The sequence below is a fragment of the Aphis gossypii genome, chromosome 2 (genome assembly GCF_020184175.1).
Source record: "Aphis gossypii isolate Hap1 chromosome 2, ASM2018417v2, whole genome shotgun sequence".
In the NCBI taxonomy this organism is placed as follows: domain Eukaryota; kingdom Metazoa; phylum Arthropoda; class Insecta; order Hemiptera; family Aphididae; genus Aphis; species Aphis gossypii.
This window is the reverse complement of record NC_065531.1, coordinates 65,799,157-65,871,245: the sequence shown is the minus strand read 5'-3', so window position 1 is coordinate 65,871,245 and position 72,089 is coordinate 65,799,157. Positions and strand designations below refer to the sequence as shown.

The following is a 72,089-nucleotide window of genomic DNA, read 5'->3' as shown; positions in this document are numbered from 1 at the left end:
TTAAAATTATTATAAAATGTCATTAAAATGTATTTACTGTTTTAATAATATATTTAAAATATTTTATGTATTTATTTGTTTCTATGTATTTTTATAAATAAATAGCAGATACTGTTAAATACACCTCAGATTTATTTGGCAGTAACTTAAATTCTGAAAGCTGTTGTATTTCCTTTTCAATGTCACTTTTATTTCCCTCAATACATGGTAAATGTTAGTAAAGAAAAGTGATGAAATTTAGTTGAAATATTTATCGCAAAATGTGTTATCAAAATTTTTTTTTGATAATTATTTTTAATAATATCCTTAGTTGTTAAATTGACTTTCTGCAAACATAAATATTTGGCTGGTATAGCATTGTGCTTTAACTTTCTTCTTTTACATGGAGAATTATTATTAAATTTTTGATTTAAACACTTTTCAACCAGCTATGTTCTTGAAAGTGTATGGAACAAATACATGTTATTCTTCACATTAAAAATATATATATATATATATATTATATTCATATATAAATACTACAAATTGAAATATTTAGTAAAACAAATAATAAATAAATATATATATTTACCATTTTTATCCACAATACTAAAAATTTTTAGTATGTATGTATAATCGCCAGTATACTATGTATTCATTATTTTTATTATTTTTGAGTATCAACCAATAACAATTAATTGGTTTTTTTTTTATTAATCAAATATAAAATGAAACTATCATATACTATTCCCATCTTTCATTGTCTGATCAGTGATCACCAATAGTCAATACCACTAGCAGCAAACCATTTATTTCAAGTACTAGGAGACCTAGATAATCGATAAAAACTTATATTTTTGAGTGTTGTCCGATAGGAATTGTTTGAACACCCAGGAACCATACAATTAGGTGTATATAAATTTTTTACTTAATTCAAGAATACAAAAATAACAATATAATGCAACTAAATCAGTAGGGAATAATAATTCTAAAAAAAGACCATTTAGAGCATGAAAAATAAACAAACAATTATTTTAGTCATGATCACATAGTCTATCATGAAAATGCAGCAATAAAAAATTATGAATTATACATTTATTTGACAGTTATATTTAGAACATCAATAAATAATTATCCATAACTCTGTTCCATCCTTTTTTTTCTTAATGTTTTGCATGTATGACAAGCATTTACATTTTAACTATTTATAATATTTTTTTATTAATATAACACATATATTTGTAAGAATTAATGCTTAATGGATTTCTTGGTAAATGCAGGTACAGAAACCCCATAATTATTTTCTTGTGCTGATGTATATGTTGGTACAATAAATATAAAAATAATCAATAAAACGCATTATTTGTTTCATTAGAACTCATTTTATTAGAAAAATAGAAAAATAAACACAATATAACAAATGTATCATTTTAATGCATATTTAAATTGAAGCAGCACTATTTTTTTCCATGATTATCTCGTTTATTCCAAGTCTGGGGCACACCTCATGCGCAGAATGATTTTGCTGACGTGCCTTTTTATTAAGTGGCACATTTTGTAGTCATGTTGTATTGGTTAGGTTCGTGATTCGTAATCCTCAATTTAACAAATAGTGTAGTGTTAAATGTTTATATTATACTTATTACATATACAACTATTCAAATGTCGGCAGTGAATAGTACAAAGTTTTAAACCATTTGGACTTATGTTTTCTATCTGTCACCGTCGTTTTCTTATTTAATAGTAATTTGTTGCACTTATTTGTTTTACGCTTAATCGTATTAGCCATATTATAATTACAGCGGTATAAGAGGAGATTACTGAAAATTACTCGTCAGTCGATACAAACCGCCGTCATATATCATCTATTTACTTGATTATCCGCATAGAGATTTAAACTTTGACCGTCATGGTGAGTTGAATACATTTTATTACGATTTTACATTATTGAACGAATAGCATGTTTGTATTTCTATTGTGTGTTTCATACTAATAGTACTTTGCGGCCATGCTTATTGTGTCATTCAATCAATATAGACTCCGTTGTCATTTTTTGTCAACCATTTACATATTAATTGTTTATGTGTGATTTGTATAATATATTATATATATATATATATTATATATTATATTATTATTATTTATTTGTATATTATATTATTTTTAGGACAAACAAAAATCCCAGCACAGTAATTTAAATGATAAACAAGTTCAATTTAGATCAAAGGCCGTTGTTATGATTTCAAATGTTCAAACACCCAATTTTATTCGTCATAAGATTAACACTGATCTAAAATTGAAACCACAAATTTTTTTAAGTAACGTGGCGGAATCATTGGGTGTGCGTTACACTGCAGGCAATTCTCGTGGTTTTTCTAGGTAAGATATGTGGGGAATATTAATCTTCACAAATACCAAAACATTCAATTCTTATGATTTTTATGTTGATTAGTTTTCAAATGGCTAATATGTTTCTCGAATGCATTGGCAAAGAGGACATCGTTTCAAATGCAGAAAATATCAAGAATCTGTGCAAAATACCATACAATAAGAAATCTGTGAGTAAACATTAACTATTTGTCAAGCACACAATATATAAATGTATAATACAAAAATACAACAATAATTTTTATAGTATGAATAGATAAATCTACATTAGATGTTTAAATATAATTTAATTATTCTAATAATTAAAACATTCTAATTTCATTGTATTGTCTTTAAATTCAAACTATCCAAATTATTTTTAGGTTAGCATTATGGTACACAGAATTGATAAGACATTACTATTAGATGAATTTGATGTTGAGGAACACTTGACACAGGATACATCTGAGAAATGGGCATGGCTTAAAAAATTCTTTTATAAAAATATTGTAAAATCATCTAATAATAAGGTAAGCTCATACACATTTAAAGCTGATTGATTGCCACAGTAGGTACATGTTTTATGATCATTTTTCTTATATTTAAGTTAAAACAACTCAATGATTATAATAATTATAAATAATAATATTATAAATATAATTTTTATATGTACCGTGTGTTATATAATAATTACAATTGATTTTCAGTTTTGACGATTGTTTTGCATAAAAGAATTTAAAAAATTTTTCTTAAAAATTAGAATGTTACTAGATTTTATTTTCAATTAGGAACTAAACGAATCAGTCATAAGCTAAATACGAACTATTTGATTATTCCTAATATCTATTTTAACCCTACTTTACTTTCAAGTTTTAACTGTAGATTGATATATTAAAAGTAATAAAAATATCTTGTTAAATTGATTCTCATGTAAAATAAATATAAATATGAATTAATGATTTTAGTACAGACTTCAGAAATAATCTCAATTCTCCAATATTTATTTTTTGCAATTTATCTAATAAATACAAAACATTTAAGCTATAATAATGTAAATATACATCATACAATTTTCATTATTATTAGGTACTAAGTATCAATATTTTGATCTATTTTAAATTAGTTCAGAAAGCATAGAAATAAAAGTTTAGTTCAGTTTACTAGTCTAGTCAAAAGCTTTTAATTTTAACTTGTAAATAATATGTTGCTGAATCTAAATATTTTATATTCTTAAATAATAGGTGGAATGTATCACTTTTAAAAAGAATAGTTCTAGAAAAATTGAACATAAAAATTTGGTAACAAAATTTTTGCACCATAGCATTGGAGGATTAGATTCCTATATTGGCCAAATAAATAATGTTTATAATGAAACTTCTTCAGTAAGTTTAACTCAAAAACATCACCATTTTATTTTAATGAATACTTTACATAATAAACTGTGTTTACAATTATATATAGTTAGCTTCTCCTTTACTAAAACAACTTATGCCAGAGGAAGTATTTCCACAACGTCCTCAAATAAACCAATTATTTAACAGAAATGTTTTATGGGATTTTAATGACTTGAAAATGTTCATAGGTACAGATTTACCTATTTTCAGAAATGACAATAATTCATCTTTAAGCACAAGATTGAGGTTTAATATTTTTCTACTATTACATTTTATTGATGAAATAAATACCTACTAATATTTTTTTTTTCATTTAAGAAACATGTCAAAACCTCTAAGTATGTTAACCGCAATTGATTATTGGCTGGAAAACTTAATGAATGATATCCCTGTAATCGAATTTTGCTATCATATAAATGGTATTGTCCAAAAGTATGAGGAAGTGAAGACAGAGAATATACCATGTTTAAATGGCTCGAATTTTTCACCGAGTGCAATTTATGATTATATGCAATATATGATATCATTTTTAAAAGAAAATACTACTATTGTTGGACATACGTACTGGTTATTTAAAGGTGTAATTAATTTTTTTATCAGAATTCTTTATAAAATTATGGTATATTATGAATTGTATCTATTAAATTACAGGTAAAGATGAGGATACGGTAAACCTTTATGATTTGACTACATTATATACTGAATCATTAACTGATAGCCCAAATCCGTTTACAATTCCAGTGACTTTATTGTTATATCGTGTTGCTCATAAATTACTAAAACATAACCCAGAAAGTCAAAAACCGATTAACACTGTTAAAATTATACTTTTACTTAACAACATTTTAAAATTATTAGATAAAACTGAATACCCTGAAGTAATTACTAAAGACTCGTATTCTTTGTTAATATTTTTATTATGAGAATTATTTTCCAACTTTCAGATTATAGTATTTGTCAATTACATGCTGTTAGATATCTACAATAAAATGTATATTGATTCATTAAGAACTAATGATTTAAATTACTGTGATGATTGTTCAGATACCTGCCATGCTTTTAATGTCATTCCACCATATTTTTATGAAAATTATGAAATTGTATGGCACGAAAAAAAAAGTATATTCCAAAGTAATTATTCATTATTATTTTTATAATTTTTTTTTGTTTTAAGACAATTTATGATTTTCAAAATCATTTATTTTATTTTTTTAGTATCTGAATACTTAACATCAAAATATAATTTAAAACCTGTAGACAAATGTTTATATAAAGCATTGTATTATATTGGAGGTATTTTAAGTTGTTTACAAAATTTAAAAAAAGATAAAGATATTATGGTATGTAACATGTAATTGATTTAACAAACATAATTTTAATTTCAAATGTTATCTTGAAAAGGTTAAACTTGAAGAAAAAACATCATCTGATACTAGACATATTATTACAAATCTTATTTCTGAAGTAATTGCAAGTAATAAAAAAAATTATAAAGGCATGAAAAAGAAAAATCAGTATCAAGATTTTAAAAACCTTGAGGATATTGAGTCTTAGTAAGTAGCATCTAAAAATACTGATTTAAACTGGATTGTTTTTAAATTATTAAATATTTATTAATCTTGACGTTTATTTTTATAGTATAATTACTGAATTGATATCAATGAGTTGGATTGATTCCCTTAATGTTCAGAACAGTGATTTGGATAGTTTTAATCTCACACAATTACTCTATGAAAATGCATCTAAAATATATTTTATTTTAGGCGAAAAATGTTATGCATCCAAAAAGTTAGATAAGTGCAAAATATTTTAAGTTTTTAAATGCTAAGCACAGTTTTTTTTCTAGTTATGGAATATCGGTAAATTATATTCGCCGATCACTTGAATGTAAATTACGTGTTTCCAATAATAAGGTGTTTGATTCATTCGAGGATATGTTAGAACATTGTGGCAATTGCTTCTCATCGATTGTTAGTAGTTGGGATAATATAGAACAGTACATTAGCGAAATTGAATCTGATGAAATGTTTGATTTTGAATTAAGAGAAATGTTGCTACACAATAGTTCTGAATACTGTATTAACAAAAGTAATATAAAAGTATTTGCTGTTAATAATTACTTGGATTAAATAATCTTTAGAAATATTGTATCAAAATGTTAACAGATTTAAACATTATACCAGCAAAGATCATTAAATCAAAAGAAAGTATATTGAGTTTAGCAGAGCACTGTTACTCACGTGCTTTATTATTAACAACAGATAAAAAAAATATTTTTAATAAACGAATGGGATTCGTTTACAATGAATATACAACATTTTATATGAATGAAATAATAAGTAAGTTGAAGTTTATTTTAAAATCTATAGATAAAATAATGTTTTATTTTTTTTATTTTACTGTCCTATTTTATGTCTTTATGTACCTAGTGGCCATACAAACTAATACTCCTTTAACTACCATCAAGTTAAAATGGCTAATAAAAAAATCAAAGCATTATTTTACACTGGGAAGTGATATATTTAAAGACCAAGGCGATTTGATTAATTTCACTAGGATTGGTTTAAATTTTGCAAATTTGAACGTAAGCATATATGCACAAAATAAATGTTCAAAATATCAGAATTCCATCAATGAATTTATGAAAGATGACAATTTATTGTTAAAGGTTGGTTTCCATATTTTTTTGATTAAATTTCAGTTGATAATATATATATTATATTGCATTAAATTTAAGGCCATAAAAGTCTACGAGAAAATTTTATTAGAATTTAATAATGACCGTAGTTATAATCCAAGTCTTTGGGACGATGTTAACTATGAATTATTTTCAATTCTGTACTATTTATCAATTCAAAAGTATTCAGAATTACAGCCAGTACGTAAACAATTTTTGAGTTTAAATAAAATATATTTTTTAACGAAATTGTTTTTACAACTTTTAGGACAGTACAAGAAGCCAACAAAAATGTATAATTGATTCATTCAATAAAGCTTTGTCTTATTGTGATTTGAAAAACGATACACCCAATAGATTTCAGTATGAGTATCGATCAGCATATATTCACTCAAATCTGGCATCTTTGTTTTCTAATCGTTTAGAGTATGTAAAAAATACCTACTTTTTTAAAAAACATATTAATAGTAGTCTTATCTAGTTACATGTCATTATCTAAAATTATAATCGTGTGCTGAGTAAATATTTTTTGTGGATGTTATGAATTTATTTTAAATAAAATATGTGTGTTTATTTAATAGAGAATATATTTCCAACAAGTCTCCAGAAATTGGTTCTGTTTTGCTTCAGATTGAATTATACTATAATATTTCATATGAAACTTATTTGAAGATAAATTGCACATTTGATTGTCTTAATGTTCTCATAGAAATGATAAAACTAGACATGGGTTTTATTGATGGCAAAATAGGTATGTAATGTGCTCAATTATTATGATGATTAATAACTATTCTCATTAATATTGTCTTATGACTCAGATACACAGCATGAAGAAAAACATGTCAAGTCTATTATAAAAAAATTGAGAAAATATGATACTGTGTTTCAAATGTTTTTGGAAAATAAGGACTATGATTTGAACTTTGAAATGATAAAATTAAATTTTTTAAAAATTCTACATCAAAATGTTTGTTATCTTTTGAAATGTATGATCAAATTGGGCTTGACTAAAACGTCCAAGTAAGTGAGCACTCCATATCATACGTTAATATCATGCGCAAATATTGTTTGTATACAGTATAGACTATACAATTGTCTTAACACGATTAAGGATATTTTGGTTAAAATCAAATTATTTTATAGTAATTCAAATTTAATAAATTCTTATAGATGGCTGTCTGACAATGTAGATCAACTGAAAAGCATTTATAAAGAATTATTAAGAAACATTACTGGTGATAATAATTATTTACAACTTAAGATAGCTATAAATCAATTATCTAGTTTTAGTGATAATTAAGAAATGAATTTATACACTAAGAGTAATTATGTATTGTAAAGAAGAATATACAAATAATACTAAATAAATGTCTTACAGCTAATTTGAAAATATGATAATAATTAGGGTTGAAGATTTCTAGTTTGACTTCTAAAGATCAAAAAAATTTTTTTCATAACAAGAAGATCAAATTTAAAACATATTTAGCATATATATTTTTAGATTTTTAAGTACTCCGGGAGGAATCAGTTCCCTCCCGGTCGTCGGTTCCAACAGCAAAAAAAAAAAAGAAGATTTTTAAGTACTAGAAGTCATCAACCCTAATAATCATAATAATATTTAATAAAATTCAATATACAAATGCCATTGAGATATCTCATGAATACTAGAGTGTATATTGGACAAATTGTTCTGTGTCTTAAAAACAAGTTGTGCTTCATAGGTCACCATCTTGTATTAATAACATGTATTTATAATTATTGACAATCAGTACCTTGCTGATAAATGATTATAAACAGTTTTTATACATTTTTAACTGCATAAAACGCTTAACTTACACAAAATGAATGAAGAAATAATAACTTTAATTTATCTATTAGCCAAGCATTTTAGGTTTACTGATTATTGCTAATATTTTTTATTTGTTTTTATTTATGATTATATTTAACTTTTTTTTTCATAAATGTTTTGTACTTAAAGTTTGTATTTTTTCTTTTTTACCCGGATTGATTGTTTATGAAACTTACCATTAAATAATAATATGAAATAGAGAAGGATACTGTCAATATTTCATACATTATTAGTATAGATGTGAATGTGTAATTAATCCATTTCTTTATTATTCATTTTTTTTATTTAAGTAAATTTTAAGTATCAATTTGTAATAACTTTCGTGGCAAATCAATAAAAACACATCAAAACACTTTGTATACAAAACTTGTTTTAATATTTTTGTTACTATTTATGTATAATATGTATATTCTTTTACTATAATAATTAAATTATTATTATTTACTTAATTTATTATTTTAGAGTTAGAGATGATAAATCATGTTATCACAATTAGCACTATGTTTGACCATAAGTGTTAGATAAAAATTAATGGTGAACCTAAAAAGTCCTTAAATTAATTGAAAAAAAAAAATTATAAAACCTTATTTCATTTCATAATTATGTAATAAAATACTCAACAGCAATAATGTATCGTTCAATTTTCATCTCACACATACAACATTATTGATCGTAGAAGAATGATGGCCCACTCCAAATTTCAATGTTAGAAGTGGATGGCATGCTTGGCAAACTAAGTGAATTTAATAATATTCATTTGGATATTAACAAAAAAAAACTTATTAGATTGTGGTGAGTGTTGTTTACTCAGTATTTACCTTGAAAGTCTTAAACCAATAATAAAATCATTCTCAATCTAGTGAATTGTAGTATTTAACGACCTTGCAAATCGTTAAATATTTATAATTATTTTATTATTTATCTACTTACTTGATGTATTATAAGTGCATTTTCTTTTTTTTTTTATGTTTAAGATGTTGATTAATATTTACATTTGTACTTCTGATGTGAAGGTATAGATCCTCAAATACAAAGATTTTTTGTTTTCAATTTACTTGAGCTTTTGAACAAACACTCAAAATCATATAAAACAATCCTTGGTCCTTGGTAGAGGCAGAAATTCTGAAAAACAAATTTAAATTTGAATATTATTGCTTATTGTGTATAGTAAATTTGGTAAACATATCTTTCCTGAGCACGCTTTAATAGTTTAATCTGACCCACATATTTGGGTACCATACATTAGAGACAGAGAAGATAATACTCGTTGTGTTACCCAAAGAATCACTATCAATTTTAATTAGAAATATGCTAGTTTCCATCAACATCCAATGTGAGAATACCAGCCGTATAAAAACATTTAAACCAGAGAGTATTGAAAAATTGAGATGCATAAGAGGAGCACAGAGCCTTTTTGACAACATTAACTATTAAAGCATAAGGAACAGTAACTCCTTAAAGCACAACAATATGGGACAGGAGTGACAAATTTGGGAAACAATAATTAAAAAAGATATTTCAAAAAACATTTTAAGATATTTAAATTATTAAATACTTAATAAATCGGACATCATAAAAATATTATATACCTTCATGCAATATTCATAAATTTATAAAATATTTGGACATTTGTAGATTTTAAACTACTTTAAAATATCTGAAAGGCCACTTTGTCTATTTTATCTTTATCTTTTTTCTTTTTAATTATAAGACAAGTTTATTAATTACTAGACGCCAGTGTCGAATAGATTAATAAAGTAATCCAAACAAGTTTAAGTTATACTAATAAACACATCTTCATACTATCGATGATAATAATAATAATAGTAAATGATACAACACACTAATGGACTAAGACAGTGGTTCTCAACCTCTTTTAGTTCAAGGTGCACTATTATACATCACCAATTTTCACAGCACACTTGCGCACTAGACAATCACAACAACTTCGGCAACTTCGCCAAAAACACTGTTTTCAATATTTAATAACATTTCTCGAGGCACACCAGTAGAGAACCACTGGAGTAACGTATAGTAGCAATAAGTTGTGTAACTCAATTAGGCTATTCAATTATTTTAAAACAATTTAACAATTAACAAATTAAAATTCTCAATATACTGTAATATTATAAATAATATTTTACTGGTACAAGATTTAAGAAACTTTATAATGACCATATTTTTTGTTTATTTAAATTAAATTTACAAGCATAAGCCTTCTAAACTAATAGCAATAGTATAAATTCTAAGTATTTATTAAAAATCTATGTTTTAATTAATAATAAGTTATGACTAAGGTACGGATTTAAAAAAATAAAAACAAAGAGTGTTGCTGTAAAATACAAATGATAAGTGCAAAGTACCAACAATAAGTAATTGACATTATAATTTTTAAAACAGAACTTAACGGATAAACTGTAAACAAAATATTAAGGATAATGATAATGTCGAATCATATACAAAGAAAAAACAATTAATATTAATTTTTAGTTGAGTAGATTTTTCTGAGTAATCTCCAAGAAAGTTCCACTTTTATTAAAATCTGTACCTTAGTGTTGGAAATATTTTCACAGATCAATTATGATTTAGGACTACAAATTACAATAAGTTAATAATAAAAAATTATTTTAAAAACTAACTTAACTGTAGAATTGTACATAGATAGATCATAAGTTATTATAATAATTATTTTTCTATGAAGACTACATACTAAGTTTTTAAACATTAATTACTTAATAAATATGTACTACATTTTGCAAATAAATTAAATTCTATAATACTTAAATAAAAATAAATAAACTACTTCATAATAACATGATTAACCATATTAGATTATCAAAAATTTACATAATAATTGAAGCTACTGTTAATGAAGGAATGATTTTTATATACTTTTATTAGATAAGTTTTTAAATACATTACCCACATGACATGTTATATATTTATGCAGAGTTATATAAAAATTGATTAATTTAATGATTCAATAATATTTTATGCACCTTTCATGGGCCACTAAATCACGTAAAGAGATTATTAAAATATTAACTAGTTATTGATTTATTAATTGATTAGTGTTTGTTGATTCAAGCAACATAAACATATTTAAACTCATACCTTATAGACAAAATAATGTGTACCTATTAATTGAGTACACAATTATAATATGGTACTTTTTAGTTTGGTTTTGGTAAAACATCTAAATTAAATACTTTTTATAAAATATTATGTATGTATGTATATTGTATAGTTATAAATATTTTTTTCAGACTCAAATATTATACTGTTTTATATATTATAAATTAAGGAAAATATTAAGGTACTTTTCTATGATAATTTACCTATGACGACATAGTAATATTAATTTTTAAATTTTTAGTTAATATAGTATGTTATTTAATATTAAAAAATAAATTAGGTACATATTTTATTTTATATTATTGAGATCTGTTAAAACTAAAAATTGTTATACATATTATCACTCATTGAATTCATATTTGTAAAACAAAATTATTTAAATTTATTTTTCACATTTAAAAGAAATAGTGCACAGAATATTTGGGGAAATTGATTTTTAATTATTACAAAATATTTTTCCAGATCATAAAATCTACTGATTTATCTATAATAATTAACGTTAAAATTCCAATAAACAATTTGTAGTTATTTGTATTAATTCCACAATATTAAGTATTGTATAATTTGAAATTTATATTTTGTAAACAAAATTCATGATTTTTATGGGGACACACATACTACATAATATTAAGTTCTTAAAAATTGTCAATTGGACAAGATTATTGACTTAAAGCTGATAAATTGCTCATGAAGTCTTCCGGTGTAAGAATGTGTGACGAACCTGTCCAAAATAAATTAAATGAGTGTAATAGACAGATAAAAATATAAATGAATATAAATCATATATAAAACAATTAATATAATTACCTATAATAACCTCCCAGTTTTTGACATTACTGTTACTTCATAGGCACATCTCATCTCAGAAAAACTGATTCCTCCTATCACAAAAAATATTACTCTTGGTACATTTTTTATAAGCTGTTGTCCTTTGCCTTTATCCTTATGCCAGTGTCCATATCGTGCACTAAAAACAAATCAAAAATCATTGCAAAGTACTGAGTAGATAATATGTAATATCTATAGTTATAAGTACAGTAATTTATCGAGTGTGTAAACATTTCTAGTTTAATTTATTACCACATTGAATGTAATTACTTTCACAATTCAAAAGAGTTCACGTAAACAGCAAAAAGTAAAATAAAGACAATTTTTAGTTTGTACATTAATAATTTTACAGGAAATTTTATACCAGATTTTATGATATACATTAGTATAATAAATGTTTATGTAACCAGTTTTAATTTATATTCTATCACTTTCACATTATAGAGATTAAAATATTTTAAAATAACACAATAACAAAAAAAACAACTATTATTTTTAAATTTATGCATTTTTTAATTTTTGAATACAACAACTATTTATTTAAATTTGGTAAAAGTGATTATGTTTTAAAGAATTTACTATTTATTCAATTGTATAATAACATTGTTATTTTTAATATTAATGGACTTTATTTTAAACATAATTTGTTATAATTACTTATAATGGACATCAGCAATTAGACTATTTAACATGTTTACAAACTACATTTTAACAATTGTTAAACTTAAATTCAATTAATTTTAGTAACTGTATATCACTAGAAAAGTGGAATTTTTGTAGGAACTGTATTATGAAAAAAATTTATTATCAATTTAAGCCATATTAAAATAATTAAAAATAAAAAAACAATTAATATACCTTTTAATTAATTGTGTTGCAATATTTTTAACAATTTAGTTTGACAATTTTTGATACATTAACTTAATATATATATATTTTTTTAATAATTATAATATTCTAAGCAAAAATGTTTATCATTATAGTTATTTATATTAGTTATTAGGGCAATTAACGATCAAAAAATCAAAAAATCTCATATTATTACTACAAATAGTAGAAGTTTTTTTATGTCATACATTACTTTAAAAAAAAAAAAACGATCACTGATCCTATCATTCCTTACGAAGATGAAACTTAAATTTATATATTCTGTTATTAATTTTGTTAGTTTGTTTTTATTGTTTAAAATTTAAATATTTTATAATTATTAATATAGAAATATTGTCTTTTGCCTATTGGTATTTATTAAAAAGAAACAAAATTTAATATAAACAATTATTATAAACTTAAAATAATTGGGTAGTGGTTATGTCATTAATTTCGATGGTATAAGCCTTTACTTTAAAATCTAAACAGTAACAAGTCATAATTATGAGAAAGAAAATAAGTCACATTTTTATTAATTTTAATTGTGAAAAGGAATAAATTATAAAACAATATTGATACAAACTATTTAAGTAGGTACTTGAGAAATATTTTTAAAAGTATTTAAAATTATAAATAATACATAAATGAAATCAGAATTCAAATTAAAACATTTTAGAACATATTGTAGTATTTTTATACCTCTTGAAAAATGGCACTTATTGACTTGTCTTTCTTTACAAAAAATCCTTTCTGATTGTTTAATTTAAATAGGTTACAACAATTAAATGTATCGCAAGAATGAATTTAAACATTAATAAATAAATTAAATTATAATAGTAATAGTATTAAATATACACCTAGATGGTACATGGTATCCAGAGGAAGCAGCTCTGCCTGCTAGAAAAGGAAAATGTTTAGTATCCAATTTGTCTTCAATACAATCTTCCATTAAATCCTTGATCACTGGGGTCCAACGAGACATCTGATATGTATTTTTTGAAATACGCTCTTTACGTGGAATTTGATACTGTTTTTTTCTGTTACCCTGTGGAGAAAAAATAAATAAATTACATTTTCCAAGTTTGAATTATATAAATTTAATTTTATAATATTTACGTCCACAATAGAGTTGATACCGAGCAAGTTCATATTGACAATTGCTTGTTTGTCAATTGGCGATAGTTGGGCATGTTGTATCAATTTATTAAGATTGTCTTCTGATATTCCATTTTTTGACAAAATATACAATATAATTATCCTCATTTTATCATTGCTAGATACATTCGGGTTTAACAATATAGGCACAATATACCTCATATGATCTTTGATCTTTTCACCCTCTGTATCGGTACCCATAGCTAGATATTGTTCTACTCTACAAAGTCTGTCTACATTACCTTGATAATGTTTCATGCAATCTTCAGCTAGATGTAAATGAGTTGAATACTTGCTCAATTCTTTTTGATATTGCGGCATTTTCTTGATCATATTGGATAAATCGCTCATAGAAGATTTACCTTCATAAGCAGCAGACATGCGTTTGGATTCAGAAAATTTCTTCATTTGTAGTGTTACTTTCCTGATCAGAATAACAGAATTGTATTAAATAAAAAAAGCAGTAGTATAACTATAAATTATTGGTACCAAAGAAAATTTAGCCTTATAGTGATTGCTTGATTGCTTGTTATGATATGTTTTAATAATACAACTTACAAGTAAGATCTCACTTAAAGTATAAACCTGGGGTCGGCAATTAAACTCTATGACGGTCCAGATAATTTGAAAAAAAAAATTTCTAGCGCTAGAAAAACTTAAAAATTGAAGTTAATAATTATTGTTATGTTATTATGACTATTATTTTAAAAACAGTGATAAATGATGAACATCTTAATCTCCGAATACATCATAAAATATGGGAATGGTTCACAACTTTTAGATCTTGCGTTTCAAGACTATTGGGTATATTCTTTATCTGAAAAGCAATATCAATATTAATAAAAACCAGCATTTGTATGAACATACTCTATCAAACTTTTGGCTGAAGTATAAGACTAATAGTGGGAATATTCTCCAGTACAACACACTACAGCAGTAGTTCCCAATTAGCAATGAGCCACGGACCCCCAGCTAAAACTTAAATTGTAGGGGGGACCCCTTATTAGTTATTTGTGATTACTTGCTTTTCAATTTAGTTTAGTAATAAAAATGAAAAAAAAAACCAGTGTAACTCTACGTGGAGCATAGTTTGAATAATATATATACCTAATACATTTAATTTTTTAATAATTCGACTAAAATAAAATAAAAATATTACTTCAGTACTACATAACCATGGAACAATTAGTGTACCTTTAAATAATCAGTTAGTGCAATTAACAGTTGGTAAGCTTTCCAGTTGGATTTTACATGTACTTATGAGTATACATGTATAAGTGAGGAGGTATTAAATTAAGATGTGTGCATTATGACATAATGAATTACATTATAATTACATATAATTACATTGTATTGTATGTATATAATATATATTATATATATTATATAGATAATAGATTATAAAGTGATTCTTTTATCAAACAACAGGTTAACAAACAATTCATATTATTTCAAAAAGTATTCATTTTTCAATTTTTTTTTTCAAAATTTAAGATCTACACTGTTTTAGAACTGTAGAACTCTACCATATTTTCATCCTTATATTTATTAGGTAAACCACTATCAAATTTTAAATTTCAAATGATAACCTATACTTAAAATTTCATAAATTAAGAAGGATATTTTTTTTATAAATTATCATATTCAAATTTTCATTTTCTTTAATTTGTTGATGAGATATAGCTTTTCAAATGTAAGAAGTTTTGAAAAGTGAGTATAAAAACAAAAAAAGGCATTATTAATTTAAATTATTAATATAGGTTGCCACTTGAAAATCAAAAGTTGATAGTTTTTTTTCTATTAAATATAAGAATGAAAAAAATAAAATTTTATACAGATGTAGAAAAACATGTATCTAAAAATTTGAAAAAAAATGTATACTTTTTGAAATAATGAGTGTTGTTTGAAAAAAGAATCACCCTGTGTATAATTAAAAATAATATGCAAATATATATATTAAGCAAGTACCCTATTTTTGCATTACTACAATACACGTATATTATACAAAATACAGATAAACTATTAATAATTTCCATTTCATACATCTATGTTATTTTTATATACCTTTCCAGTAAATGTTTAGTGCAAAGGTCTCCAAATTACTGCTTTCGGGCTTGAAAATTTTAATTGATCCCCAAAAGACTGTAAATATCCCAATATCAAACAACCTCAACTTGATAAAATATTACCAGAAAAAATGTAATTTCATGTTTTTCATTCATTAAGAATTCATAACTTATAAATTATTATTAAAATTAATACTTAATATAATTAAGTATATTTAAGAATTATTTTATAAAATATCCTCAAGTATATATATATATTTGTATAAGCTTAAAAATTATAGTATTTATACATTTTTGAAGTGTTAAGAACTTTCAATATTTTATGTGGTCATTGAATAAAAATATTTGAAGTCCCCTTGTATAATATATATACTATATACTATACACATAATAAAGTGTATTAGAACAATGTATTATCTTAAAAAATTGTGTATTATTTAAAAATTCTAAATTTATTTGTGTAAATATAATTTTAAACATCCTATGGTCAATTAAAATCACTATATGGTGCATACTTATGTCACTAAATTGTTACACCACTGAAAAAAATTAATAATCTAATAACCAAGTTGAAATGGAAACTTACTTGGTTACAACAGCAATATGCTCATGTCTGTGCTCCACCCAAAGTTCATCATTGTCATCTAATATGACTTCCTTAATTTGAGAAGATCCAACATTGGGTTCATATCTTTTTAAATAAAAATTAATTAAAATTAAGAATAAATTTTATGATTATAACTTACTTATAAACATCATTTTCTATAGGCAATAGATCATGAACCATAGCTTGAAATGTAAGCTCGTGCAAAACTGGAGATACACAATCGAATCCTCTGTCTAATATAATTAACTGCGAACGTACTTTTTCTGGACCTTCGCCCATTGTTGGCTCATCAGCTTTATAAGCATTTAACTTTTGCTGTACAATTTGAGCCAACTCTGCATTGTGTTCAAAGTCACTTCTATATCTTACTGATGGATATTCCCCTAATGTAGCACAAACAGTTGCAATCTGTTCTGCAATACGCTCCATGTTTGGGATACGACTATTTACTAGTAATGGATTATAGTAACATTGAAATGTTTCATGGGAGTCCAAAGAAAATACCTAAAAACAGTTATTAATAAAATTAATATTGACAAGTAGTTGTATATCAAATATTGGAAAAATAAACTAATAAACATGTTTAATGTGTAATGTATGTGGTCTTGACATTTTATTTATGTTAAATAAACACACCTGACTTTCATAAGGCAGAAATGCGATGTTTATCTCTTTGAGAGTTTTAATTTTTTTGGCAGCAAATGATTTGCACAGTTCATTGAAAAGTTCTTCTTGACACACTATTGTTAAAATGAACCAATTAAAATATAATACCACATTAATACATTAACCATAAATAGTATATTATTGGTACTTGGTGTACAAATATTATATTATAGTGTTACTGATATTAGTAATTAGCATGCAGTGTTACTATTTAGGTTTTTATTATCTTTTGCTGCATAATAATACAATTAATCCTTTTTAAAAAAATTTTAAATAACCAAATTTGACAACTTTAAATTTATCATATACAAGAGGTAGTCCATATGATAAAAGAAAATCATTTGATAGTAGACTATTGATCATAGGTATACTATCATATAGGTAACTATACAATTTTTTAACATTAATTTACTAAATAATTAAAGCATTTATATACATTGCAAGAATAATATAGAAGTTAGTATAAAGTTGTTAAGCAATGACCATACATAAAAGATAATTCTGCTATTATTAATTTATCAATAAGAAATTACTACAAATCAATTTAAACAAACAAATATTTATTATTTGTCAGTCAACATTACTATACCACTAATCAAATCTAATCACGAAAATGAATGAATAAAACATATTGAAATCTCTTGATAAGATTAATTAGTGGTAACAACATATTAGCCATGAGAATAATAAGAACAATAGAATTAACATACCTAGTTCATACTTATATTTTCAAAGTTCATGCCAAAATTGTATTTAATATTGGGTATAGTTTATAAGGGACCATGTACTTTATAGTAGTTACACAAGAAGTAGATAAAACTAAAGGTATTTTAAATGATGATCAATAAAAGAAATTTGTGACAGATGTAGCTAAAATCACTCAAATGAACTTATCTGTAAAAACTGTAAAAAATTGTATTTAATAGGTAACATTTACATGATATAATTCAGTAACGATTAAGAATACTATAAGCATCATACATTGACATAGAGATATGAATGTAATATTTTACCTTCAGTAAAGAATACATGAGCATTTTTATACATTGGTTTCCCCGGACTAGCAAAGTCTCTGATAAGTGTGCTGATGGACTTTTCACAAGGAGTGATCAAATAAACTGCATCTAATGGTAATGGTTCACGGTTCTTGTTTAGATCTTCGACAACTAAAATAAGCAAGAAAAATAAATGTCAATAATTACACTTTCTGCCCAAAAAGTATCAGAACTGAAAACAATGCTCACGGGTGATCCGTTCATCTACTATGTGATGCATCTTGCAACATGAAGATACCATTCTCATTGCCAACTGATCTACCACCAGCACCCGCCAGTTCACTTTTTCTCCAGTACCCTTTTTCACATCTTTCTGTTTGAACACTTCATCCATAAGCTCTGCAAAACAATGATTAATATAGATAAAAGTGTATACCTATAGTCTATACTACTATACGCTACGATCGATAATGAGCAGCAGCCGCTGTCACGCACAGACGCAATAACTTACTTTGTCCGACAATCGCTCTCAGTGCCATTTTTTTTTCTAGCGTACAGACAAATTTGATTGTTTGATAGAGTATGTATTAGAGAAATGTGATGGCAGTAAAGACAAATAAAAAATAGAAAAACTTTAAAAAGGCTCGAAATTTGTGTACTTCATGTAAAATAGGACAGCTGATGTTCACTAGACAACGACAACGTACATAGTCTATATACAGCTTCTCAGCTACTGCCTCAATGGAGCTAGACGTGCAAGTAGTGCGCTAGCGCTACTAATCTACTATCAAATATCCAGGAACCCGGAGATAAAATCCTGATTGCAATTCACGCAGTGTGTCCAACGATGACGAAGTAAAAATTACCTCGCTCCACGTAAATCGTAGTCTCATCCACTCATATTATGATTATGTACCATAAAGATTTTTTATTCTTTAAAATCGCCGTAACGTCACGGATGAATCTAATTGTTCATGACTCATTTTATAAAATAAATGCACAATAATTTAAAATTATTGATCTCAAATCTCAATCAGAGGTGACAAGTACAGGCAGTATAGCCGTACTAATCAATGGTCACTACGTCGATCCATTAATGTGAACGTAGGTACATATCGGTTCATGGTCACCAGATCACGTACACACATTGTTGTTACGTCGTGTCGTCGTTGTTGGCCGCCAAATATGGCGGTTCAGCGTTTGGGGAGTGCTGAAACCCTTAATTTTGTTCGTGGCAATTCGACCACGTCAATATTTTAGAGATGTACCTAATTATATCATAAAAAATAATGTGGGTAGGTCTTATATCTTAACTTAATTTTCACGCTAAACAATTTTAGTTCATGTAAGTACGAGATACATAGAAACTGTACCTAGATAGATGTTCCTACAATCTACTTAATAAGTAGAGCAAGGATTTTCATGCATTCGCATATTTTTTTTTGGTTAAATTTTTCGTATGCACAGTAAGTACACAATACATTTCGCAATGTTTGTGACCAAAAGCTCGAAGTTTTTAGTGCATATTTTTGCATAGGTACCTACCTATTTTGAAATTGTTGGGTTTAAAAACTTATTTATTGATTATACGAGCATATCTTACGCTTGTAGTGCATATTTTGAAGGATTTTCGAAAATCATGTACTTCGGTAAATATTTTTCATGATCAAAGACACAAATTATTATACTTAACTGTTTCTATATAATTTCTAATAAAGACGACAGAGACTCATCTTATCTTAATTGCGAATCTGTAGATTAGATTACAATAAAGTGATATACATATTCCTATCAATAAAAAGAAGAACAGAACAAAACTCAAATGCTTACCTATTGTGGTAGCATATTCGACGACGGTTGTAGAAGAAAACACAAAATATTGTTAGGTACCTTCATGGCGCCATGGTGGTAACAGAATAAACATGAACCGTTTTGGTGCCTGGTTGTATATAAAATTTAATGTTACTAAACTTGAACAAAGATATTTTGGATAATGTTAATATGAAAAATTGACAACACTTGTTGATTAAACATATATATATATAAAAAATTAAATACCTAATAAGAGTATTCTAATCTATATGTAACCTAACATATTTTATATTTTGAACATAATACATATATGAGTACATGGCAATTTCATATCAACAAGTTTTGGGTTGTATAATATAGCAGGTAATAATATGTAGGTATAATGCATAATATTATGCCTTCTATATGCCTGTATTCTGCTATAAATGTAAAAATTTTTTAATAATTCTTATCACTAGATATATAAAATATTTTTAATTTGTAATAACTTTTAGATTTAAAATAAAATCTTTGATATACAATTTTATTTTCTCGATTACTATAGAATTAATAATATAATTAAAATAATTAATATTTATAATACTATATTGATAAATAAATTAGTTTTTTCCTCTAGATCAGTGTTTCCCATTTTTAACGCCTATACTAGCTAAAATTTTCCTTCTCATTTTAATAGATTTAGGACTGTCTATGATCTATTTATATAGACCAAAAGACAACATTTTTTAAAAATTGTATAACTTATAAAATAGTATTGAAAAGTTAGTAGGTATAGTGTAATGAAAATATTATAATAGCTAAAAATATTATACAATAAAATTAAAAAAATCACTTTTGTGTTCGTACAATTTTATACGACATTTATTTTACAAAATTGAATCGATTTATTATTCCTTCGATTTTATTAGTCATATTGTTAGTTATACATTTTTCTTTTAGTAAAATCCACGAGAGAAACTACTTACGTCTTACTTCATTACGAATATTCCAATCGTACCTAATATTATATACATACGTACTTTTCATTTACTATTCAATTTAATAAAATTACATTAATGTTGTTGTATCATATTTTTAATTATTATAATATTTTTATTACACTATACTAATTTTCCAATACTATTATTATTATAACCTGTGGTCTAAGTAGATCATAGACAGTTCTAAGTCTGTTAAAATGGGAAGGAAAATGTTAGTATAATGTAATACTTACCAAAAAATATTCAGGAACTAGTGTTATACCTTAAATAATTCAGGACCCAACTACAGTGAAGTAGTTTTAAATTCGGGACCCAACTCGCGTGTAGCCCTATAAATATACTTATATACATAATTATATTTAATATATAAGATTATTTTTAAATAAAAATATTTAGGTGAAATATATCAGGTATACTTGAAATAAAAATAATAAAATAGGTGGAAGTGGCACAAAATATTAAATGCATTATAATATTTTGAAAATATAATTTTATTTTATTTTTTTTATAGTCTTATTTTATAACTAAAACTTCAATGATTTAAGTATGAATGTACATATTCACCAGCCACAAAACATCCAGGATTACGCAGCATTTCACGTTGAGAAATTGTAGTGTATCAAAATTATTCAATTGTCTATCAAACAAATAAAAAACTAAATTTGCCCCTGGAAATGGACACTAAAAAAAAAAAAAAATGTATATATATACATATATATATGATTTGAATACAATTTAAAATTCAACAATTATAAGCACATTTAAAATAGAAAAGTTTAAGATTTAAAAGTTATAACTTATAAGCATATCAACATAAATGTTATTTAATCTAATTAATTTTATTGTCCTATCATATTTATCATATATTATAAATCAAATAGGTACGTTGAATAATTATAACAAAATATATAGTGCCTACCTATAATTTTTATTTTCCGAAAATGCTAATACTCGTATATATTTAATTTTGTATTTATTTTAGTTAAATTTTAAAAATGCAAATTTATCAAAAATTAACTATGAAAACGAATACTTAGGTAGTTATAATAAATCGGTAGGTAGTTCTATAATATAGGAAACTAAAATAATATATTATCTGTATTAATAAAATTATTATTTATTTTTAATGAATATCAGGATATTGTAATAGGTAATATAAAATATTTGTATTTTAAAGAAATATATTTATCGTGAGACAACGTTCAACTGTCCAAACACTGAGGATTATTAAACTGTAATTCATAAGCTTAATTAAAATAATATGTCTATTTAGTATCTTATAATATATTTTTCTGTATTATTTACTTACGTAATAGATTTCTGCATAGTAGCTCATAAAATGCATTAAAGGCATATGCCTGTTAACGTAAAATGTTTGAACCATATTATTCAAATCACGAATATGTACTATGACCATATCATTTAAATTCTACAACAAACAAAAAATTAAAAATGTATAAATACCTATCTACTAAGTATATTAATTAATAAGTTTGAAATAAAATAATTCAATACTTTCAACCATTAATTAATAATTATGTATACCTATAACATTTAGTTTATTTAGGTACTTATATACTTCGTATCCACTTAGCACTTAATGTTATTGAAATTTTTATAAAATATTCTTATAACTACTTACGACATCATGTATGTCACTGCCAAGGTCATGATATGAACACAACACCTAGATTGTATTAACTCCAGTGGCGTATGTGTAATAAAGCGGATATTGTGGGTTTCCACCACGATCTCACAGAGAATTTTTTAAGATTTCAAATTTTAAATATGTCAATAATATACATAGTATAATAATATTAATGGTAGTTGATAGTTGGTTTATTATGAAAATCTAATCATAAAAACTATCTTACAGAGGTGTATTTAGACATAGACCTTATAGGCCAGAGCCTAGAGCAACAACATTGAGAGATCAGCAAATTTTAAAATTTTTTTTTTTACCAAATTCCAAAAAATATTTTTTGTGATTAAAAAAAATGTATAATTTTTTTTTCTTAAAAGTATCTACTATATTATTTAATTATCTGAATATGTTCATTCAGTAAATATTAGATAGGTATATTATAAAATAGTTATCTAGATAAGTTAAAATATAATAAATTTATGTACATTTTATCTACAAAAGATATTTTTTTGTAGAGAATTCTCAACACTGTCTATCATGTTATCATGTCATTAACTATATTGCAATTTGACGGAACTATATTATCTAAAATTAATTATACTTTTAACATTTTAAATCTATCAATGTCTTTGTATAATAGTATACTAATGAGAAATAAATGTTGATTCTTAGTCATAACACATGATTAATGATTAAAGTACAATTAATGAGTAGTTTAAATACGATAAGCGTTCTGCTAATACTTTTATTTGTGTGTTTTATATCAAAATTCTTCGTCGTTATTAAACAAATTCATAATTCTATACAATTTTTACTTTATTCGAACATTTTTGAATAATTGATAAGTTTTTATTATTTTCTACGAGTGAAGTCACGTTATTTAGCTTGCTATAAAATATAATATATAAAATAATATTTTGATAATTTTTGTTACCTACTTAATTCAGTTTTTTACTGACATTCAAAATTCCGAACACAATATCAATAATGGTTCAAATGATTCAATTATTTTTAGATACATTATGTAAACTTCAAATCCAAGTATAAAAACAATAAATTTGTGAAGTAATATTATAATGCTTTGCTATCATTATCATAATACATTATTTATTTAGTTAGTAATCTTTTAATATATGCTTAACAGTTTTTACTTTTATAATAATATCATAAATCATGATCATATACTATATAGTTTACAAATACGTAGGTATGAAGTTTAGGTATAAATTGGAAATTATCTAAAAGATCATATTAAAACTAGGTGGCAAGTTGGTACCAACCGATCTCTTGTACAGAAAGTGGTATTGATAAAAGTATTGATTAATAACTAAAAACGAGTCGTACTAAATATAAATAAATAGTAATAAAATAAATCGGGAGTTGTAAAATATTTGGATTTTTTGCTAATATAAAAATATTTGATAACAACATTTGTTTATACAGTTGTGTATTTAATCGGCACAACTGAAAATAATAATTATATTTAAATGATATTATTCACATATTTTTTTTATTATTTAAAATTAAAATTAAAAAATGTACTCATGCCATTTTATATTAGTAAAAAAATAGGTTAAATATTTATTACCTCATAAAAACATACGATGTCTTATGCTGCGTTACAGATCAAAAGTTTTTAACTAAGAAAAAACTAATAATGACGAAGACATGAGATAATTTTTGATTTGTTTTTTGTCATTTACTAGTTGTAAAGTTATTCAGTTCTTTTAAACGGATACGATGCAGAACCATACGAATAGTTAAACGATCATATTAAAGACTTTCACGTTAAAACAGGGCTAGGCGGAAATAACCCATGTGTATCTACATGTTAATAAAATATATGTTCAATTCATAAACCTAAGTTTGGCTTAGACACGCGATATGATGATGTTTTTGAATGGATATCCATTTCACAAAAAATACGATTATAATCAGATACAATAACTAATAATTAAACACTTATATATAATTTGCCACGACAATTCATGGAATTTTACACATTTTCTATGGATTTACTAATTTGAACAAACATAAAAATAATAAAAGGGGCACTGTAAACAATTATAAAATATGTAATTATAATTTTTAAGTGCCCTTATTATAATGTATAATATACAATTATTATTTTTCTATATATATAAAAAAAAAACAGTGTGGCTAAAAACTATTTGTTTGTACCAATATAAAGTAAATTTGAAATAGGTGTACTCACGTTCGATAATTGATGAGTCATTTTGTTCAAAATGAACGAACACTGCAGAAAAATAAAATTTCGATGAACAGTGAAACTACACGAATATACAATGTACCTATATTATAATAATTGTAAATTATATTAATTATAAGAACAGTTGACATCGAGTATTCGAACTGTCAATCCTCAATGACTTTCTGACCTCTAATGACTCATAAGGTGTATGTTAAATGTTAATTATGACTAAAAAGCGCGCTGCGAGTAGTGGTCACGGAGGAAACTAATAAAAGTATGACACACCAATGGCGTAGTTATGATTTTGTTCTGGGGGGGGGGATATATAATTTATTGGTTAAACATAAAGTGGGGGAAACAATAAGTCAATGATTTAAACATTAAAAAAAAGGCTCTGGGGGGGGATCTATCCCCATATCCCCCCCATAACTACGCCACTGTGACACACCCGAATGGTTATAAATTATAATAAATAATAATTAATCCTATTCGATAATGCATCGTTTCAAATCATGTATTTTTAATGGACAGAATATGATTAGTTACAGTATATTCAATAGTTTAGATACAATTAAATATAATATATCCTACAGTTTATATCAGTGTTTCACCGTTTTTTAATGGTACGTTGTAAAAATAACAACATTTTTATTTAGGACTATAGAAATATAAATAATGATAAAGAAAAAAAAAGCAAATATGCAATTCAATAGTTATACATGATAAAAAATAAAAATAAATTGAACAAAATCAAAGAACCAGTCTATTAGGTAGGTACCGAGATTTCTCAAAAATACCCAACAATTTTTTTTTTGTAAGGAATTCAGATACATTGGAGTAATTTATCCAAAGTCAACAGCTGCAACAGGCATATCATTATAATTCATAAAGAAATATACGGAGTTCTCAATAGCAGTAGCAAGTATTGAAATTTGTCAGCAAAAAAACTAGTTCAATAAAGGAGAAGTAACAATAGATTAAAATGTAAAGTATTAGAAGTGATTAAACAACAATTAAAGCGCGGAGGATTGGCTACATAGATACAGAAAATTATATCACAAATCATATACATTATACAAATACCAAGGTTTAAAATCAAATCTAAAACCTATAGATTTTCCTACACTACCTAACTAAGAATTAATAAAGTCAAAATATATGGTTTTGAATTATCTTTTCTTTTCTAGGCTTATTTTAGTATTGAATAAAAAGTATTATATACCTCTCTAATATTTTTAATGATAGCACTTTGTATCCTGTATTCAATAAAGTTTTAAGTGATCCCTTTATAGTTTTATATTTTTATTTGAATCTCTTTTTTGAATATCTGGCAGATAAATGTTTTGATAAAACTCTATAGAAGCTTTTTTTCTTCACATATTTAGTTATAAATTTATATAGTTGCCTACTATGGTTTTGAGTTAATATTAATTTAACTTAGCCCAAAGTATTTTTATTTAAAAAAATGTATGTTGCTGTTTTTAATTCATCTAAGTTTCAAACTAGGACATCTTTATTTATGATTAGGTTTAATTACCTTATCACTATAGCAATTACTTGCATTAGGTGCTTTTTTTAAGAAGTACACTAAAATAAATTGTTAAATATTAAAATAAAATTCTTACCTAAATAGTAAATTAATTAAAATAATTATAATAAAAATATATAATAAGAATAACAAAACAATCCAAAATTAAAAGAACTATCAAGGTAATTGAAAAAATAATTTAAGCCCAAAATTTAATTTTTAAATAAATTAACTAATAATAAATAGGCTATATTACATTTGGGCCCATATAAAGTTAAGTATGTGAGCCGTATATAAGTTAAACCTCTAAACCTCAAGGCTTTTTAAATTGAGAGTGAGACCAGATATAATATAATAATAGTAAATTTATTCTAGTTAAATATTCTTATTAGTTTTTCATGAAAATACAGTTTAATCAGTGTTTACTTCGTAATAATTATTAAATTAAAGTTTAAAACAATAATGTATCTTAAATTCTTAAATAAAATTGTATATCTGTGTATCAATTATTTAATGGAAGATTCAGTTCTATTTAAGTTGTGATAAACTAAGATTTTAGATTCTGCAGAATAAAGTAAATAAATATATTCTAATATTTTATATAATATAATAAAAATATAATTTAAAGCACAATATTATTGTATTTAATATTTTTTAACAACAGGATAAGTTTTTTTTAGAAATCAAATATAATATCTTTTTTAATATTTTATATTTTTACATATCATTTACTAACCAATGTGGTTTTTACCTATTATACATCTATTCATAGTTGATACATCTTGAAAAATAATATTTTTATTTTTTTTTATTTTGTTCTATTTATATTTAAAGTATTTTTCTTATGTATTCACATATGTTTTTTATATTTGATGATTCTAATGAACATAGATTTACAAATTAAACATAATTATAAAAAATCTAAATGAGAATGTGAGCCCTGCGATAAAATTAAACTATATTAATGTATAATTTGAAAAAAAAATTGTCTAATTTAATTATCTTATTTAGATTTCTGACTTCTGTTATTTACCATTGATTATAAATTTGTACCTATTTATAAATATTGACACTACCAAAAAAATTTATTAGAAGTAGGCTTACAAAAGAAACTAACATAATAATATTATAAATTAAATGTAATGCCTTTTTAATTTGATCAAGTTGTACAATTCAATCATGTTATTTATTTTCTAGGCACTCAGTATTATTCAAAAATGTTTTGGAAATTCTTCTTACATAGTCCATCATTATGGAGATCATTTCAGCAAAAACTGAGACTAATATACATTTATCATTCCATCATTAAAATTTTGATGGAATAATACTATTTTTAAATTCAGCTAATTGTAATTGTGATATAACCGTTTTATGTCAAACATGGTTGAAATAAGTAATTGAATTTTTTTAGAATTAATTATAGAAATAATTAAAAATATTTTTACTATTATAGGAATTTATAGATTAGGACGATTAAGTACCTAATGATAACATTGAGTTATTTTTTAATGATTTAAAATCATATTGTATTAATATTAAATTTATATACATTATATAATATGAGGTAATATAAATATAAATCATTATCAATAGTTTTGTAACTTCAAAAAATATTTAAACATTTTATCTATGAATGTATCTATTTTTTGTATTAGTAGGTAACTCTTTAATGAATCCTATATAATTACACTTCATATATTGATTATGTTTTTACTAAAAATATTAAAACATGTTGTATTAGTCTCATGTTATTAATAGCAATATTCATGATCATAATGTAACAGACATTTTTATAAATATTAATTTTATCATTAGTATAATAACAATAATTTACTTAACATATAATATAAAATAAATTTTAACCATTTAAATATGTTTATAAATACAGATAGCTGGGATGATTATCATATTGATTCATTAATAAATCATAATAAAGAAGCTTTTGCCTTATCGGGTATGCTTCTATTAAGTACACGATGGCAAGATAACATTTTCTAAATTCTAACGCTGACGATCAGGCGATGAGCTATTAAATAGTTATGCTCATAACCAGTGGCGTAGGTATTTTCAATATTTTTTTTTTTTGGGGGGGGGGGTTAAAATTTTAAAAACCCTATCTCACTAATAGGTGCATATTTATTTTCTTAATTTAGTTCTGCGCATATGTAAACGTCGCGCGATCTGCTTGTTATAGTCGCAAAACGCAGACAGGATTACAAAATACATGATAATTAAATATAGTAATCGGTAATAATAAAAACATGCCTGCGTTGACTACCTACGCGATATTTCATCCAAGTCGAGATTATACCAATATATTTAGCCTTAATTCCAGTTGTGTATAATTAATACGATAATCAGATTTGTCATTCTATCGATGGGCACAACTGTCAATAATTATTGTAATCACTAATCATATCACTGACCAGTGACCATTAAAAACAGCGCCACGCGGCACTAACAGGTACTAGTGTCGAATTTACAGTGTGAGCATTGTAATAATATGGTTATTGGGCAGTGGCTATAATACCTACTATCTAGTGCCTACTGGAACTAGTTACCAGGCGGCAGATACGACTACAAGAATTCACTGTTCAGTGTTCAATAGCCTGTAGCCTGGTTAGGTTAGGTAGCCACGTCTCACTGTAATAGTGACTGGCAAACTAGAGAAGTAAATAAAGTAATAAAGTAAACCTGCACCGAGATATTTCTTTTACGCTTCTCCGCGTCTCCGTCGTCAGGCGTAACCTATTTGAAGAAAACGTTGTGCAAAACGCAATACACCAAGGGAATAGGGATCGTCATATTATCCTGTAAGCCACAATGGCCCAAATTTGTTCAATTCCGGATTGTGCTAACCAATCTCCAAGAGTAAATTTATTTAAGTGAGTATACCCATATATTTATGTTTATAAACAAATTAAAAATATTGTGTTTTATATTTGTTATAACTTTTAATAAATGTACGTTTGATACAATAGGGAACTCTAATAGTTAAACCAGTGGTGGTTCGTAGATAGCGGCGATGGGGCGATCGCCCCCCCCCTTTCTAAAATTATCATGTATTACTAATTTATAAGTTTAATATCAAATTTAAAATTTAAAATTTACGAGTATATTGTAGTATAATATTGTCAACAGTTCAAAAATAAAAGTTCTGTTTCCTATATTTACACTAATAAATATTATGAAAACATTATCAGATAATGGGAATTTAAAAATAAATCATTCAACACTGTAGCGTTTGTAGCTTATGAGAATCGATAACCAATAACAATTTTCCGGGACCCGCAAGCATTGAAATATGCGATGCTTGGGCAATGTTAAAAGTCGCTCGTCATAACTATGATCGGAATACAAAAACTAAGAAGGGGGAACACAATAATAATACTGCCGCCGAAGCGATGGTTTTAATCAGCCGATATGTGTACGGATTTCGAACTTGCGTGTGTTCATTATTTACTTTGTGTGGTCGTGACATAATAACTAAATAATATATAATAATAATTTATAATATGTATTAAATTTATTAATATTATTTGTGTTCGATACTTTCCATAAATAAGTAATTTTATATCGCCCTCCCACTTTCAAAGCACGCGAGCCGCCACTGAGTTTAATAGTGAGTATTTTACTCGGACGGGAACGAGTTTAATAATTTCTTCCGATAACATTGACTCATGTCCTTATTTATTTCTGACTGTGACTGAACAGATCTACTCCCTAGTACCGGCTACCTTGTTTTTGGTCTCCGACACTTCTCGTTTTTTTCTAGCTACTATTCAATACTACACTATTTGTTTTATTATATTTATTTTACTTGCTCAGATTTAGATTATTTTTATGATTCATTGCGTTCCAATTTACTTGTGTTTTATTGTTTATTTGACTAGACTTGTTCTTTAATTATTATTTATTAATAAGTTTAAAAATAATCATCAGTATAATGTGGTACCTACATTATATTTATGTCTATTTAAAAGTAAAATTTGATATTATTTATTAAATTTCTATCATTATGAAATAGATATCTTCACATTATGTTATATTTTAGGATGTTGATGATATGTTTTGGTTTTATCCTTGGTATAGTGAGTTCTTTGATTGATTTCGTGCCCAAAGTTTTTTCGCAAGTTTTTTGAAAAGTTATTAATAGTTTACTGAGTTAATTTTTCTGACAGGAATCATCCTCTACATCTAAAATGAGTCTATTGCAGAGACAAACGTACTAAATTTACAATAACTTGCTATTTTTAAGTACCTAGTAATAAATGCATGTACTAACTCGCCTTGTTCCGATTTAATTGTTGTCATATGATTACTCAACTGTGCACTATTATTAGGTTCATAGAAGTTTTTAATTTTTTATATGATGGTGCTAAAATTTCTGGGTAAACATTTTCCACATAATAAACTTCAACCTTCTTAAATTAAACGAAAAACAAAATTCAACCAGATATTTTTAAAAATTATTTATATCCCGAAACAAAATGTTAATTGGTTGAAAATATTATAATTTATTTAAACGTATGTATATCGTATTCGTATATCACTTATATATGAAGTTTAATGTATAATTTGTTATTTTATTTTGTTATGTTTCTGTAGAATTCCTATGGATATAAATTTAAGGAATATGTGGTTATTATCGATAAAACAATATTATCCAACAATCTCGGTGCCGAAAAACGGTGAAATGTATGTATGCAGTGAACACTTCAAAAACGAAAACTTTATACTTCCAGAAAAGAAATTTTTAAAATGCTTCGCAGTTCCAACCATTTTTGAGAACGGAGGAGACATCTACACATATATCGATATTTGTGAGTTGAACACATTTTTATTCTGCATTTGATAGTGCTTGGATAGTTTTTAATAATACTGATGGTTTTCTTGTTTTTTTCTACTTAGATGGTATCTTTCAAAGTTCAACCTGTCAAAATAAACATGGCTGAAGAAAATGATAGTAATAATAGCAATTAATCATCGTTGTAAGCAAAGTTAATATTTAATATCTGTAATATTCTATTCTTAATAATATTTTAATAATTTGGTTCGGAATTTCGAATGTACATTTTAGGAAAAGAAGTCATCATGACAATTATTATAATGCAGATAATTCATAGAAGTAAGATACGTACCTAATGTAATTGAGTGCCCTTAGCAAATATAAGTAAACTAAATGTTAAAATTGATATTAAAAATTAATTTAAAATTAATCTAACGGTCGTGTTTTTTTTTAACCTAACAAATTATTACCTACATATTATGGTAAAATAGAGTAGAGTACCTATAATATTGAAATTTAGAGAAAATAAAATATTTGTATAAACTAATTTGTATACCTATTTTTTTACCAAGTAACCAAGTAGGTAGGTAGGTAGATATTTAGTATTACCTATATTATACACCTATAATTTTGTAGTAAAACAACAACTGTTATTAAATTTCACAGTTAAAAATTAACTATTTTTTCTTATTATTTATAATTGTCTAACTACTTATATTAATATGTTTAATATATTACATGGCACTATTTATGCCAGAAATAAAATATAATAAAGACTAATGCTATATTTTATTAATTATTAAAATTGTAATTATAAGTTGAATGCATATCAAGTATCTATTCATGTTTATTAAATATATATTAGAAAATGAAAATCTCTTTTTTTTAAAAGTTTGAAAAAAAATCTTTTACATTTTATTATGAAAATAATTGGCTATTTTTCATCTTCAGGCTAGCTATAGACAGAGACGATCCGTCAGCCTATGCCAGGGGTTTGTCAAACCTTTTGAACACTACATGCCAAAAATTAACTTTTTTTTTTCGAGCATACCATAAAAAATATTATACACCTATAAATATATTCAATATTGACCGATAAAAGCTGTATGCTCAAATTATTTTTACCTATTATATATTTACATATATATAATATATATATATTATAATATAATATAATATAATATAGGTACCTATCTATAGTAAAAATATTTTAATTTTTCGCGTGCCACCTTAGGCATGAGTGCCATGGATTTGCCATCCCTGGCCTATACCTATCACAAAGTATATTTAATGGTATTATGTTTTTTGATATATCTAGGTGTTAGTTATTTATTTTTCCTTTAGTAATACAGTAGGTTGAAGAATTTTAATTTTAAATGCAAATAAAAAAAAAATGTTAGGTATATGTATTTTTATAACTTTTATATAGATATAAAAACGACTTTTAACATGTGTAGAATCATGTAGGTACATAACTTTCAAGAATTTAAACCAAATAAATAATTTTACATCAGGTAATCAGCGGTTGATTGTTTAATTTATATAAAAAATATATTTTATTGTATGATCTTTTTATTAATTTTGTGTGTATGTGTAATGTACTAATATGTATGCAGGCGCGTAGGTAATAGGTAATGCATACGGTCTAACACTCGATGAACACGTGTGTGTGTGTGTGTGTTTGTATGTATTATAATATATAGGTACGTTTAAACGTTTTCGAGACGTTAATGATAATATTGTATTATGATTTTGATTAAATTCATTTTTGACACTGTTAACATATTATTAATAATTAAAATTGTTTAAAAATCAAATCGAAGTAAACGTGTTTAAATTTATCACTCTTCATTTCGAACGTCGTCGTATCATATTTAGATGAGATATTATAAAATAGCTATTATAAAATTACTACCTAATTCGAAAGCGACCTATTATCACTCACCGGAGACTAAAATTGTGTGTAGTATCATGATTAAGTATATAGGTATGTTTTGCACATAATATATTAGAATATTTTATAACAACTTCAAGAAACCTAATAGGACATCTGATTTTACGTAAAATGTTATTATTAAGAGATTTAAAGATTACTGTGAACCTAGAAAAAAATGTCATGTTTTAGAAATAGATAGGTTCAATAATTGTGTACAAAAAGTACATGAATTTTATGAGTTTGTAATCAGATTTGAGACATTGTTATCTATCATTATGAAAATTTAAAGAAGACGATAATACAACACGTGACTGGATTGTATTTTGGCATTAGAGACGCAGAAACCAAAACAAATTTCTGAGCTTAGAAAACCTAACACTGGATAAAGCAGAAACGTTATGTATAATCAGTGGAATAATAGACAAAGAAATAAAAGAAATGACAATGGACTTTTGCACCTGCCAAGTATTCATTACAGAAGCAGAGAGTAAATTCATGGACAAAAAATTATGGTGGTAAGTCTATAAATAATTGTAGTAAAATTGTTAAAAAGAAAAATAATGTTGAGTTTAATAGAGTTAATGGTATGAATAAGAAAACAGAAAGTTATGACTATATAAAGTATGGGTCAAATCATAGACCATGAAATTGGTCAGATTTTGGTTAAAATGTAGAGTAAGTAGTAAATTAAATTACTTTAAAACAGGTTATAAAAATAAAAATGAAAAAGTAATTAAGACATTTATTGTAATGCATGATAGATGTAACAATGAGGAATATGTGAATGATGAGTTGGCAATGAATAAAATAATTTTAAAAATATGTCATGTGGATAGTAAACAAAAGTTAAAATTTGAAAAATTTGGTTGAAATTCAATATTTTTTTTTGATTCTATTATGCATAATGTGTATGTTGAAGAAGAGCTATTAATATAATGTAACAAAAAAACTGATATTATTCGGTTAAATACAAATCTAAGTTGTCTAATATAATTTTAGTAACTAATAAAAATAGCTTTTGTATTTATACATTATAGTTATAACAAATGATTATCTTCAAGAAAAGTAACTATAATTTTAATGGTACCTATACATAAAATAGGTAGGTAGTAGATATTCCTATAGCTTAAATATATCATAGTCAAATTTAAATTAAGTTAATTTAATTATAGTTGACCTCTACTAGCTAAAAAAATGATTACAGGGTTACTAGGTATTTATTTCAGTATAAATGACCATTATTTTCAATTTTATAATATTATAATATTAGCAACTTTAGATAATTGCCAAAGGCAACTATTTTTATAGTTGAAATAAATAAAAATTCAAGTATTTCTATAAGTAATACCACCGATTTTATTCTTACTAAAATTATAAACATAAAATTTATTATAAATTATTATATGATAAACATGAATATATGATTGTAATTAACTTTTAAATAAATATCAATATACAATATAACGTGTTAATAGTTATGTAGACTTAGTATAAGATAATAGTTTAAAATAATTCTGTTTATTTAAAAAATTTCATCATGTACATAAGTTAATAATATTTTACTTTTAATAGGTACCTGTATGATTTATAATTTTATTAATATTGTATGAATATAATTTGAAGTTTGAATAACATTACCACTGTGTCACTGCAACAAAATATAATCAGTTATGTAAATATTTTTATAAAAACTATTACATAGGATCAGTGCAGTGTACCCCTGTAAATAATGTTATAGTATAATATTTATATTAGGTATATATACATACTCAACCCTCCAGTGGGCGAGCTATTATTTATTAAAAGAATTGTTGTGAATTATAAATTTTACAACAGTCCCAATATGTTGTGATTATTGTAAAATTGTATGTATATCAATATATCAAATATTATTACTTACATTTTATTGTTTTATGTATCTGAATTTACTAATATAAATACAAGTATTATAAACAATAAAATAAAATTAATAAGTTCACAAAATTTTTTTTATTTAAATTCATAAAACACACAAGTATGTAATAACATTTTCAAGAAATAACCATGGTAATCGATAAGATGGGGGCACAAATTCGTTGTGCCCGTCGCAACGTTACTAGATTTCCCCCCACTTTTCGATACGAATTAATACAGTGTTGTCGGGCACAATCCAATTGTGCCTGGATTCTATTTTTATTACGGTTTACGAAATTTTTTCGATCTTATCGTCTTCCGAATTAGTAATTTTCTATTGCTATCGTCGACCGTCTTTTTACATTAGGCGAAATATTAAAAAATAAAGTAGTAGTTACTTTTCTATAAATATAGAAAATTTATACATATAATAAAATAATAAAAATGATATATCTATAAGTACTTAGCTCTGACATTTACAGGCAAATGTCAATTTTCAAGAAATTATCTAGTCAAAAATCTAGTACAATTATTTTCTACCATAATGGTCACAAACATTGGTTGTGGCAATCAAGCATTTTGAACTGGCTTGCCAAGTTGACTGAAGTTTTGTTTATAGGTATTTTCTATTTACTAGATTTATTCAGTCATATTAAAATAATGAAATTAATTATTTTTTAAAAGGTTTAGGAGTCCTGTAACAATATTTTAATATCCTTCGTTCTGCTGGTTTCTTATTAGGCATCGAACACCCTCCGCACGATTATTCAGCTGTTGCTGCTAAATTAGGTCTCGTATCTCTAGCTGAACGCAGGCGAATACTTTCCGTAAAGTTTCTAAAGGAACTGTTGTCTAGTCAAGTTGATTCAACTGATATATTATCCTTACTGAATTTCAAGGTCCCTCCCCGTCAAAATCGTTCTTGTGTTCCTTTTCATGTCCTTTTATGTCCGAGCAATTATATGAAAAATGAGCCTAGTAGGCGTTTAATGTTAATGGCCAATGAGGATCCCTCTATAGATCTTTAATTTTACTATTTGTTAATCTTTTTTTCTTTTTTTAATACTTATCAGCTTTAGCGACCCAATCTAATTAACCTTATTTATCTACCATTATTTGTAATCAAACTTTTTACTCTATTATGAATGTATTGTAATTATGTAGTATGTATACATTATCAAAAGGGTTTCAAACCCGTTTATTATTATAAAATAAAATAAAATATACCTATTTAAATAATATACTCGTAAATGTAGGTACCTATGTAATACACAGGTGTGTCCATTATATTATATTATTATTATAGGTAATTAATAAATTTACCTGTACTATGCGGAAACGCTCTTGTTTTTTTTTTGCCGGATTTCCCACGGTAGATCCACATACCACCAAGATTGGCAAAGATTTGCAGTCATGTGATGAATCCTGGGTTTTCAATTGATCATTATTGTTGGCTAATTAAACAGATAATTTATAAATTATTATACTTCTGTAATATATTATCAAATAAATATTTCTGTCCTTTTTGTGAAGAGTGTCAGGTATATTAAATTTTAAATCAATTTTGGTACTTCTAGCCTCTAGGTATCTACGAAAATCAGTGTGTCAGCCTACTGATACTTTATTGTTAATTTTTATTAAAAGCAATTTATAATAAACTCTTGATAAATAATGATTTAACAATAATATGTTTTTTTTGTTTAACATTACTTTTCAGAGCTGTAAAAATGGTTAGGTATTAAATTTTAAAGGTGATTACTAGTAGAAAATTGGATATAGATACACTAGATCTAGATGGTACTTAGGATAATTGAGAGGTGGTGTCAACATTTTTCAGTATTTTTCATAATAATTGGGAGAAAAATGTAAGGCGGTGGGTACTTTGCTTCACACTTTCACAGTAGATGTAATTATAGAGGCCACTGTATATCTATTCTTCTATATAAAATGAAGTTGCTTTTTTTTGTTCGGGATAAACTCCGAAACTAGGTAGGTACTTACTCAATCGTCGTGCAATTTAGTAGTGATAACCGATAAGTACCAAAATTAATAACGATCAAAGTTATTTTTTATAATTATAAAATATTCATTATTGGTAGTTGGTACACTTAACACATTTAACTAGGTATATCATTTATTTGTTCAATATATGCAATGATGTTTTCAAAATATTTAGATTAATCTTAAAGTACTGACTATGTATAGTACTAAAATTAATGACTATAATAATTAATTTAAATTTAAATTTATTATAATACCTATAAGTATTTAAAAATAAAAAATTTAAGTTGAAAGACCGTTTCATGATAAACAGACATTTAAAAAAATAAGATAAATTATTATCAAACCAATACATTCGGTAACTACTATGTATAGGTACATTAATAGGTTCATGCGCATGTTTATGTAAAATGATTGAAATGTAAAATAAGGTATTTAAAATATTAGCTTGTTTTTTTTTTTGAGTTAAATGAGTTGATAGTCAGAATTTTAATGATGGTATGCTTTTAAAAATGTAGGTTTTTTTATGTAAAGAATAAATAATTTTAATTTTAATGAGATAATTATTAAGTAGAATAGATATAACTGTGGTACACATACTATTATAACGAAAAACGATATCTGCAATACTTTTGTACTATGTGCAATGATAATTTATTACATTTATATCTATAGGTACATATACTCACGCTGTGCGCTTCTGTTAGTTTTGTCATCCTTAATTGTTGATTCAACCTTATTGATTTCTTTTGATGATATATTCTTTATGGGGGAATGTCCATTTCTTGTACGATGATTTTCAGATTCTAAAATATTCGGCCACGTATGATGATTGGTGTCAAAAGTAGTACTGGTACTGCGACCACCAATACCGCCATTACTAGTCTGATTTTTTTTTCGATCTCTTTTTTCTTTGGCACTCATGTGCTTTTTGAAAGACATCATGTATATATGTGAGTTCCTGTACTGCGTCGTATTTACATAACAAATACATACTATTATTTATTAAAATTAATATAAGAAACATATTTTACAAAAAATAACTTAAGACAATAACTAAATTTTTAGTCTCTGTAATTTTTATGTTAGAAATGTATTTTTCTATGAGTAATAATAATAGTACAGTAGATATGGTGAACTTATAATTAACAAATAAATAGTATACAGAGTGATTCTTTTATCAAACAACACTCATTATTTCAAAAAGTATAGATTTTTTTTTCAAATTTCTAGATACATGTTTTTACTTCTCTATAAAATTTTAATTTTTTTCACCCATTGAATAGCGAAAAAATGTATCAACTTTTTTTCATGAATTTTAAACTTAAAATTTTAATTTTTGTTTAAATTATTTTCGTGGTGTAGTACGGGTACCTACAATTTATTTTTATGGCCATACCAAATACTAGATAAGACGAAAACGAATTGAGTATTCAGGGATATCGATAAATATTGTGAAGAATAAAACTAATTAGTACCGATAATACGTAAGCTAAGTATACAATTATTAAATCAACTGAAAATTAAACACAAAAAAGACATTTACAAGTACAAAAGTACAAAAGGCAAAAAAAAAACAAAAAAGAATTTATAAGTAATAAAAGGAAAAAAATACATCTACCGTCTTAGAAATTAAATGATACACATTTTTGTAAAAAAATTATTTTTCTATTATGATTATTAAAAGAAACGCTTTTGCCTTCAAATCCAAACCCTACTTATGACTTTAACGCTCTATAACAAATATGGTGGTGTATTGTTTGCGAATCTAGGAAAAAAAACCCGGAAAAAAAGCCCCGTCATAGGAAAAAAAAGCCTCATACTACCTAAATACATTATTCTTTTTTATTATGATTTATATAATTTATTATAATCATATTATAATCATTACATTTTTCTATGTAACACTCCTTAACATATCCATAACAAATTATTTTTTATTAATTATTAAATTATTTTATTAAATTTTTATGCATCTAATTTATTATATTAGGTAGTAATACATTTATTTTATTCAAAGGTAACTATAAAAAAAATAATTTTTATAATATACTAATTAATATAATAATATTTTTTGCGGCATTTATTACACCATTACATATTCAAAATCAAAGTGTAAATATCTTGGAGCTGGATATACATCGCAAGTTTTACTTTCATTTACTATAATAAATTATTATTATTTTATTATAAACATTTCCTCGTATATAACTTAGTTTTGCGTTCAAGAATACAATAAACAGCTGCAACAAACACTGATTTTTTTTGTACACGTATCATATATAAAAAATTCAGGAACCAGGCCAAAGTTTCCATCGATATATCATGTATCCGACTCAGCTAGTAAGCTATAAAGCTAAAGCTTTTAATTTTCTTTTTATAGTAGATATTAAGATACCCACAATAGTTTCCAGATACAATCTACAATAAAATGTAATACCTTCATCATTTTTAAGATAGAGTCAAATGAAAATTACTTCTATTGCTATATATTTTAATCCTTTATATTTCAAATGTATATATTTATACCTATATCTATAGTTTAAAATATTTGGTGTATTATTTTATTAAATATTATTATGAATTATGATATAAAAGTATATAAAAATTATTAAATTAATATTAAATATTATTTACAAAAAAAGTTTTGCATTGGTAATTAATAATTATATTAAAATATAGATAGGTATATTGTTTAAAAATTAAAAATTATAAAATGTACACTATAATAAAAAAAAGTCGGCAAGTGGGTACCGCTCTGCTGTACATTAGGGGGTGGGGTGGACCTTGGACTAGAGTAGGTTAAATTTGAATGCAATGATAGGTATCATTGTATACGAAAAACGATTCTGAACGCAGATGATTTGTCAGTCTAGAATATTTAACGTTAGATATAAATATTAACAATTTTATGAATTTTGAACTACAAAATAATTTGCAAATATTCATGATTTTGACGAATTTTTGTCGAAATTTGAACTTCAAATGCTAATAAAAAAAAATTGTTCCAATGTATTCTTATAATTTTTTAATCACTATAATAATAATATATGAGGAACTTTGTATACAATTTTCAAGTATTTTGATTTGGCCAAAAAAATTTTATCGACACTTCAAAAAAAATTTTCAGAAAAATTGAAAATTTCAGTTGTCTATAAATAGCTCAAAAAAAGTCAAAATATTTTGAAAATTAAATCATGAAAAGAAAATACCAATCTAAATAACTGGTAAAATTTTCAAGTATCTACGACTTATACTTTTTGAATAATAACAAATATTTAAAATCGTTTGAGGATAAATCGTTATCGTTACGCGATTTCATAAAAATTTAAAATTCCTTATTTTCCTTAATTTTCCTATAATGATGCTTCAAGTTTTTCTATAGATATTTGAAGGAAAATTTATAGAAAACTTAGTGTAGTATTTTCAATCCTTAGTATAAACACAAAAAATTTTATGATTTTTCAACTTCAAAATTACTTGTAAATTTTCACGATGTCGACATATTTCGTACAAATTTGAACTATAAACGCTTATAAAAAAAAATTAGGACAAACGATTTTTAATTTTTTTTAGCTACAATAAAAACAACTCAAAAGGAACTTTGTATTAAATTTTCAAGTTTTTTTGGTCATCCAAAATTTTTTTATTGACACTTCAAAAAAAAATTCTCATAAAAATCGAAAATTTCAGTGGTCTACAAATAACTCAAAAAAATTCAAAATTTTTTTAAAATTTAACTGTGTGTATATAACACTAATATAAACATTTGGTGAAAATTTCAAGTACTTACAGTGATTAGTTTTCGAATTACAACCATATAAAAAAATCGATTTGGTCGAAAACCGGGTTTGCGTTATTTTGCGAGATTTTTGTTGTATTGTTATTTCGTTAAACACCATGTGTAAAGCGATTTTGACGAGCGTGTTTCTCCCGAGTACCTACTGCGCGTCATTTTAACGCGCTTTACCGGGTACCACCGTTGTATGCTTACCTCACGCGCCAAAATCACTCTATAGTAGTCTAATGTGACAGCCCTTACAATAATATATATTTTGTTTTTGGAACGGCAACGTTGCATTTAAAACTATGCGGAATCATATATATATATAATAATATATGGATTTTGCGGATTCGTGTATGTATATCAGTGGCCATTAAAAATTATTGGATTTTCAATTAGAAATTTGTATTAAAAAATGTTTTAATTTTTTTCTTTGTCAGTCCTAAGCCTGTAAGTGAGAAAGGAAATAAGTGTTTTCTAAACTTTTAACCTTTTCAAATGCTTTTATTTATAAAAAATAAAAATATATGTTCAGATGTAGGTACTCGTATTTTATTTTAGATTCTGAATAAAGTGATGTGTGTTTTTTTTGTCTGTGTACAGACACTTGATACTTGAGATACTTGTAGATACTTGAAAAATTTACCAGTTATTTAGATTGGTATTTTCTTTTCATGATTTAATTTTCAAAATATTTTGATTTTTTTGAGCTATTTACAGACAACTGAAATTTTCAATTTTTCCGAAAATTTTTTTTTGAAGTGTCGATAAAATTTTTTTGGCCAAATCAAAATACTTGAAAATTGTATACAAAGTTCGTCATATGTTATTCTTATAGTGATTAAAAAATTATAAGAATACACATGCACAATTTTTTTTTATTAGCATTTGAAGTTCAAATTTCGACAAAAATTCGTCAAAATCATGAATATTTGCAAATTATTTTGTAGTTCAAAATTCATAAAATTGTTTGTATTTATATCTAACGTTAAATATTCTAGACTGACAAATCATCTTCGTTCAGAATTGTTTTTCGTATAAAATGATACCTATCATTGAATTTAAATTTAACACTCCTATAATATATAATAATGATCCATACGGCACCTAATGTACAGCAGAGCGGTACCTACTTATCCGCTTTTTTTAACAATAATATTCTACGGTATAGATACGAAGTGGTAATGTCGCGCCTATTTTCGTGCTCAATTGTGTTGTTTTTGGGTTTTTTTTTTGTTCCTATTGTTTGATCGTACCCGGGCTCAACGTATTGTGAAAATCTCCACACAATCAAAATGCGAACTATAATGGGCCGTTGGGGCATTGTTCGATTTTTGACCTTTTATACATCTCTTAGGGGACGTAGTGGTCGAGTGGATTCAATAATCTTAAAACTCAAAGTAAACTATTTAAAAATTAAAATTATATCTCTTTTACAATATTTTAAAATTATTCCACTAAAAATCTGTTTATTTTAAAATAAATAATTATCTTAATCAAATGTTAGTAATAAATATTATTTTATAATAATTGTAATGTTTTATTTTTTTTATAACATCGATAGAGAAATTAATTTTTAAATTATTTAATCCTATATTTAACAAATTTGTATTGACAGTATAAAGTCTTCTGTCATTAAATATTTGATGAATCGTACAAACAATATAATAAATAGTGATGAAGCGTACCTATGTACACTTCTTGGTATAATTACTTTACACAAAATCATATTGTATACGTTTATTTCATAAAAACCTTACCTATTTTAGGTTTTTAGTAGGCATTCATAATACAATACAAATTAAAGATCCTGTCGCAACAGATTATTTTTTTCTATATGTAATGAAATTAAAATATAAGTATTTATGTATAAATATTACATTATAAATTTGTATAAATTTAATTGAATTCCAGTAAATAAATATACTTATGTAAAGGTATTAAGTAGCTACTGACCTTTTTAATAATATTGTATATGTCCCCGCGTCTGCTTGTCGAGTGGTATCAGTTATTTTGCGTAAGAAAACAAAATACAAAAACGTAAGAGAAGTTTGTATTGCACTGTGAAAAAAATACTGATGGCCTGTAGGGTCATACTATATATTATATAGCTAGTTGGTACCTACTCTGTATTAACTGATTTGAACCAGGTGGGGATGATGGTATGAGACAGTCGTCCAATAGTTATTGAATATTATAGTTGTAGGTTGAAATATTTAACGCCATCTACCGGATGAATATTTAAATATATTCTTATATTTATTGTTTGAAAAAAATCTTAAAATTCAGAAATTAAAATGGTTGTATTCCAGTCTGTTGTATTTTCGGGCAACGAAATTCCCTCATAATTGAGTATAACAGACTAGTTTTAAATTCAACGATTAGTCGGTTGCATACTTACGACAATTCTGACCAAAGATGGCCTATCAAGTCATATACAAGATGTACCTATGTTACCTATGTAATAAAAGTATATTCTACTCTATTGAGTATGGACTATTAGTATTATTTCACTAAGCATATTTCATAATAAAATTTTTGAAATTGCTATTAAAGTAATTTATTTTATTTGGTATTAGTATTACAGTAGATTAATTTAATTTTTGTTAAAATATTGTATTTATAAATTTATTATATTATTAATATTTAATAATTATAACGATAATATTTCTACAGTATCATTTTTATTAAGTATTGAGACTGTTGAAACAATATCATCTTACCATAAGGCAGTAGGTACCTAGTTTAATGCTATGACTTATAAATATGTAATAGCTTAAAATTAATCCATATATTTTAAAAATATAAATATTTCAATTTATATTTATAATTAAAGGTATTAACTATAAAAAGTGTCTAATCCTTATATTTATTTATGTATAAATAATATTATTTTAATTTTAATCTTACACAATTAAATAGGTACTTCAAGGAAACAAATATTATAATGGCTAAAATTAAAGGGACAAATAATTGTGCATGTATACAAAAATGTAATTTATATTGTTAAATCATATATATGATTTGTTATGAAACACATTTAGCATATTACTAAAGTTGTAAATTAATAAACCATGTATTACATTAATTCATTTCATAAAACTTAATAGGCATCTAAAAATATATACCTAGTTAAGTTAAAACATTATTTTTTGTAATAAGTGATCAACTAAGAAATTTATATAATAAACTTTTGTATGTTTTATATAAGTGTTATTGTGTTAACAATTATAATATATATTATGTAATTATTTGTAAAATTAGACATTTTATAATGAATTTCATAGTTCAATTTCTCTGTATTTAATAAGAAGTATAATATAAATGCCTGATAAAGAAATATATTTATTTTATTCAAAGCTATAGGTAGTTAAATATAAATGTATTGATTTATATTTATATTTATAAATTAAACAGGACATAGGTATACAAACATTAGTCAACAACATATTAAATTCTTTAATTTAAATAAAACATTTAATGTTATATACTATGAAATTAAATATGTGATATAGAATATTCTCCTTGATTACAAAGTAAAACATTCTTAATTCAATGAATTATTTCCCTTATTTATATAGATAATATATTTTTATTTTAAATAAAAAAGTTATTCAAATAATAAAAATAGAATAATTGGATAGTATAATAGTTTTAAGTTTATTATAAAATTTTCTTAGCTAAAAAAAAGAGTGTTTATTAAAATAATAATAGGTAACCGAATAATTAATATCAGTGTCTTCTTTTTGATCAAAAATGATAATATTATTTTCATAATCATTGTTATTTTATCATAAATAAAACATACTTTAAAATAATAATAATTGTGTCATTAAGAAAACTGTCTAAAATCTGTAAATTAATTTATTTTTAATGCATATAAGGCATTGCCATAAATTCGAAATCATATAAATTTTTTTTCTGTATTTTAAATGTCTTTTTCATTAGGGAAGAATATAAACTATAGTTTCCAAATTTTTTTTAATACACTGTTTATAGATTTATTAGTTGAGTGAGTGAAGAGTACAAAGATACTCCGTAAAATGTTGGTCAACTGCATTTTGTTTGCTTAAACTTTAAATACTTAGTACTAGACAGCGGATTCATATGAACTAAAACTAAGCCATATAATATGTCGTGAAAATTCTTAAATATAAGCATGCATAATAATAATATTATGCATATAAATGTTAGGAAAAAAATTAGTTCTTCATATTTAAAAATATAATAATAATAAATAATAATGTAACACTTGGTGACAAAAACAAAATTAAAATATATTTTATCTTATAATCAAAAATTGGATTTATTTTTACATATATTTAAATTTAATTAATTATAACTTATTATAGTAGGTAGTTATTAACTACTGTATTAGGTAATCGATTAGGCGTGTGGGAGGAAGTAATGCGAAAGGGGTTCCCCCCGGTCCTCGGTTCAAACAGAAAAAAAAATAAGGTAATCGATTAGGTACTCGTTTGAAATTTGATTTTTACATACTTACATGGATAGGTAGTTGGTACATATAAAAATTCTCTGAAAGATACATGACAAATTTGCTTAAGAATACGAAATAAAAATAACGTTATCACTTTTATAAATTAAATTAATAAATTGCTAAAAGTTCTCTTAAACAAAAATGTTTTAAGTGTAGGTAGGTAAATCTTACAAAATAATCTGTATCTACCTATTCTACCTATTTAACCTATTATCTTGTTTAATAATAATAGAATCTGTTAAAACGCTATAGTTCTTGAACGTCAAGTTAAAGAAAATTAAAAATGTACAAGTATTATGAAAGATAAACAAGTCGAGCAATTGTATAGGTACTTCACATTTCACAATACATTAAAACTCTATTTAGCCCTCGGGGCTTTTATAAATCGTATAATATGGGATGGTTCCTAAATTCGAATCATGTTTGTATTTAAATATTATAAAACACGTTTTGTTTGGACTTTGACTTAAGTAAAATTATGTTATATAATATTATAAATAGCTGGAAGCTAATAAACTTAATTATATCAAATTACCTTGTTGTTTAAACTAACTTCTTAAATTCTGAACTGAGCGATGAATGTACCTACCGATTAATTTTACACTGATGTGTGTATTAATATTTATTTATTATTGTTGTGTCTATATCTTAACTTTTTATGCAGTAAAACTAACTTAAACATTGTTTCTGGTAGAAAATTGGCTACACAATCGATTAACCTACCTTGTTTTATTGTTATTCAAAATTAATAACCGTATAGATATTTTAAATTTTCATCAGTTTTATATTATAGTATTTTCAATAGATAATATAATGTGTACTTACCCATGTAATAAGTACCTACATATTTTAGTTGAAAATTTTAATCAAAACTAATAAAATTAAGGAACAATTAAATATTTAGGGTTTTCGTTTTTTGCTAAAGTGACTGTGACCTGTTATCATTATGACTATTTTCTACTAAAGGTTATGCTCTGATTTCCTCAAAAATAAATAATAGATATTTATTGAGAACTCCTAAGCCTAAATCTATCAAATCTTAATGATAACAATATACTCACCTCACCTTGCTCCTATATGACAGATATTGTGATATTATTAATCATAAATTCATTAACTATTATCTACATCTTATTTTACTATTTACACTATTATTCACGCAGCTAGTGTATTTCACAACATACGCTAAATTATGCATATAGCTTGATTAATGTTTAATATACATTATTAAAGTATAAGTATAACATAAGTACCTAATATTATGGTTGTGTAAAAGCTAATTAAATCGGAGTTTATAAATCATTGTTTAAATGAATTATGAATAGTAGATATCAATGATTTAGCGTCAACATTTTACATTTAACTATAAAAAAAATAAAATTACATAAAAGTTATAAAAATTTAAACACAATATTCTACATTTACTTTTAAAAAGAGATTTTTTCGATAAACTCTAATTTAGTAAAGTACCCATGAATGTATTTTTGAATGTATTATTCAATTCTTGTTTATATTAAATTAGTTATATTTCATGGAGTTTTTGGTTCATTCACACTTGACATTTTGCAATATACACGGTTTTGTATTTCATTTGCTAAATTCTGAACCTTCGTAAAAATTGAAGGTGAGTTCTTATAAATAACAGGTTCCGCCTGCGAAAGAACAATAATAATAGTAATACGGGATTACGGGATATAACTGATACTAACTAAGGGGTAATTAAAACATGTGTAAAATAATTTATTAATTTTTTTTGCAGAAAACGTAATTGGTTATCACATGGGTATCATATTATATACATGGGTATAGGTAATTCTGAAAGAAAACTGCTAAAGTCATAAAAATAATTGTAGTCATACAAATTCTGAATACAATATAACATTTTGGGCTAAGTTTAAATAATTTGCTCTTATCTATTGACTAACAGACTATTGTAATATTGTCAATGACGATTAACGATTTTTAGAATGAAAACCATTAAGTCTAGACGAAAATTCTTTAGTTCTAATTACCTATCGAATATATTGTGTTTAAAATGCTTTTAAATCATGTAATTATAATTGTTGCAGGTGGCCTACTTATAGACAAATAATTGTGAATTCTTGATTTTTTCTTCTGAGTATGTATCAATTTTATAGCTAAGTTTATTATTTAGAATCATATTATAATAAATTATCAGTGTATATTATATTATTATGCGATTTGTTTTTAGAAAAAAATTAGTACAACTTAAATATTATACTTAATTAGAAAAAAATAACCATATAAAATATATATTGTAATAAAGTATCTCTAGAAACATTAAAGAAGAACAGACCAAACTTGTACTTATATTTTACTAGCGAAACAAAATGTAATCAAAAAAAAAATATTATCAACATAAAATTGAAACAAAAATGAAAGTTTTAATAATTTGAATCGTTTATAACTATAGCTTAAAAAAACTTAAATATGTTTATACATTTTCTAGTTAAAATATGAAGTAGATATCTACGGTTATTCAATTTTATTAAAGGCTGGTGTTTCGTTTTATGATAGTTTTCCCTAATTATAAAGAGAATTACAGGAATTTTGTTACCTTTGTCCCCAAACTATTTCCAATTTACTACTAAAAACTTCCATCAACGTTGAAGATTAAAGCTTTAAAAATAAAAAGGGACGACTGCAGACATAATGAATAAATATAAATAAAATAAAAAAAAACACAAGTTTAAATACCAATATATTTTTCTCTCTGCATAAAATCTAAATTCATGATACTTGGTTGTATGTTCAATTTTGGAAAACGAGTTGTAAAGTAAAAACTATTAATATCATATACGAGTATTCGACGACAATGTTAATGACCTTACGCGGCCATCGTTTGACGTCAAACTTTAGTTTATAACATATTATTATTATTATTGTCAAGTGTCTCAGTCAATTTGTATTAGGTGATGGCGGCAATACTTCAATAATATTATAAATTATAATACATTTATCTGCCTGGCGCGGCGACGACGTTTTGAATTTCGATCAATCGAGATAAATAATTTATAACAATTATAATCTAATAAATAGTACTTTTAGTTGGTGTTAAAACTTAGTCGTCATTGCATGAATCTAAAATGTTTACCGACCTGTCTTAGTGTCCCTGTGAGTTTTCGTACCCGTCAACTGCTTGTTATTGTTTATTTCAGTTTTTAGAAATTAAATTTTCTGATATATTTTCACTGTTCGATAGCTAAATAAACGTATTCATTATTATCATTATTAATGAATTGGATGGATTACTGGAATGCTATACCTATAAATACATTGACGATTTTATTGAAACGACTTAATAATTATGGATTTTTTTTTTTTGCAGTTTGGAACCGACGACAGGGAAGGGACTATAATTATGGATTTAAAGCATAATAAAACAACTTTAAAATAAAGATAAACTATATCTTAATTACATTATATAGTAATAATAATTAATAAATTTAAAAAAAATAGGTATATGGATACCGTTCTTTATATATTATCAGGTTTCAAGTGAGTCACTGTAATGGGTATGTTAAATTTGAATTATCTACTAAATATCCTAATCGCTCCGATTAAGATCTAAAGTTACCAAAAAATAACAAAAACGCCAAAAATGCAACATAAAAATTCAAAATTGAACTCGTTAGTACCAAATTCAAAATGTATACTGAAAAAATGTTTTATAACAACCTTAAACAATGTATTTTTAATTTTATTATAAAAAAGATAACTTAATCATCATATTATAATATTAAATATACTTTTCAATAATTTCTATCTTTATTATTAATTTTGCTGTAAATAATGTAAACTTAATATTATTTAAACTCAATGATTTATATAATTCACAAGATAAAAAATTCACTATTAATACACAAAATATTAAGTGACCGATTAAGTTACAATTTTAAAAAAGATAGTGCAAAGGACGCCTCCTTAAATCATTGACTGATTATATTGTGATTCAGTTAATGTACTGAAATATAATAATTAAAAACGTTGACATGTATATGTCTTATGGCTAGGGGTTATTCTGTTAATTGTGCGACACCGCGAATGTTACTAGTTAAGACGGTGATTGTTTATAGCAACCGGTAACTATGTAAAAATGTAAAAAATAATAAATATATTTACTGTATATTAATTTAATTTAACTACAGTTTAATCCTCTTCTCCTCGTATCTAATACTTAATCGACATCGACATTTTCATATAGGTATCAACTGTATTCAGTAGAAACAAGACATATACATGTACCGATATATCTGCATGTAGTGTAGATATAATATAGTTTTTTTTTTATGTAGAATAATAACTGCTGTTAAGACAAATATTTGGCGTATCAACGCTTCTGATAGTTCTGAATAAACACGAAAACATTAGATAATACATCCTATCAACGAATCTTCAAAAAAATAGGATGTAAATTATATAAAGTAAACCAAATTATAAAATAATATTATGTAATGAACTGCAAATATGGCAGGTGTGCAATCTTTGAATGTAGCGCTGTGAAAGATCGTAGCAGTGGAACTTGTATATGGTCAGCCAAGGGGAGAGAGGAATCGATGAGGGCATATTAATCTAAACAAGGTGAACTATGTATAACTATATGAGGTAGGTACTAGGTAATCTCGATATTGTTCACTCGTATTTTTTTAGTTAATTTTAATGAATTTACATTTTATATAGCATTTATTATATTAGATACCTTTTCAAGTTAAAACATGTTTTTTTTTTAACATAAAGAACACTGGACAACCTTTTTTTTTAATTTCATTATCAGTAATTGAATGTTAACATTTAGCAGCTGAATAAAATATTAAAAATCGTTGATACATACGCAGTGGTTACACATTTAAGTCCCCAGAGGCAAAATATATTTTCACCTCTAAAATAATAGAAATTATACTCTTTGTTATTATACCAACGCTGTAAGCCTTCAAAAAATAATCTGAGTAAATAATTTTAAGTATAGGTTTTTTAATATACATTCTATAATTGTTTATTATTTTAAAATAGTATTTCTAAAAGAATTAACTGCTGGTTATCTATATGTAAAGGGCTAAGAAAATTGCAATTTATTTTTGGAAAAAAATGAATAATTCAAAAAGTGAAACCCCTTTGCAAAAGAGACTAAGATTTTCACGAAAAATCTAATTTCCCAAATGGCCTACGAATTATGTACATATATATGTGTGTATATATATTATAATTTATATTCAGACACTAAGTATATAATATGTCACCACATCGGAATGTCTTTGAAAGTATAAATTGTGTACAGAGTAGGAATCTCTATAGGTAAATAATAAGTGTAATTTATATACAGGACTATTCATTCAACTGTTCGACAGGGCAGTATTCATTGATTATTGAACTGGAAGTGATAGAGTAATCTATTGGTTTCACTATTTTTATGCGTTTTACAATAGTGGTGTTTTTTTTAGAAATTTCGTTCGTTTTATACGTGTGCATTATGTATTAACCATTTTATTAACCATCATTGCCATTTTCGCTCTCGATTGAAGAATGGTTTTTAAATATATACAGCTTAAATTATCCAAAGGCTATCGCTATTCTATTATACATCTAAGTACCTATTGAGTATTACTATTATGGGTGCTCGGAATCTTTGTTTGACTATTTTTTAAAAAAAAAACATTGTGTTTGTAAAATACCTATATAAAATCTTGAATTATATTTTATTTTTCGCGAAAAAAACTACAATTGAGTATTATTAAACAAAATAAAGCATTTTGACATTGATCAATTTTATTTAAACAAATAAATTATGCATACATTTACTATTTATACTAAACTTATTAATTATAATATAACTATTTATTTTATTTTACAATAACGTGCAGTACCTATTATTTGGTACCAAGATGACCAAAAAACAATATACTTATTTATTTTTTAAATAAATCCAGTATGGCTTCTCTATCGATAATTTTCGAAGTAACATTTTCTATACCTACTAATGATTGCTAAATTGTTGAATCTATTTTATAACATACCTGACCTCAACCATGTTTATTTCATTGCTGAAAAACTGCGTTCACATGTAGACGAACTTATATGGAGAGTGAGTGTCACTTGCATAAGCTAAAAAGCTTATATATGTATTTTGATATATATCTTTAGAAAGTACTGAAGTCAAATCTTCAAAACTAAAATTGTTTTTGTCAGATTAAAAATGTATGTAGTTTTTCACAACACACATTTATGATTGAACTCTGATTGATTGACACTTTGATTGTACATCCCTTGACAATAAACAATTATCTTTAATATAGTATAATAATAACATCATAAGAATAACTTACAATATATATTAAATAAATCGATTATAAACTACAGTGACCAATTATTTGAGGGAGCTATTTTCTTGTTAGTACGTTTTGAAGGGGCTAAGTCAATTTCTGCATATATAGTTGCTATTAAATCAAAATAAAACTCGATGACCACCTATTAAATAATTTATGACAAATATTATACATACGTTTTAATAATTGTCTATAAGTATAACATAAAGTATGTATTAAACTTTTTGTTTTGGTCTAAAAAAGGATCGACCTATTTAAATTAGGTCGAATAGTGAATAATTGGCCTAAAAAGGAAGGGTTAGTTTTTAATCGAAAAGGGTTTTGCCCGCGTATACGTACAAATTATTCATTTATATGAATAATATATATATATATATATATGTATATATAAATAAAGGTTATAGTTGGGGTTTTGTTTATATTATAAGGTTTTTATATTTGGTATACCTATATATAAGTATTGAGTTTGGCTATTGAGTATTTGAGTATACTTGTTATACGGCTATACTGTTTAAACAGATTTTAATTTATCGAGTATATCTACGTGTGAATCGAATTCGATGTTCAGTTCTATAACATAATCATATAGACAGTCCAATATTATATATGTTATTAGCTTTGATTTGAATATCTTATTATTTGAGATGCACATAAAAGTACAGTGATCGATGATGCGAAATGGAATAGATTTTTTGAACGTTTGATATAATATCCTCAACACGTTCAAAGGATGTCCATCTTTTCCCTTTTTATATTTAGCACCGAATGTCACTCTCTCGTTTTCTCTGTACACACACGTCATAAATATATATTATATAAGGCGTGTGTAGTGTGTACCTAATAATATTTTGTGTATTTATCTTATATACTGCTATACGTGATGGAAAAACATTTCAAAGCAATCGGGTCTCTGGGGTGATTGATACGCGCAAACCACTCGAATATTATTATTATGTCCTTTTGACAAGTATAGATATGTTACGTGTACCTAAGTACCTTCTATACGTTTGAGTGGTCAATTATTATACGCATGTGTGTTTATTTACGATTTCATCATGTTTACTTTGTCCGTTCGGTGTGATCAGATACAATGAATAGTAATACGGAGGGACACAGCGTATAAATCTTTGTACTACAGTGTTGTATATATAAATAATATTATCGATTGGCATTGCAGTTCACAATATTATGACGATCAAATAATACTCAACTGGTCCTATATCAATATCTTAGACATTTTTGTTTCACTTATTAAAGTTAATATTATTTATTGTGTTATAAATAATTTATTATACTATTTATACTGCAACAATAAAATATGTTACGAGTGTCGATTACTTATTAGGTATAATGGTATATATTGTATAATAGACAGTTAATAACAATTAAATATAATAATAAGTTAATAACAGCAAACGTTAAATCAAACATTATGCTGAACTATTTAACTGTTTGCCCATATTAGAACAAAATAACATAATTGAAAAAAAAAGTTTAAACCAAGTTCTTGCATACAAACACACACATCGTTAAACCCACACAATTCTATATACGAGTCATGTACACTGGCTGTTACACTTGATGCGTTTACAAAACGAAAAGTTTTGTGCAGAATAATAATATTATTTACCTATTCACTAACTATAGTAGGTATTCTGTTTGATAACAATGTATTCGGAAAGGAATAAAAGACAAAAAAGTTTGATGTCTTAATATTTCATAGTATATAATAATAATAATAATAATAAATTGTATTTGCAGCCACTATAGTTTTGTTGTTTTCCATTTATCACGGTACATAATTTTGTTTTTTAGTAAATATATTTTTACGGTTACTGTATGCTTTGTAGGAAAATCGTAAAAATATAAATAAAACATAAAAAAACTAGAGAAGAATGTTTTTTGTCATCTAATTTGTATTTACTTCGTCAGACAACGTGTTAAAAATACAAGATAAAGTGAATTTAAAACAAACATTTTTAAAAGACATTTAGGAATAATAAATGACGATAAAAATTAGTTTAACTCCTTTTTTCTTTTTAAAGCGTGTGTAGGTACAATATCAGAATAACGATTAATAACGCTTTTTATTTTTTTTTTTTTTTGCTAATGATGGTATATTAAAGTGTCATTTAAAATAATTTAGGTAACCAGTATACTGCATCCAACGATTATTATCGATTGCGCAATATGCTAATATACGATATTCGAATCTCGTTGATATCATAAAATATGTCTTACTAGATATTTACAACATTTTTAAAATATAAAATATTTAAGTTCGAAATTTTATGGAAATTATGTTTGTAAGCGATATAATAATATATTTTATAATTCATATAATATAATACAGACATTAGACATATGTTCAAAACATTCACTAACTGTTAAGGCCTGCCAGTTCTTGTCAAAAGTTTTAGCAAATTAACTGTTTTGTATAAAATGTTTTATGAACCGTAATAAAGATATTTTATTCCTGTACAGCTTGTACAGCCAACAGACAAATATGTAAAATTATAAAATTCCTGCCTTTAAGGTTCTAACTAAACTGCCTATAAATCACATTTATTTCATGATAAAAATATATATATTGTTAATCAAATTGACGCAGTATAGATAATGCGTTTTACCAAACCTATGTTTTAATATCGTGTACTTTGTTAGTTTCCTACTGTCACTCGACAAATCGTGCAATTACAAAATCATTAAATATACATTAAATTGTTTTTAGGTGAAAACCAATTTCAACTAAACGTATAGTACGCCTAGTGTACACTAACCAATAGGCAATAGGTACAGACGTACAGTACATATATAATCCATTAATCCTATATTACTCTTTAATATAAAATATATCCAAGTATAACCCGCAGCGGGAATCGAATACGTTCGGTCTCGGATATATAGAAGACAAAAATCGCAATAGGATTTGGCTTGACGTTTCGGAAACGAGAAAAACCTCATTTCCATTTCATCAATTTTACTTTGATGTTTAATATTATGTACCTGTGTGGCTACAATAGTGTTGCTTTCATTTTTAACTGCACACGCTACCTATACCTATCATATAATATATGTATTATTTGACATGTATTGATGCCACTTTATATAAGGTCAAAATTCGGAAGAGGGAGATTAAAAGAGGATAAAGTCAAAAATATAGTTTAAAATCAGTTAATTTCATTAAATATAGATACATTAATTGAATTAATCAATACTATATAGGTTTAACAGGTAATATATAATTTATGTTAAGATAAATACAATTTTACAAGCAAAGAAAAAACTAATATTATAAATAATGTAATAACTGCCTGCATAATACTTTAAAATTCAATCATGGAACTTTTTTGACCAATAATATCTATAACACAAACAAGACATTGTACAATGTACATATTTATTAATTAATAATTGATCACCCGTAGTAAATAACAGCACTACAGTAAATATTATTACATCATAAACACGTTTTAACACTAACAGTCAGTTTAATTAAAATTGTTAAAAACAAACATTAATATTAATAATAATTGTATTTGTAAAAAGTTAAGTTATTTAATTATATAGATAATCATATTTTGATGACAGAAATATTTTATTCATAAAACTTGCCAGTAAGCTTATAAACCTGTAAAAATAATTGTGGGGTGCCTATAATAATGTACCTATGCTTGAGATTTTGAGAGAAGGGCATTAAGCTTCCTCTAATCGTATTGATGATGACCATCACTCCGGCAGTAGTATCAGCAGGTGACATCACACACATTTTGTCAAACTATACTACACAAACGTATTGAAAACGCGCTTAAACTTATTTTGAAAATATATTATGTATATAAACTAACACCGGAAACACCGAAATACTATTAAAATCTTGTATACAATTTGAATTATTTTGAATACATCCTATTCTCCATAATGCTCATTATATGAACGAATAAAAATTATTAAAAATATGTTTTTTTTTTCAATTATCATTACAATTATTCTCCCTATACATACACACGTAATTTATAATAATAATTTAAGTAAACACCTTGGAATACTATAAAAATCGTAAAATAATAATTGGGAGTATTTGTTTTTATTTTGACTGCACATGTCTCTGCCATAAAAAATAATAACTGTAATTTAAAACATTTTACATGATTTTTACTATCTACCCTAGACACCTTGTATTAGCTAAAAGTGCTCCGAACTTGTTGTAATATGTCTAATTATTTTTAGTAACTATAATAATTATGATAGGTAAATTAAAAATCAAAAAGGTTGAAATATAAACACAATTATTCTTAACATGAAAAAAAAACGAATATTAATAATAAGTATTTTTGAATTTTTAAAATTAGGGTAATTAAAATCGTTCACTTTAATATTCGTAGAATGATCTTTATTTTTATAATATATATTTTGTAAATTATAATTGCTCAAAGGAGGGAAAAATTGTTCAAAATATTTGCTATTACCCAATTGAAACCTTGAAATGACGTAATTCAACTTTAAAAATCAATAATAAGAAAGTATAAACGTATATTCCCAATTCGTTACTATAACAAGATTTACCTATATAGTCGTTTCAAAATATTCGAATCAAAAACTCATATTATACATTACAGTACAGTCAATTAATAAATTAATACAACGACATAGTCTAACCAATATTTTAGATTATGCCTATTTTACTTTATAGTAAAATAACTTTATAGTATTATTACTATACTTATCACATCGTAAATTCTTAAATATTAATAATAATAAAGTACCTATCATGGACCATGGTTATAATGATTTTTAAATTTATTTAAAAAAATGCATAATATCATATCATTTAAAATTTTATTGAATTTGTTCAAAATTATCCAAAGGAAGAGCTGAAGAAACGTTTCTCTAGCATGCACATATCAAAAACGAGTTTTTTCTTGGGAGGGGAAGTATAGGTAGGTACACCCTTTTGATTTACTTGTACATAATCATTAACAAAAAAAAGTAGGTACATATTATTTATTACTGGAACTTATATTTATTATTATTCAATGTTTTATGATTTTTCTTATTTAATATAGGTATGTATAAAAAATAATATATCAACAGATAATTAATATTTCATAAGCATTTATCCGATAAGGCAATAATACGAGAACTCATTTTTAACAATTCTTAATACTGTTGTGGACTATTAAATTACCTATACATTAATATTTTTTGTCGTTATTAGGTTGAATGAATGATTAACTCGTGATCGTAAATATATAATTATTTATTTAGACCAAATATAGGAATTTTATACCAATTAAAAAAAAATAGGTACATTATATAGTTGTAATAGTTACCTATAGTTACCTATATAGTATACTTCTCCTTGAGAATCGTTATCACTTTAATTTTTTTGACTGAGTGGCGAGTATTAATATTTTGAAAGTTTTATTGTGTATAGACAATGATAATTTAATTTATTGAGGAATGTTTTATATTTATACAATTAATTTATTTTAAATAATAACAAAATAATATAAATCGTTATTATATAATTGAATATTCTTCAATATCGTCAAAATTTAAACTTTAATATTATTTGAAAACAATGTATGTAGCTTAAAAAGCCCATGAGGTTAATTATTGTATAATATATTTTAATCTTTTAGTGTTAAAATGACAATTGTACTCGAAAAATAAAACAGAGCTAGCTTTTGAAGGTTGTGCAGAATATTTAGCCCGCCTCTATATTACTGCTACTGTTTGGAATAAATCACAATGCCCTGATAAAATTTTCATTTTTTTTTATTGCAATATAATATATATTTTTAGGAAATTCGATTTTAACCTTACCAAAGATTTCAATAATATTTCTCTCATTCGGAACTCAATTGTATTTATTTATTATTGAATTTATGTATATCTATATAATATGTATTATGTATAAATCATATTATCATTCATATCGAATATTTATTATTATGTAATAACACATATGAATAAATGTTTATAAATTACTGTAATTTAATGTATATACTTAAATGTTTGAAATTTCTGGTCAAGGCTTTTGGACCGTACATCACGTAGTGCAGTATATTATATAGATATTTCTATTGTGTTTTATTTTAGATTCTATGCGCAACTAGGGTCACTTCTCAAAATATTTCCCATCAGTTTTCATGAAAATCGTGAATTCTGTTGAAAAAATATAATAGAAAGCATCATTTTTTATGATTCGAATGAAAATTGTAATACCATTGGGATTTGAGTAAAACAAACATTGTTTTCGATTTCTGCTATTTTTTATTTATTATTTTTTTTTAAATCGTTTTAAATATATAATGTAATTTTATTTTGAACAATATAACGTAACATAATATTATTACTACTGTTACATTTATTTTGTATTAGATACTATTATAAAACAAAACAACAATAATATATGTTATTTAGATATATTGAATATTTTATATCTTACCCTCGAAGGGGACATTGTGCTACTGGCTTGACAATTCTAAAGACCATTCGAATTTCTATTGCCAGAAAACTTCCAAGTGAGTAATTTCAGTTGGTAAATTTACCTTATTATCGAGGCTGTATTAAAATCCAATTCGTATGCACAAGGCAAATATAGGGTACGATGACGATACTAAATTTCCGATAAGAAATTCATATTCATAAAGTATAGGAATCATAGAATTACCTACATCCTCTGGCTGTACATGACTGTGTATATGATTTGTTATAAAGTATTTTAAAGCATGTTTTAAATTGTATATTTTTAATATTGATAAAAAAAATAAATGTTATGTTAGATTTATGATTCCAAAAATCGTTACCCCAAAAATATACATAGTATAACTACATAATTAAATACAATAATAAAAATGTTAGAAAATAAATAACTACTTTGCTACACTCAGTATTGAATCACCGTAATATATGAAAACATGCAATGTGCATAATGCTATTGTGTATATAAATTATAATAAAATACATTTAAAGTTTTAAGTGCTCATGAATAATATGTTCTAATTACAAGAAAATAACTTCGTTGTACGAATTCTTTGTTTGAATGTCAAATGTATACATAAAATTAATATTGTTTATATTATTAAAAAACTGAGTTATATTTCATTCAAATATTTTGTTTAATAAATATAAATTATAGGACAAGAATATATCTTAAACACAATAATTTGAACTTATTATTCTCATAAGACACAAATATCCACTGAAGCATTAGTTAAGTACTAATTATATTATACAAATTTGGTTGATGTATATAATTAGTTATACAATTGATAAGGTACATTGTAAAGTTGAACTGAGGGCATTTTACTCTTAGGATGAATTTTATTAGAACAGATTTATTTTAATTTATCTTGATTTCAAATTTATTAAACCAATTGGAATAATTATTGGTAGCTTTCAAAAATACTAAATTCAAAATTCTTATTAGTTATTTACAGCTTTACAGGCATGTTTTTAATAAGCAAACGTAATAGATAATAGTAAATAATACGAGTGATAAAGATGTTACCTATATATTGAATGAAAAGATTGATTAGTTTCCATTGTTATAAAAGCTAGCAAAATCTATTTATCTTCTAGAAAACTATGTTTTAATACATTATAAAGTATAAATAAATAGGTCAAATCAAGATTGTCTTTATAACTACCTACTTCTGTTAATTTCGACAACGATATATGGTATACACATATACAATATTATGATTCTTCTCTAGTCCTGTTTTATTATTATTTTTAATTTTTTATATTGGTAAAAAATATTTTACTTAAATTACTAACAATATTTAATATTCTGAAAATACAAAAATACTGCACTGGCAAGCAACAAATTTCAATGATATAGGTCGCGGTACGCAATACAACCAAATTTTGTACGCGTACAAAAAAAAAATAATTTGAATTATATCACTTTTCTATTAAAATATAATTACATATAGGTACTTGTAGAAAATCAATTTTACCAAATTCCATACATTTTGCAGTTAATCACAAGTTATATATTGATAAAAATAAATTTCAATAACGATATGCTCAAAGAACCTTTTATTTGTACAATATTTTATCAATACATACAGACTATATAATTATTTATATGTAATGTGTATAATGTATATAGTACACCTTTGAAAATAACGTGATCAAAGTCTTCTGACAAGTAAATAAACACATATAATTGTAAAATACTAAAACCAATTACATTTTCACCACCACTTTGAATCTTAAATTGAGTTGCGCTTGTTTATCTTATTCTGTTCAAGAATATAATATGTAAGGTGATATATTATTTAAAATATATTTGCACGAGATTATTTTGAAGTCATGGAATTTATAAGTATGCTCATTAACAAAGAATAAGAGTAAATTATGATAATCTTTATAGATTTATTATGGTCTATATTTTCTAGAGACTATAAGGTAGTAAAGAACATCAGTACCTAATGTAAAAATATCCAGTTTAACAGTTTAAAAATAGGTACATTACTGGAATATTACCCTGAGTTTTGCTATTAGTACTGTAATATTGTCATCTACTGTCTTTTTATTTTCTCTATGTATTGTTTTAATCATATTATGTAAATGAACTAAACACACATAATAATATAACTTAATATAATAATTGAAATAAAATAATTAATTTTCTTATACTTACATATTAGAGCATATTTTACAAAACAATTGGTCATAATATTTTACTTAAAAAAAGTATGTGTCACATGATTTTTCGCAAATTTGGCACCACCTAGTGTCACCAATCATTAACATGGTTTTAAAATAATTATGTTGTATAAAATTTATTTGATTATGTTCATGTGTTGTCAACTTAACATGTAAAAATTATAAAATTATAATGTTATTAATTACACAGGTCTACAAAGATTTTACTGTTTAAAATTTAATAACTGATTTAAATGTATTTTTTGACACTGATTTCAAAAATATTACAATTTTTTGTCTATCACGTAAAGTTCTAAAGTTATTCCATTATTACCAATTAACATTATGCACAAATAGCCTACGGTTAGGTAGGTTATGCTTCAGAGCCTTTAGCTTCGAGACCTCGTAATAAAAACTTATTAGCACCATATGTATGTTACTTGGTCAACAACATAGGTATACAAAATTTCCGTGTTACATTTGTGAGTGGGATAGTCGAGCGCGTGACAAACATTGGACTTAAAGACAGTGGCCTTTAAGAAATAATCTAATCGTAGGAGATAAAAATATATTACGAAGTAATTTAGTCGACCCCAAAAATATTTTATTACCACCGTTACACATAAAACTGGGTCTAATGAAACATTTGTAAAAGCATTAGATAAAATAAAAATTGTTTTCAAATTTATGCAACAAATTTCCACAACTTTCCGAAGCTGAGCTCAAAGAAGGTATTTTTGTAGGCCCACAAACAAGAACATTATGCAAAGACAATGCATTTTTAAATTTGATGACAACTATTGAAAAAAAATGATTGGATTTCATTTAAAGAAGTAATTATTATAGTTAATACTTCCTTGCATAAGTATTATGAGTTTTATTGTCTTCTATATAACTTATAAGTTATAGGATTATTTTTGAATATAATATAATCATTGCGCCATTATGAACTACTTAAGTATTATCATCGTTATCCAGATCTTAATAGTTAATATATATGTATACAAATATATTTAATGTTATATTATTATTACAGGATAAGATTTATTACAAAATAGTAGTTTCAATATGTTTTCATATAATAATATTATGCTCTACACAGAATAATATTGATAAAATGTATCCTAATTTTCTTAACTATCATTTTAAATCATAATATAACTTAAACTGGGTGCATGAATTTTTATTAGTTCGTAATGATCTAATCGATCTATAGAAATAGTTTTGTTTGAAAAAATTGTTATCTAAAAGAGAAAAAGAAAATGATGACCTTCGCCTGACCGGATGGAGTTTATCGCTGTTTTATTCCAATTAAATATTTAACATAATATTTTAATGGTATGGTCGTCGGTCGATAGTTATTATTTTTTTAAATAAAATTTTAAACAAACAAAATTATATACCAAATAGTTTTAGATAAAACGACGTTCAGTATATTACAATGCATAGTAGAAAATGATATAGTTATTTTTATTGACATTTTAAACTATGAGCAATGACTATAATTTTATTATTATAAGAGGATATTGAACGGATATGATATGTATAATTATGCTTACGTATATTTTATTTATTAACTGTACTGCATGTAATTTTTAGAATTATTATTTGACGCTCGGACAATGGAAGGGAAAAAAAATACAGTATTTAATATCTATATTGCTATTTAGTCATTTTAAAGTCAACATTTTAAATTGCAGTATATGAAAACCTTCAGTACCGCATATTGAAATAAACTATATTATTATTATTAACTATATTTCAAGATTTTAATTGAAACTTATGAAGTTATATTTATCCTAAAAGTGATAAGCTATGTGAAAAAAATAACGAATATTTTCAAAACGAACAATACATAATATTTGTAATCATTGTGTTAAGAAAATACGGCAACTATTTAATTATTTTTTAATGGATCTCGACTCACAAAGTATACCAGACAAATGAAATTGAAAATGTTGATTATAACGTACAACTGATATATTGCGGGACATAATATTTTAAATTAAAAAGAAAATGTATAACAATATTTTATAATTATTATGTAATATATATAATATTATATTCTACCTTGAAATTTGTCAAACAATACACCATAAACGTTTTGTTAGGAACTTACAAAAAAAAAACGAAACGAAACGAAAAAAAAGTATCTATCGTTATAAAATATTATAATAACGTGACCTAAACGTTTAAGAAAATTATTTTTATTTTTCAGATATAGCTATAGACTGTATATAGTGCTGTACGGTCACATTTTTATATTATTGTGGAAATCATAATTATCAATTATTATAATATAATTAAATAAAGTTGTGTATTTGCTACAAACGGATTTCCCTTTAACTCTTGTAATATTTGTAAGTAGTTAAGTATAGTTTTATTTTAGAAATTTACTTTTAGTACCTACTTCTAGTCTTATCGATACTAAGTTCTTATCTATTTAATTATACCTAAATATATGATCATACGATTGCGAATGGCATGATTGTGAACGGACCTTTTCCCGTAGGTGACACAATATTGCAAACGCTTTTATTTTTCATTATTTGTGTTACCAGATATTTTGATGCTGGTCAATCATTGTATTTATATAATAAATAAATATAATATTATTTATTAAAAATTTTATTTTATTTTCAAATAATTAATTCATATTAGGTTAATAATGGTTTTCTACTATTACGCTAGCCGCTAGGCAATAACATAGATATGGCGTAGATTGGTACCAAAATATTTTGTAATTTATTATTTATTTATTTTTTTTTGTTTGTAACATATTATATATTATATGTAACAGTATTATTAACATTCATGCCAAGAAAAAATGTTTAATTAAAACACTTATTTTGTATCATTGTATTTTAGTTTGTAACGTAGTTTTAATGTAATAGTATTTTTAACATCAAATAGTTATTATTTAAAAAAAAAAAAATGTTAAAATTAAATCCCAAAATAAAATAAAATTCAGTAATTTATTCATGTTTAGAAAAATATAACATAAAATATAAATATATTTTTGGCATAGTAGCATAAAAAATGTTAATAAATCCTAATCGTTAGTTTTTCCGTTAAAATAATTTTTGGACATGACGTGACATCCGTTTACAATCGTGTTATAAAAAAGGTACAACATTCGCAATTGTATATATTGCACCCTTTTAACATATTTTTGATCTTTTTGCACTTAATATAAAATCTCGTATTTTTAAAATATATCTACTTTGTATTTATACAATATGTTATTATTGTTACAATTATAACAATATGCTAATTTATAGGCATCACATATTTTGTATTTTTTTTTATAATACTTACACAATACTCAAAATACTCAAATTCCATATATTATATATTAGGTACTATATCTTGTATGATCATTTGCTGATGTTAACTTTTTTTTGAATAAAATGTGATTTTATTTCGTTTTATATGCGTATTACAAAAAAAAAAAAAATCATGCCCAATAATGTCGGTTGAAAAAAATTAACTAGGTCGTTGTACACAATCTCGTTAACTGACCGCGTCGGACACGGACGCGTTAGGCGCAGTCAAATTTTACTGTGAATAAATTTTAGCAAAAACATTTTGTGCCGTGACCAGGATTCGAACCTGGGTTATTGCGGCCACAACGCAAGGTCCTAACCACTAGACGATCACGGCCTATAAGATACCTATAAAATATAGGCTATATAAAATATTGATAACTATTGATGATTAGTACCTATACACAAATGTACTTTACTATTATCGTGATTTAAAAATAATTTTAATATTGTAATAGGCTGAATGTCGATAAAATATAAAACTATAACATAATGTAGCAGTCAACACATGAAAAACACGGGTTGAGTCGGATACTGATAACTTAATGGAGAAAACGTTTTTATTTATAGATAGGAATAATTGGTACCTAAGTTAATATAATATAAATATATACGCCTGGTTAATTTTACTTAAATAACGTGAAATCGTATAAGTATAACTATACAAAAAAAATAAAATGTTTTTCAATTTTACTAATAATAAAAATATTCATTTTTTCGAGTAATTGACTTTTTGATTTTTACAATCTTATAAGGTTTGAAATGAATTCGAACAAACGTAATTTAAAATGGTAAAATCAATGGCGAAAATAGTCCAGATTATTTAGAACCACCCAAACCTCTGCCAAGTCCTTCCAATAAAGTTTCGTCACGTCCGTACTTCTAATTATAAGTACTTATTAGTTATTTTAACTTACAAAGTTACAACATATATTAAGTATATTATATACTTATGTCCTACAAATAACATTTTTCTATATTTTCGTGAAAAAATTTTAAATGATTCAGTTTTTATCAATGTATAAATTATAGGTCAATAGATTGATAGAATTATAATAATTACTCATTAGTTATTACAAATATCGAATATAATATTTATACTTACCTAATTATTACAACCTGTAGGCTGTAGGTAATTTATGATTATAATATTACAAACTAGCTATTGTAAATAAACCAACCGTTTAATAATGTACCTTTATAGGTAGACGATTTATTTTATAAAATTGCTAAATATTCTCTCTCTCAGTATCAATCACGAATGACTGTATACATAGGTGTCAGTAGGAATTTGTCAAGGGGGGAAATATATATTAATTTTTGTTTCATTATTTGATTAATGTTAAAGGTCTGTTTGTGACGTGTTTTCTCTGTTATGGGTAGCCTACCCAGGGTAGGAATGTAAAAATTAAATTACTAATTATGTGTAGGTATAGTTAGAACTTAATCTTATAGCATTAATTTTAATTAATTAATGTGCAATTTTAAATAAACAAAAGCATTTTTCTTTAATAAATATAATATCACCATTGGCTTAACAATTTTAGTTTGCTTGTAAAATTAAATGTTTCTAGCTTCTAAAAAATAAGTAAGGAATTACCAAACCATTAAAAATAACATAGGTACTTATTTTAGATTCTGAACGAGGTGATGAATGTATTGATTTTATAACGATGTGTGTTCTTTTTGTTTGTTTGTTTTTGTGTCTGTGGTAAAGCATAACTTGTCGAAATAATGCTGTAATTTCAAACTTCAGGGGTGGTTGTCGATGACAAAGTGAATATCCTTGGTGCATTATAGAGGTCAAAAGTAAACATTTTCCGACAGTTTAAAAAAAAATCGATTTTCATATGGTTGTAACCTAAAAACTTATCACTGTGAATACTTGAAAATTTCTCCAAATGTTTATATATGTGTTATCTATGTACAGCTAAGTTTTCAAAATATTTTTTAAGCTATATTTATAGGCAACTGAAATTTTCGATTTTTCTGAGAATTTTTTTTTGAAGTGTTGATAAAATCCTAATAAAACCTATGTCTAAAAAAACTTGAAAATTTAATACAAGGTTCGTTATGAGTTGTTCTTATCGTAGTTAAAAAAATCAAAAATCGTTAGTCATAATTCTTTTTATAATTTGTAAAGCGATTATAGTTCAAATTTTTACGATATATGTCGAAATCGCCAAAATTTGCAAGTAATTTTTGTAGTTGAAAAATCATAAAAATATAAGTCGTAGATACTTGAACATTTTACCAGTTATTTAGATTGGTATTTTCTTTACATGATTTAATTTTCAAAATATTTTGACTTTTTTTGAGCTATTTATAAACAACTGAAATGTTCAATTTTTCTGAAAAATTTTTTTTGAAGTGTGGATAAAAATTTGGCTAAATGAGATTAAAGACGAAACATGGGTACTTAAGATTAAACTTCGTATTATCGTTTTACTTTACACAACTTAGGGTTCTCGGAAAAAAAATAATATTCAAATATGAACTATTATTTTGGTACAAATAATTATAAATAATAAAATTGAATAACAGTTCCACTCTGCGTGGTAGTAGACAAAGTCATTTATAATTTGTTCTATTAATTTCAGAAATATTTATTTGGTGATATTTTATATTACATGATGATTATGAATATTGACCAAGAAAAAAGCTTTAAAATGTATCCATAGTTAATATTCTTACTTATTTATAAGTACTGTTAAACTTTGCATAGGTATATGTATATATTGTATAAAACTTTAGCTTTTAGAATTTTATTGTAATATATATATATATTAATAATTAATTATGGATGCATATATTATAGCTATTAGATAATATATTATATATACATTTATTTTGATAGATTATTGGAGATATTTTGTTGTAAATTATGCGTGGCTTAAAGATAAGCAAAAAATATAGGTGCATAATCACTTGCCATTGGTGGTAATAAAAAAAAAATTGCTTGATCAAAGTACTATACTAATAAATTACTAATAAATTCGCCTGTTTTATTTTATACACTATCCTAATTCCTAAGTAAGTTTTGCCGATTTTAAAGACCAGCTGATAATGTTACATTATACAAAGGTATATAAATATTTTTTTATTACTAGTGTTTTTAAGTTGATTATCAGGGAAAAATAATATTATAAAACTATAATGAGTATATGTATAATATAATATAATATGATTGATTTGAATATTCAATGCTGATAATTTTATTTTATATTATAACTATAATTTTTAACAATGATCATTTTTAAAACTTTTATCAATCACGTGAACATATTTTATCGTAGTTGTTGTTGCCCAACGCTGAACATATGTTTAATATTCTACATAATTAACATTTAAAATAATGATTATAATAACAATAATTAGATATGCTTCTGCGAAATACTATACAAAATAATCTAATAATTAAATATCACAGTGATAAACATTAATGTGAAAAGTTATGATATTTTGAACTCAACTAAATAATTAGGTACACTTTGATTCGTCTGTAAGTAGGTTTACTATAATGATAACGTTCTAACTTTCCACAGCATGTTACATGTATCTACTTAAAATATAACACAAAAAATAATCACCAACAACATATTAAGTACCTACCTACCTATATTATAATATTAATTATGTTAATATTGCATAGTACACTTATAATTATTAGAGATTAAATTACTTATATTTTAAAAATATAGGTACGAGTAGTTAGTTATTATTTTTAAAAATTCAAATAAAAAGGTTAGGTACCGCTCTATTATATATTAGATGTTATATTTAATATTAATATATAGTTATATACAAAGAGATATTATTGTAATGAGTGTGTTAATTTTGAAATTTTGAACTCAATGATTTATAATAATAGTTGTAATTTGTATATGAAAAACGATAATGAGCGGGGATATAGGTTGACGTACATAAAAAACAGATATTATCATTGTAAAATACATTCATGACTCCGATCACAATCTTAAAGAAACCGTTTTGAAAGCAATATACCTAATAAAATAAAGTAAATCCCCTGTTTATTTCTATTGTTAATAGATAGTTAATGTGACTTGTAATAAATTAAATTGTTTAGTGTATATAGGTACATATTATTATTAAGAAGAATAAAAAAAAAAAATGAAAATATATACACTATAACAATTTTTCGACAAAATCAATTTTGTTTTTTTAAATATTCGTTATTAACTTTTCAATGTTCTTTATTTATTATTCTTTATATTGATGAATCTTTAATTTGAAACTTTAAAACCTTGAAATAGCTTTTATCGACGAAATTAAATGTAGAAATAAAAGTTGAACTGAAGAAAACTTTTAAAGAAATAATTGAAATCTATTTACTTAAATGTTATATCACTTTATTAGTTTGGTCTGTATGGTGAGTTTGGACTTGAGTACAAAGTTATGTTTATTTTCAGTCTCTATTTGCATACCATTAATTTGAAACATAAGTTACACTGCAACGCTATATTTAACATAATATTTGAGGCGGTCATGTAACATATTTCAAGTGTATATTATATCTGTATTCTATTTCTGTATAATGTATTTATTCAAAACTATATAAATAAACATAACTTATTAGTAAAAAAAAAATGATAAGCCAGTTAATGTTAGCCATGGATATAAACATTATAGCAATTCTAAGTTCAACAGTAAATTTCATGATGAGCCACCGCCTTTAGATCATTGGGAGACAACGTCAGAAAACGTCTGCATATGTGGCCAAATATTGAAATACTTATATAAATAATCTATGTGTAACATTGAACTCACAAAACTTATAATATTATTAATATTGACCAAGTTTTAACATTTCTGAATATATACTTGAACTATTGGTGACGAAGTTTATTTGAACATCCGACTAGTCAACTTTTTAACATTTTTATGCTATTTTATTTTTAATTCAAATATTAATATGAAAATTTTTATTTTAAAGGATTTAGATTAAACTTTTTAAAAAAGAATAATTTTTTGAAGTTAACTTAGTTAAATTAATGACAAATTAAAATTTATTTACAAAAGTTATATAAGATTTCTATAGTTGTTTTTACAATACTTTTGTCATACGATATTTGATAAGTAATAGGTACTTATAACTATTCTGAGTAATCAGCGAATGTCGAATCCCCTTAAAGTGTAAACGTTAAAATAATAATAATTGATAATTGATAATTTACAATTTAGAAAAATGAAATTTGAAAACCATTACACGCTTTTCTCTCGAGATCGTATAATTAAATGAGAAATTAGATACTGCAATTAGAATTTAGAATATACAGCTAGGCATAGTATCATCTATAACGACGGTTAGGGGACCATTAAAAATGTGTCGTTATAACCAAATTTGATTTTTTTAAATTATCTACGTAGATATTCTACTGTAGTACTATTACAACACATTTCTTAACTATAAAAGTTCACTATTATAATTTTAATTTGAACATATTTTTATAAATATATCATTAATAATTAATATAATATATTATATAATAATTATAATTATATATAAACTCAAATAAGCATACCTTTCTAAAGTTTTTTATTATTTTATTTAAATTTAGTATAGATGCACTAAAATATCATAACAGAATTCGTGATAATAAATAATATAACTCATAAACCATAATATTACAAATACTTCTATCATATTGATAGCTTAGAACGCTTAGGGCCGTTTCACATGGACGTGTAGCTTACACGCGCGTTTGTAGTATTCATTAGGGTTAGACTAGGGTAGTGACGTCAGTTAAAACTTAACGTCCTTTCTTTCAACGCTCGTGTGACCCCAGCCTAAGTTCATACGCGCCGGCCACACCGGCGAGGGAAACGCGCCATGTCGCATCGTCGGAGTAGCGTGTATGAAATTAATCAATTAAACTGAAAACGCGCGAGTGCGATACGCGTCCATGTGAAACGGGCCTATAGGTCCTTACGACATTATTATGGATGGTACCGACCGTATTTGATACTTAACAATTGAATTGACCCCAAGTACAGGTATAGTCAATACTCAATAGTTTATCTTTTAAAAGTACCTTTGAATAGGCTCTATTTTTTCAAAAATATATTGGTTACCAAAATATTACGGTGAAACCCGAAAGCGTAAATCAATCTTTTTTTCGATAACTCAAAAGCGCAAAATGAATTTGTACTTTTGTACCTTGGTAGTGGGATAAAAGCTCAAAAATAAATTGTATTACCTACTTGATACAATATTTTACTGACCTAACGTCAACGCTCGACGCTTTCCATGTACGTACGCGTGGCCTTACCCGTTCCACGACAGATTGCAGCAACGCATCGCGACGGTTATTGCATTTATTTAATTAATTTAAAATAATACTCAAAATTAAGTTTTTTATTTTTTACCGATTTTTTGAAATAATTTTAATATCACTGTTAATGCTTAATTCAATATTAATAATAACTACGATTTTAATTAAATACACTTTTTTTTATAAAATTGATTTGCGCTTATGGGTTATTAAAAAGGTAAATTTTTTTTGCGCTTATGGGCTACAGCCAAATATTATTATTTAAAGTTAGACGTTCTTTTTTAGAGTAAGTAGTTGACGTCAGTCACACTTCAGATAATCGAATAAGTGTATATGAATCTTAATTTTTACACAATATGGTTCACTGTATAGTGTATAACTACACTTAATATTTTGTGGTTAAATTGAAAATTATATACAATAATGTATTATAAATTTTTTTTTCACTTAAAATTATTCTATAGTAAAAACTGTAAAAAAAAATTCACAAGAATGAAAAAAAAAAGGAAATCTGAACAATTAAAAAACAAACATTAAACTGAACGAATTGTAAATATACATAAACATATGTGTATACAATATTTCTACTCAATTTTTTTTACTTTTTGTAACTACCTGGCACCTGCTACTACTCGTTTAAATCATTTAAACATGTAAATACATTTTTAAAGGACTTGCTTTTACATTATATTACTAAAATAAATACCTATATCATAATATATTTGTAGAAAAACAAATTAGTTATAAAAATAAAAATATTATATTAAATTATTCTTTGTAACTTATATTTATTTGGTAATATTACCATTGTCTCGAATTCCTTTCCGATAGAGTTTTATTATTTTGGAGCTCTTCATAATAATAAATAAAATATCAGCTTGAATAATATTTAGTATACCTTGGTACGTCTTAAAAAGTTGAATCCATTTAGACAAGGTATAAATAAAATTGATTAAGAGTTTAATAATTCGAAATGGAGAGATTAACACGAGTCAGACTAATTGAGTACAATAATTGTACAAACTACAAGTGCGATTAACGTCGTTAATGGAAATGCGTATAAAGTATCTTATTTAACAGGTTTTGGAAGCCAATTCAAATACATATTTTTTGAGAGTCAACTCAACGGTCGATTTTGTATTCACCCAAAATTAGAAGCCATTTCAATGGTCGTCTAGTTCATTACCTACTACATTCTTGGTCTGATAAACCATTATCCTATCTAATTGTTCTTATAGAACTACATTACATTTGGAATTTGGGACAATTCACGAATAAATCGTTGTCACATAGGAATTCGGGTGTTGTAAGTGTTTGAGGTGTAGAAGCATAATGTATTATGATGTTGATTATAATAACAATGTGCAGTAACAATAAAAAAAAATCGTCAAAACCAGAAAAAAAAAGTAAAAACAAGTTTTTCTGACAGAAACCCAGCACCGCACGGCCCTCTTCGTACAATAATGAAACTCCACTATATTATTATACAGATACGATCAGTAGGTACGTATAAGTGTATTATACATGCTATACGCATGTGACGTGTATATACCAAACACACACCGAACATCACTTCAAAGGTTTTATATCGTGTGGCTCAACCGAGATTTTAGGGTCGTCCGTGAGTGAATAATAAATAAATGATAATATATAATTCCATTAGGTTCCCATGGGGCTGTTGCAGCAGGTGGTGCTATTGACGTCATATTGCCGAAGTCAGTATACACATTCGAGATGATTTATTGACAGTCAATATTGTTTCTCTGTAGGACGTAGGTATATCGAGTTCGGTTTTTTTTTTA

At 25.0% G+C, this 72,089-nt stretch overlaps 4 protein-coding genes, 1 long non-coding RNA gene and 1 other non-coding gene across 10 annotated transcripts; 2 read left to right on the top strand and 4 right to left on the bottom strand.

Moving 5' to 3' along the window:
* The first annotated feature begins 1,237 nt into the window (after nucleotides 1–1,237).
* LOC114126193 (erythroid differentiation-related factor 1-like) lies at nucleotides 1,238–7,760 on the top strand. Its single transcript, XM_050200233.1, is given in 17 exon segments — nucleotides 1,238–1,249; nucleotides 2,147–2,358; nucleotides 2,432–2,537; nucleotides 2,730–2,876; nucleotides 3,588–3,728; nucleotides 3,808–3,986; nucleotides 4,059–4,318; nucleotides 4,392–4,618; nucleotides 4,685–4,731; nucleotides 5,379–5,528; nucleotides 5,587–5,828; nucleotides 5,906–6,079; nucleotides 6,170–6,618; nucleotides 6,686–6,843; nucleotides 6,999–7,177; nucleotides 7,236–7,437; nucleotides 7,588–7,760. Coding segments are annotated over 17 exon segments (3,015 nt in total). The 3' UTR covers nucleotides 7,718–7,760.
* Nucleotides 7,761–11,814: 4,054 nt separating this feature from the next.
* Nucleotides 11,815–19,352, bottom strand: LOC114126196 (protein ROP-like). Of its 3 annotated transcripts, none has more exons than XM_050201637.1 (11): nucleotides 19,097–19,352; nucleotides 18,835–18,984; nucleotides 18,604–18,756; nucleotides 17,561–17,664; nucleotides 17,064–17,428; nucleotides 16,904–17,008; nucleotides 14,494–14,675; nucleotides 14,213–14,436; nucleotides 13,954–14,141; nucleotides 12,209–12,368; nucleotides 11,815–12,122 (listed from the first exon to the last, which is right to left on the bottom strand). In XM_050201637.1, exons 1-10 carry the CDS (start codon nucleotides 19,122–19,124, stop codon nucleotides 12,209–12,211), a joined length of 1,659 nt encoding a protein of 552 aa, XP_050057594.1. In that variant the 5' UTR covers nucleotides 19,125–19,352; the 3' UTR covers nucleotides 11,815–12,122. The 3 variants fall into 3 exon arrangements, with proteins under 3 accessions (XP_050057594.1, XP_050057595.1, XP_027845888.2); XM_050201638.1 differs by having other exon boundaries at nucleotides 14,213–14,313; XM_027990087.2 differs by having other exon boundaries at nucleotides 14,213–14,675.
* A 2,569-nt stretch (nucleotides 19,353–21,921) lies between these two features.
* Nucleotides 21,922–23,164, bottom strand: LOC126550439 (uncharacterized). Its single transcript, XR_007604525.1, has 3 exons — nucleotides 23,020–23,164; nucleotides 22,687–22,806; nucleotides 21,922–22,058 (listed from the first exon to the last, which is right to left on the bottom strand). It is a non-coding gene; the product is annotated as an uncharacterized LOC126550439 (long non-coding RNA).
* A 6,116-nt stretch (nucleotides 23,165–29,280) lies between these two features.
* On the top strand, nucleotides 29,281–31,941 carry LOC114126195 (uncharacterized). Of its 2 annotated transcripts, XR_007604075.1 has the most exons (4): nucleotides 29,281–29,647; nucleotides 31,371–31,585; nucleotides 31,674–31,753; nucleotides 31,843–31,941. XR_007604075.1 is itself a non-coding variant. In XM_027990085.2 (3 exons), exons 1-3 carry the CDS (start codon nucleotides 29,586–29,588, stop codon nucleotides 31,715–31,717), a joined length of 321 nt encoding a protein of 106 aa, XP_027845886.2. In that variant the 5' UTR covers nucleotides 29,281–29,585; the 3' UTR covers nucleotides 31,718–31,935. The 2 variants fall into 2 exon arrangements, 1 of the variants encoding a protein (XP_027845886.2); XM_027990085.2 differs by having other exon boundaries at nucleotides 31,674–31,935.
* A 3,103-nt stretch (nucleotides 31,942–35,044) lies between these two features.
* LOC114126192 (uncharacterized) lies at nucleotides 35,045–43,221 on the bottom strand. 2 transcript variants are annotated; one of them, XM_050201259.1, is made up of 4 exons: nucleotides 43,122–43,221; nucleotides 38,071–38,347; nucleotides 36,704–36,834; nucleotides 35,045–35,135 (listed from the first exon to the last, which is right to left on the bottom strand). In XM_050201259.1, the coding sequence occupies exons 2-4, from the start codon at nucleotides 38,324–38,326 to the stop codon at nucleotides 35,133–35,135; spliced, it is 390 nt and encodes a 129-aa protein (XP_050057216.1). In that variant the 5' UTR covers nucleotides 38,327–38,347; nucleotides 43,122–43,221; the 3' UTR covers nucleotides 35,045–35,132. The 2 variants fall into 2 exon arrangements, with proteins under 2 accessions (XP_050057216.1, XP_050057217.1); XM_050201260.1 differs by having other exon boundaries at nucleotides 38,071–38,342.
* A 21,038-nt stretch (nucleotides 43,222–64,259) lies between these two features.
* On the bottom strand, nucleotides 64,260–64,331 carry Trnah-gug (transfer RNA histidin (anticodon GUG)). Its single transcript has one exon. It is a non-coding gene; the product is annotated as a tRNA-His (tRNA).
* Between the last annotated feature and the right edge of the window lie 7,758 nt (nucleotides 64,332–72,089).

Bases quoted from the DNA above. Each gene is read 5' to 3' on its own strand.
- LOC114126195 (XM_027990085.2), top strand. From the start codon at position 29,586: ATGGCCCAAATTTGTTCAATTCCGGATTGTGCTAACCAATCTCCAAGA. The intron at 29,648-31,370 runs GTGAGTATACCC...ATGTTTCTGTAG, and splicing joins CCAAGAGTAAATTTATTTAA to AATTCCTATGGATATAAATT. The intron at 31,586-31,673 runs GTGAGTTGAACA...TTTTCTACTTAG, and splicing joins CTACACATATATCGATATTT to ATGGTATCTTTCAAAGTTCA.
- LOC114126196 (XM_027990087.2), bottom strand. From the start codon at position 19,124: ATGGCACTGAGAGCGATTGTCGGACAAA. The intron at 17,009-17,063 runs GTAAGTTATAAT...TTATTTAAAAAG, and splicing joins ATAGAAAATGATGTTTATAA to ATATGAACCCAATGTTGGAT. The intron at 12,369-13,953 runs GTGTATATTTAA...ATTTGTTTTTAG, and splicing joins GGATACCATGTACCATCTAG to TGCACGATATGGACACTGGC.
- LOC114126192 (XM_050201259.1), bottom strand. From the start codon at position 38,326: ATGATGTCTTTCAAAAAGCACATGAGTGCCAAAGAAAAAAGAGATCGA. The intron at 36,835-38,070 runs GTGAGTATATGT...CTGTTTAATTAG, and splicing joins AACTAACAGAAGCGCACAGC to CCAACAATAATGATCAATTG.